We start from the raw sequence: 69,448 nt of genomic DNA on the forward strand, positions 1-69,448 counted from the left end.
AACCTTATTAGTTAAAATAAAATAAAATTAAATTAAAAAAACCCATCCGTCAAGGCCCACTTGGGTTGAATATCTGATAACCTTATCAGTTCAAATAAAATAAAGGAATCATCCTTTAAGGCCCACTTGATTCCTTACACAAATATCTGATATCCTTATCAGTTAAAATAAAATAAAGGAATCATCCTTCAAGGCCCACTTGACTCCTTACACAAATATCTGATATCCTTATCAGTTAAAATAAAATAAAGGAATCATCCTTCAAGGCCCACTTGACTCCTTACACAAATATCTGATAACCTACACAACCTTCTGACAAGTACACTAATATCATGCAATTATTCTGAAATCAAAGATCCTCATTCCTTTTTTAGTTCTTTAAATTTGGAGAAGCTTTTCTAGTGACTTACCACTTCCAAGCGAGCCCTGGTGATCAACACAAACTTAAGAAAAAGCAAAAATTTGCTCACCTCAAGTTAGTGGCCATTTGGTGTTTGTGTTGATCATTCAAGGTCATCAAGCTTGCAGTGGTTTGTCATCAGCTCCGAAGCCAGTCCCATCTGGGGTGCCAACTCCAGTTCTTTGGTTTACCTAGCATATATACACAGATGCTTTCCCAAAATGGTCACAACCTTCAGCTAGTTTTCCAGTTGGTTTCCTGGCTCATATGTCACAGCATACCCAGTTCCTTTTCTGTCCATCATGCATCTTCTACATGTTATTTTCAAGCACGTTGTCAAGGTCCCCACGAACTTAAAACAGGGGAAACACAACCTCAGCAAACAGCCAATATCTAATAGTGTCTTATATACAGCTTATTTTACATTAAATTCAATAATAAAAATCTTCTACAGCCACACCGAGGGTAGCGCCTGCCCTAGTGTGAAGCCGGAGACCGGGCACAGCTAGGACTGGAGCACCCTAGCGCCAGGCGTCGCAGGGAGATCTAGGCTGTAAAATCTGATAAAAGTGTGCTGGGTGGCCCACCCAGCCGCCTCACAGATATCCTGCAAGGGGACCCCAGAAAGGAGGGCCACTGAAGAGGCCATGCCTCTGGTGGAATGAGCCCTCACGGCCAAGGGTGAAGGCAAACTGCGCTTCCGATAGGCCATGGTTATTGCCTGGACAATCCAATTACTGATCGTCTGAGTAGAAGCAGGCAACCCTTTCTTAGGTGAACCGAAGCACACTAACAGCTGCTGAGATCTTCTCCATTGTGCAGACTTCTCCAAATAAACTCTAAGTGCCCGAATCGGGCAGAGTAGGTGAAGTCTCCCTTCTTCCGCCGTCACATGAGGCGAAGGATGAAATGCCTGTAGAACCAGTGACCTGACCACCCTTGATGGGACCTTAGGTACGTAACCCGGCCTAGGATGCAAAATAGCCTTTACTCCACCCGGGGCAAACTCCAGGCAAGTTGGCGTTACCGCCAAGGCCTGGAGATCTCCCACTCTCCTAAGAGAGGTAATAGCGAGGAGAAAAGCTACTTTAAAGGTCAGGTGTTTTGGTTCCGCCAGCTCCAATGGTTCGAAGGGGGCCTCAGCCAAACCTCCGAGAACCACTGCCAAGTCCCAAGTAGGAACTCTGGACTGAGCCACAGGCCTCATCCTCCGAGCCCCACGGAGGAACTGTACAACCAACTGGTGCCTACCCAAAGGCCCATCACCCAGAGGTGTGTGGAAAGCCACAATGGCAGCCACGTACACCTTGAGTGTGGACGGGGTCAGACCCGCGGAGAAACGATCTTGGAGGAACTCCAGCACTGAAGCCACCGGGCAGTTAACTGGGTCCACCTCACGTTCCCCGCACCAAGTGGAAAAGACATTCCACTTGAGGCTGTACAGTCTCCTGGTAGATGGAGCCCTGGAGCTGAGTAAGGTCTCTACCACCCCTGCCGACAGGCCAGCCTCTAGGTACCTGGCCCCATCAGGGGCCAGACCCAAAGGTTCCAAATCTCTGGACGGGGGTGAAATATCGTGCCCGCCGCCTGAGACAGGAGATCCCTCCTCAGAGGAATCTGCCATGGTTGACCTGCCAGCAGAGCTGATGTGCCAGGAGGAATGACGGCCCTCCCACGGGCCCCTCGCAAAGCGGCCGTCCATGACCGCGCCCCAACCAGTGAGGGAGGCGTCTGTTGAAACGGATCTCCGGCAACAGGACGCTCCCAACACTGGCCCTTGGGACAGAAACCAAGGTTTCTTCCATATGACTAGGGAACGAAGGCATCTGCGCGTTACCCTGATCATACGGAAGGGATTCCCTCTGGGGGAAAACCCCCTGGTTTTCAGCCACCACTGGAGGGGTCTCATGTGCAGCAGGCCGAACGGTATCACGTTGGACGCTGCCGCCATGTGCCCCAGCACTCTCTGAAAGCGCTTCACAGTGATGCTGTGGCCTAGCCTTATTCCCGAGACCATCGCCTGTACGGTCTCGACTCGCGCGGGAGACAATTGTGCCCGCATCGTAGTCGAATCCCATACTATCCCTAGGAACGTAATCCTCTGGGATGGCGTCAACACGCTTTTCTTCGTGTTGAGTCTCAGCCCCAAGCACTTTATATGGGTCAGAACGACATCTCGATGCCGAACTGCCATATCGTACGACTGGGCCAATATGAGCCAGTCGTCGATGTAATTCAATACACGGATGCCCAGAAGCCTCATTGGAGCTAGAGCTGCATCCATGCATTTCGTGAAAGTGCGTGGGGAGAGGGCTAGGCCGAAGGGAAGTACTCGATATTGGTATGCTTCGCCCCCGAAAGCGAACCTCAGATACTTCCTGTGACACGGAAGGATGGGGATGTGAAAGTATGCGTCCTTCAAATCTATCGTGACGAACCAGTCCTCGGACTGGATCTGACTCACGATGGTGGGGATCGTGAGCATTTTGAATCTGAACCTCCTTAGAGATCGATTCAAATGCCGCAGATCTAGAATTGGACGCAACCCCCCATCCTTTTTGGGAACTATAAAGTACCGGCTGTAGAACCCGGACTCCCTTTCCAGCGGAGGAACCTGTTCTATGGCTCCCTTCGCCAGTAAGGTTTTTACTTCTAGTTCCATTACCCGAGCCTGCTCTGGTACCACTGCAGTCCAGTTTAACCCCCTGAATTTCGGAGGAGGGTGACCGAACTGCAGTCTGTAACCTCTCTCTACAGTCTGCAGGACCCAAGTAGAAATACTCGGAAGGCATTTCCATGCGCCGAGATAATCTACTAAGGGAACCAGCCTCTCGAGGCTGGCGTCGGGTGTTACACGAGGCTCGTCCCCAACCCCCTGAAGCGGCTGACCGGCAGGGAGAAGCTGGGAACGAGTCTCTATGTGCGGACGCGCAAACTGTCCCACCGCAGGTCTTTCCAGAGGCGGATGGGACAGCGTGCGTTCGGAGGAAATCGATGTGGCCCGAAGCGTCATAGACGGCGGGATTACCACACTGATTTCCCCAGGGCGCCCCGAAGAGAACAACCTCGGTTGTCTCTTCGTGGGGGGGGACCGCCCTTAGAAGCCCTGCCGTGGCTAGGACTTCTTCCCGGCAGCCTTCCGCGCCTGAAGGACGTTCCTTAGATCGCCCTTAGGAGCGGTTGGCTGCTGGTGAGAGCGCCGCTTCTGTTGCCAAGCTCCCGGAGGAGGGGCTCTAGAGGCGACGCTCTCTTTTTGCATCTGCCGATGCGAGGAGCTGGCAGACGGCTGAGGCTGCCCGCTAGGGCCAGCCTTTCCTGATTTAGAGCGGCGAGGGAGAAATTGCTGGAAGGCCGCTGACTGCTTCTTCGCCTCCTGGTGTCTGGAGACCACGGCGTTAACCGCGTCCCCAAACAATCCAGAAGGCGAGATCGGGGAGTCAAGGAGAAACGATCTATCTTTCTCCTTTATCCCCGACAAATTCAGCCAGAGATGTCTCTCCACAGTTACCATTCCGGCTAAGGAGCGGCCAATGGCACGGGCCGTCTCCTTGGTAATGCGGAGAGACAAATCTGCGGCCTTCCGCAGCTCTAAAATGTCCTCCGGAGAGGAACCTTCCCCCTCGTCTAGCTCCTTCAGGAGGTAGGCCTGGTAGGCCTGCAGAATGGAAAGTGTGTGCAGGGAACTACCAGCCCGACCAGCCGCCATATTAGCCTTGCCCACCAAAGCCGAGGTGTCATGACATGGCTTGGTGGGCAGCACCGGAGCTTTCAGGGACGATGCCGATTCGGGCGAAAGATAGCTCGCGAGAGCATCTTCCACCCGCGGCATCGCCCCATAGCCCGCCTCGCGTGCCCCCAGAACATTGGAATAATCCAACACTGGGGGATTGGAAACACGCGAGGAGTAGGGCTTCTTCCACGATCTGCACACCTCGGCGTGCAGATCTGGGAAGAAAGGTAAGCCCCGGCGCGGTGTTTGGACCCGGTGCGAAAGAAACCGGTCGTCCAGCCTGCTGGGTGGCTGGACTTCCTGCGTTTCTTGTGGCCAATCGATCTTTAATTTGGCCACCGCCCGGGTCAACACCTCAACCAGCTCCTCATGGGCGGGTGGATGAAACGTGCAGAGTCCCGCTTCATCCCCGCCTCGATGCCCGCGCCCTCCGGCTCCTCAGAACCGGAGAGAACGAGCATCTGACCCTCCACCCCGGGGGAAGATGCCGCAGAGCGGGCTTCCACACGGGGAGGAAGATCATCGGAACTGTCAGAGGAGGTTTGGGAAGGTGCCGCAGCAGTCCCAAAACCCTCTGACAAATCCCGCTGTGAGCCCCATGATCTGCGACGCCGAGCCGCCTCAGCGACCGCGGGTCCAGAACCACGGGGCTCACGAGGCTGGCCGGCCTCATCGAACACGGCCAGCCGAGAGCGGAGCAGCCTGAGTGTCAGCCGCTCGCAATGCTCACAGGCGGCTCCCTCGAGAGCCGCCCGAGCGTGCTGAGCACCCAGGCACTGCACAAAAAGCATGTGTGTGTCTGAGCCCGAGATGTAGCGAGGGCAAGGATGCACACACTGCTTGTACTCTCTCTCCATACTTTCACACTTTTTAAACTAATCACACACACAACTCAATCACAACTGGACAGAACAACAGTAAATAGACAGACAATGTAACAGAGAGCGCCTGCTGAAGAGCAAAGACTGCCGCCATTATGCGCCGGCTCCCCTTTTATACTTCCGGGTACGCCGTCACAATGACGTCATCACGCACGCCAATCGGATTGGTCTAGTTTCTATTCAGACTTCAGAGCCACTGATGCTTAGGGAGCATCCCCATTTCGTCGTTCCGACGCAGTGTGAAGTTCCCTCGATATAGGGAACTACACTGATGACCATTGCTGCGTTCCACTCCACTTTAAGACAGGCACTTGCAAACTTCCCTAAGCACTAAACAATTTTGTAAAGGAAAATAAATAATAAATCAACTCCATAGTGGATTCGAAGTGATCAAGGGCTTAGGGCGTTCCAGTTCAGTCCATTGCAAAGTTTCCGCCAGTAGTGGGCACTCATGCAACGTAAGCAATGACGCACATCCGAGTGAACGAGACGGAGGGAAGTTTGCAAGTGAAGGACATGATAAAAACGGAACGCAGCACATGTCCACTGTCTTAGTTCCATTCATTGCCAATGAAAAACTCCTATACAGATTCCCCATTAGTTCTAGCAGGTCACATTAGTCAAGCTGGCATCACCTGACTACATCTACCTATTAGTCCAATGTGGTTGTCTGAGGAAGGGCAACATGCTTGTTGCTTAAGGCTTTCATTACATGTGCTTGGGGAGCCCTTTCGCTGCTCTTATCTACAATGCACAGGGAGTTCTTGCCTGGAACAGAACCATACCACCAAGCTAAACTATATGCTAAATATAGAGGATAACTGAGGGTAATCCCTGTCACTAATTTGAAGTGTTCCACAAGTGGACAGGGGAGGTTTAGATGGACAGACCCTTGACTCATTATGACAGGATGAGACTACACATGTACTTAAGACATTCTAAGTCAACCCATTTCATATAAAGTCTGGCTTAGATTAGTGACACAATAAAGCAAACCCAACGGCATCAGAAAGCAAGACCAAAGAGACACTGCTGTTGAGTTTCATGTTTATTAAGACCATTAAAGTCACATGACCATGGTAACTTCTCCACTAGACACCACAGTTTGTCCAACGGAGACTGTCTTGACATCAGCATCTCTTCCTGGAAAAGAAATGGCAGAATTGTGAGGGGCATTTAAAAAACAAATTCTCATGGTTCCTGAAGTCAGTTTACAGCAAGCACTCACTTTTCCTAGCGCAGCTTTGCTCACAGGAGCCAGAAGAGGGGTGGCACACCGCTGTACTACAGTGGATGAAGATCTAGCAGAGAGGGAAAAGGGTCAAGCCACATAAGCCACTATAAAAAACAAAAAAAACAAAGACTAATATCAAGGGTTCAGGCAAGGCTGTGGAGCTTACGGTTTCCTGCAGAGGAGCAAGTGATGCTGGATCCACAAATGTGAACATCTTCACAACAAAGCGCTTGTAGTGGGTTGGGAACTGAAGACCAGAAAATCCAGCCACCGGAACCAGTGTGGTCAGGTAACGGTCATCCGGGTAAGGGCATCTGAAAGGCAAAGGGGCAGTCAGAAAGGCCTTACAGCACACTAGATGGATGAAGACCAGCCTTACTCACCCATCTACCAGAAGGTCCCACTGGGGTAGACTGAGTGGGCTGGGGGTTGATGTTGCCCAGCAACGTCCCAGCATCAGGACAATGTTGAGGTCAGTCCTCTCCAACACGCGCACCTCAACAAACACAGGCTCCCGCAGGACTTTTGTGATCGGATAATCAGCATCACTGTAGTAGGACGTGTACGCCTCATCCCCTGAGGAAGAACACAGCGTTTAAACAGAAACTGCTGCAACCTGGAGTTGTAGAAAATCATCCATACTTGGACAGACACTTGCCTTCTGCACAGCCTTTGGTGACACATTGACCATTTGCCAGTCTAAGCTCCACCCTGAGGGGTCCAGAAGCAGCTACTGGTGGAGGTGCAGGAACAGTGTTGACCTCCACAACCAGAGCTTCCACAGAAGTACCAGAGTACCTACACTGGAAGAGAAGCCTGGACAACAAACAGAGAGCTTGTAGCATTTGTAAAGGATTAACATGCATGCTAGACAATAAGTCACCTACTCAAAATGGCTGTCCCTTGTGATGGAACCAAGTGGTCCGACACCCACTTCATACGAGGAGGTCATTCTGTTTTCATACACCACATATCCACTGTCCTCCTGCAAATAGTAACTGTTGGCATCCAGTCCATTCTAAGCAGAAGAGAAGCACAAGCAGCTACTCACCATCATGCTCGTGCCACATGCAGTGACAGGGAACTGGTATATAGCAAAGGAAGGTGTGGATCCCACAGGACTGCAAGGTGGGTCATTTCCACCCAGGAGACGGACTGAATCCAGGCTCAAGCGAGGCAGAGTGACATCTCTAGCCACCACTACCACAAACTGACCATCTCTTATACACTGGACAGTCACTGGAACAAAGAGAGCAGGTTATTGCTGAAGAGAAGTTTAACATGAACCCCTTTAAATTGACTCAACACTCTTACCTGCCTTCCCATAGTAACACTGCTGTCCGTTAAAGCAGCAGTTGAGCGCTCCACAGTCAGCACCACTGATACCATCTGGGCCACATTGGATCTGCTCATAATCAGCTACAACGCATTTGTCAAGGGGCTCTGCCTGCACCACTGGCTGCTTAGACTGAACCTGCTGTTGAATCGGTTGACTAGCTTGTTGTTGAACCCACTGAGAAGACGGTTGACTAGCTTGTTGTTGAACCCACTGAGGAGACTGCTGACTAGCTTGTTTCGGAACCTGCTGATTAGCTTGTTGTTGAACCCACTGAGGAAACTGTTGACCAACTTGCTTCTGAAGCCGCTGGTCAGTTTGCTGTAACATCAGAGCTTGAGGATTCTGGGGCAGATTACTCCACTGTGGAACAGCATGACAGAAAGCACAAAACCACACACAAAGTGCCAGAGACTGCACTGCACACCAACTTCCTGCCATTGTTCAACAGCTAGTCACACTGTTGAGATGCTGCCCTTTGGTCTTTTTGTATTCCACAGATTTTGGCTAATTAACGATAATCCCTTCCCTCTTCATTAACAATCACGATTCTCCAGACTTGCCCAAATGGGAGCTTATGCTACCAGAAGATTCTCATTGGTTCTCAAATATATACACGTGTGATATTTCTTGATTCCAATTGGCCAGATTTGTCATATTGAAGACAAGTAAAAAGGTTCATGCACAGGTTTGGGTTTGCTACTAGAGCTTGCTCAAAATACTTTGAGTAGATGTTTGGTGCATTCTGCTTTGCTTGTAGACATGTTGAAATATTAACTAGCATTATATACCTATTTTTAGTGATGGGCAGACCGAGGCTTCGTGAAGCACTGAAACAGTTGAAGCAAATGTGCCGAAGCTTCGAAACAACACCCGACACCCGTCTCCATGACGCCATCTAGTGGACACTGGCGTGTATTGATCTGAAATAACCTTGACTGTGATCTACTGTTTGTAAAAAAAACACACAAAAAAAAACACGTTTTTAACATCTGGCTCACAACTACTTGGTTTTGTAACCTGTAGCCTCCTCGTTGTAAATAACTTTAGTTTTTTGTTTTGTTTTTTTGAAAAATTAAGATTATTAAAAGAAATAAAGCCACAATGTGTCATTTGTTCCATAACATTTTTATTAAAAAATATGAATTAAGACATACAAATGAGTGAAAATTACTGAAAGTTAAGTTAATGGATCCGATCCTGCATTCTGGGTCAATACAATACACACATCTCACTTTATGTGGTGTTTCCAAATGGAAATGCTCCCACACCAGATGTAGTACGAGATTTCGTTTTTGATTTAAAAAAGCATTGTCATTTCATCATTGCGATATTTTAGAGAAGCATACATTTTTAAGCTTTGATAATTTTAGGCGTTTAAGTACACTTGTTTAGTCTACAAAATGTGACATAATCTTGCTCCCACTCCACTGCATGGCTTTTTCCAAAGACTTGACAGTGGAGGTTATACACGGGCCTGTGTCAAAGGAGACTGCGTGATAGGCTCACCACTTTTGGGCAAAATGTTTTGTCAGTAATAGGTGGTAAACTCTGGAATAGCTTGCCCCTTTCAACAAGAGAATGTCCTACACTCAACACCTTTAAAACTCACTTAAAACAGTGGCTTCTTGAAAACCAGAGGTGTACTCATATTTAACTGTCATACATTTATCAATAGCACATGTACACTTACACTGTAAATCTGAACGTAGTATAGAGGTGAATGAACAATGTCTTGCCATTTGTGTAATTTTTTGTTTAGTTTTTTGGTGAATGATGTTGTATGATTGTTGGCTGTCTTTGTTATTTTTGTTATCTGCCTATAGGGACTGCAGATGAAAAGTAGTTATTTTTACTAATTCTGGCATATTTGCATGGTGTATTTTTATACAACAATGTTCATGAATATGCTTGGTCCCTATTAAATAAACGAATAAAATAAAACAAAAATATATCACCTATGAATATCTATCTATCTATCTATCTATCTATCTATCTATCTATCTATCTATCTATCTATCTATCTATCTATCTATAATTCTATCTATCTATCTATCTATCTATCTATCTATCTATCTATCTATCTATCTATATATATATATATATAATTCTATATCTATAATTCTAACTTAGCCTATATGAATGTGTTACTAGCCTATATCTATCCTATCGGTCACTGATCAGTCAATATATCTCTTTTAAATCTAGCCTAAATATAACTAACCATAGCGCACAATAAATCTCACTTATATCACAAAATCTCTCTCCTCTGACAAAAACCCACGAGGTGAAGATGGGTTAACTTCACTTGTAAACTGTGGGGAATGAGGTTCATTCAGATGTGTGACTGTGCGGTTTGTTCCCGCCCCTTTTAATCAAAGCAGTTTCGACAGGCGCACCTGATGAAACACTTCGGTGCTTCGTTTAGCGGCAGTCACGTGGCATGGGTGTGTCGAATCACAGCTCGGAGCAGCGTTTCGAAGCATCCGCGCTTCGGGATCTCGATGCAGCGTCGAAACGTCAGGTTCGCGTCAGCCATCCCTACCTATTTTAAAACAGAGAAATCTAAATATCTAAAGAGCAAGTAAAATCAAATATTTCTGATATAATATTATCATTAAATTATGTGAGGTAATACAGCCCAAATACTCAGAAAAAAAATGGCAGAAATAGACTTCATACAATCAGACACCTAAAAGTTATTTGTAAAGCAATTTAAGAGTATGTGAGATAAAATAAAGTTAATGTCTTTTTGTTTTACTCCTGGGCACTGCAAATTTCCTCCGCTGCTACATATACAAATTGCGCAATATTAATATATTTTCAATCATATATGTCCTACATGGTAAAAAATAAAAAAAATAAAAAAAAAAAATTGCTGGATGCTAAATATTGTATGTGTTAAAATATAGCCATACAAGGTCAATGCATACATTGCAGTAGCTATATTAAAAAAGGCTTTAGTTTCCTTTATTCCTTTATATTTCCTTTAATATAGGCTATTTTGCATATCTTTGCAGTATATTCCCATATATTTGTTTCGTAATAGTGTTCTACCTATACAAACTATTTGTTAACAGTAATATCAGCAATATTTAAAAAAAAATAATTAAACCTAAAAAATAGCCTTAGTTCTGTCATCGCAAACTGCGCATGCGTCAACGCGCCGCGGCCAGGCGGAAATCAATCGCGGGTTCATTGCCTCCGCCTATGATATGATTGCCTCCCAGCGGGACCGCGAATTTTCGAGCTCCCTGTAAGATTTGTGTTTGACATGTCATTCTCAATGCAAATGTTAACTTATTTAATGGCAAGATTTGCTAAAAGATTTGTAAATTGTTTGTTTCTGTAATCATGTCGGTGCCACAGCCTTAGTGTTAGGGAACGTACAGGTAACGTTAGCCTAATTATGCTGCAAAATCAAGCTCTTCTCTTATATCGAATCCTCTTTAAATTCAAATTCATGACCAGTGTTTTGTTTTCCTCTAGTCTCTGCATATCCACATTCATCAATACATCATGCTTCAGGTCAGAGGTCACTCTTTTGGCGTAAGTAGACACGCACGGTTAACTGCCGGAAGATATTTTAGTCTATAAAGTCAAAAATATGGTTATTTTTCTAATAAAAAATGCATAGCTTCTCTTCAGAAGGCCTTTATAAAAATATTTTTTTAAATGTCCTGATAATTTACTCACCCCCATGTCATCCAAGATGTTCATGTCTTTCTTTCTTCAGTCGAAAAGAAATTAAGTTTTTTGAAGAAAATTTTCCAGGATTTTTCAGCATATAATGGTTTTCAGTTGCAACCAAAATACTGAAGGTCCAAATCAATGCAGTTCCGCCTCTGTGTTTACAAAGCGCTCATGTGGAGACTAATACAAATGCCCTTTAGCACAAAAAAAGGGTAAAACAACAATACATGATGATTTTGAAGTTGAAAATTGTGTTTTTGCTAAAGGCCGTTTGTATTAGTCTTCACGCGAGCGCTTTGTAAACACGAGGGCGGGACTTCTGCTTACGTCTATGTGACCATTTACATGTGATTATGTCATCCTTGGCACCTCGCAGAGCTGAGCAAGTTGAACAATGAGGGTTAAAAAAGTATATTCATTTTTTTAAATGATCATTTGACTAGATAAGACCCTATTCCTTATCTGGGATCACGCAGAGGCTATGAAGCCCTTTGAAACTGCATTGATTTGGACCTTCAACATTTTGTTTGCAATTGAAAAGCATTATATGATGAACAAGTCTGGAATGTTTTCTTCAAGAAACTTAATTTCTTTTCCACTGAAGAAAGAAAGACATGAACATCTTGGATGAGATGGGGGCGAGTAAATTATCAGTCAATTTTAATTTTGGTGTGAACTAATCCGTTAATTATCGTTGATTGATGGCCATTATACTGTGTTCAATGTATTTTGTTGTTGTTTTTTGGGTTTTCTTTTTTTCCTGAGCAAAGTTCAGTTTGCTATCAAGTTGGAATTGTAAATTACTCATGTGGAGTATAATTTGAGTGTTTCATTTTGTGTTGAAATAAAAGTGTTTCCATCACAAATGTGTGTATGTCATTGATTGAAATCATATATGTTAGAGATGTTGTAATAATGACTGAAATCATGTATGATTATTATATGTAGTTTATATGTATAGTATATAAAACTTGAAGAGCTAGCACACCATTTCCCTATTAAAAAATATGAAATCTGAATGAAAAGGATATAAAAAAATGAAAAAATGTAAATAAATCCTATATGACTTTAATTTGACTAGCATATGATTCAGTATAAGAACTTTATATGATTTGTATATGAATATCAGGTATTTGCCACTAATACCATATACCATTGCATACTGTTTACATGTAAAACTCATATTTTTGCAGTATTCATACATGACCCAAAAATACCCTACAAGTTGTCTGTGTGCTCTTTAGTATGAAATGGGCCATAAACGGTCCGATTTTGTGTATGGCATATATGGGACTTACATTAAACATACAAGATAATTCTGAATGATTTAAGCAAGGAAGATATATGGTTGCCATATATGAACCATATAGGTTTTTTTTCTTCATATGGGGTAGTAGATAACTAGGTGTTGGATTGTCCTTAATTTAGTAAAAATACGTAAGGTGGCTTCGTCACGTCTCACTCCGCGATTGGAGTGTTGATGTCAGAATACCTTTTATCCAACTGCAATGTTTTTGATCCTTCTCTAACTCATCAAGCTTGGAACATACTCTGCAAGAATAAGACACTTGTTTGTTTTCTCGAGGTGGCAAGAACAAGAACAAAGTTTGTTCTGGTCAGTACATTCTCTAACTCTACTGACCTTACCTTGTATCAGTCTCTTCTCTCTTCTTTCTCTACAAATGTCTCCACTGCTAAAACAACATACTACCACAACAAAATCAACAATTGCTCTGACTCTCGCGCACTCTTTAAAACATTCTCCTGTCTTCTTTGTCCTCCTCCTCCCCCTCCTTCATCAACTCTTACAGCTGATGACTTTGCATCATATTTCACAAACAAAACCTCTCTCATCAGCAACCAGTTCTCCTCACCACAAACTGACACGCACATCTCAACAACTAACGCGAACACGGTTCCATCCTTCTCTCCGAGGCAGATATTTCTAAACTCATCCTTTCCAATCACCCTACTACCTGTCCACTTGATCCTATACCCACTCACCTCCTTCAGGCCATTTCTTCTTCAATCACTCCTGCACTCACTCACATTGTCAACACTTCTATTCACACGGGAACCTTTCCCACAGCATTTAAGCAGGCTCGGGTAACCCCACTGCTTAAGAAACCCTCTCTGAATCCAGCACTTTTAGAAAACTACACTGATGACCATTGCTGCGTTCCACTCCACTTTAAGACAGGCACTTGCAAACTTCCCTAAGCACTAAACCATTTTGTAAAGGAAAATAAATAATAAATCAACTCCATAGTGGATTCGAAGTGATCAAGGGCTTAGGGCGTTCCAGTTCAGTCCATTGCAAAGTTTCCGCCAGTAGTGGGCACTCATGCAATGTAAGCAATGACGCACATCCGAGTGAACGAGACGGAGGGAAGTTTGCAAGTGAAGGGCATGATAAAAACGGAACGCAGCACATGTCCACTGTCTTAGTTCCATTCATTGCCAATGAAAAACTCCTATACAGATTCCCCATTAGTTCTAGCAGGTCACATTAGTCAAGCTGGCATCACCTGACTACATCTACCTATTAGTCCAATGTGGTTGTCTGAGGAAGGGCAACATGCTTGTTGCTTAAGGCTTTCATTACATGTGCTTGGGGAGCCCTTTCGCTGCTCTTATCTACAATGCACAGGGAGTTCTTGCCTGGAACAGAACCATACCACCAAGCTAAACTATATGCTAAATATAGAGGATAACTGAGGGTAATCCCTGTCACTAATTTGAAGTGTTCCACAAGTGGACAGGGGAGGTTTAGATGGACAGACCCTTGACTCATTATGACAGGATGAGACTACACATGTACTTAAGACATTCTAAGTCAACCCATTTCATATAAAGTCTGGTTTAGATTAGTGACACAATAAAGCAAACCCAACGGCATCAGAAAGCAAGACCAAAGAGACACTGCTGTTGAGTTTCATGTTTATTAAGACCATTAAAGTCACATGACCATGGTAACTTCTCCACTAGACACCACAGTTTGTCCAACGGAGACTGTCTTGACATCAGCATCTCTTCCTGGAAAAGAAATGGCAGAATTGTGAGGGGCATTTAAAAAACAAATTCTCATGGTTCCTGAAGTCAGTTTACAGCAAGCACTCACTTTTCCTAGCGCAGCTTTGCTCACAGGAGCCAGAAGAGGGGTGGCACACCGCTGTACTACAGTGGATGAAGATCTAGCAGAGAGGGAAAAGGGTCAAGCCACATAAGCCACTATAAAAAACAAAAAAAACAAAGACTAATATCAAGGGTTCAGGCAAGGCTGTGGAGCTTACGGTTTCCTGCAGAGGAGCAAGTGATGCTGGATCCACAAATGTGAACATCTTCACAACAAAGCGCTTGTAGTGGGTTGGGAACTGAAGACCAGAAAATCCAGCCACCGGAACCAGTGTGGTCAGGTAACGGTCATCCGGGTAAGGGCATCTGAAAGGCAAAGGGGCAGTCAGAAAGGCCTTACAGCACACTAGATGGATGAAGACCAGCCTTACTCACCCATCTACCAGAAGGTCCCACTGGGGTAGACTGAGTGGGCTGGGGGTTGATGTTGCCCAGCAACGTCCCAGCATCAGGACAATGTTGAGGTCAGTCCTCTCCAACACGCGCACCTCAACAAACACAGGCTCCCGCAGGACTTTTGTGATCGGATAATCAGCATCACTGTAGTAGGACGTGTACGCCTCATCCCCTGAGGAAGAACACAGCGTTTAAACAGAAACTGCTGCAACCTGGAGTTGTAGAAAATCATCCATACTTGGACAGACACTTGCCTTCTGCACAGCCTTTGGTGACACATTGACCATTTGCCAGTCTAAGCTCCACCCTGAGGGGTCCAGAAGCAGCTACTGGTGGAGGTGCAGGAACAGTGTTGACCTCCACAACCAGAGCTTCCACAGAAGTACCAGAGTACCTACACTGGAAGAGAAGCCTGGACAACAAACAGAGAGCTTGTAGCATTTGTAAAGGATTAACATGCATGCTAGACAATAAGTCACCTACTCAAAATGGCTGTCCCTTGTGATGGAACCAAGTGGTCCGACACCCACTTCATACGAGGAGGTCATTCTGTTTTCATACACCACATATCCACTGTCCTCCTGCAAATAGTAACTGTTGGCATCCAGTCCATTCTAAGCAGAAGAGAAGCACAAGCAGCTACTCACCATCATGCTCGTGCCACATGCAGTGACAGGGAACTGGTATATAGCAAAGGAAGGTGTGGATCCCACAGGACTGCAAGGTGGGTCATTTCCACCCAGGAGACGGACTGAATCCAGGCTCAAGCGAGGCAGAGTGACATCTCTAGCCACCACTACCACAAACTGACCATCTCTTATACACTGGACAGTCACTGGAACAAAGAGAGCAGGTTATTGCTGAAGAGAAGTTTAACATGAACCCCTTTAAATTGACTCAACACTCTTACCTGCCTTCCCATAGTAACACTGCTGTCCGTTAAAGCAGCAGTTGAGCGCTCCACAGTCAGCACCACTGATACCATCTGGGCCACATTGGATCTGCTCATAATCAGCTACAACGCATTTGTCAAGGGGCTCTGCCTGCACCACTGGCTGCTTAGACTGAACCTGCTGTTGAATCGGTTGACTAGCTTGTTGTTGAACCCACTGAGGAGACTGCTGACTAGCTTGTTTCGGAACCTGCTGATTAGCTTGTTGTTGAACCCACTGAGGAAACTGTTGACCAACTTGCTTCTGAAGCCGCTGGTCAGTTTGCTGTAACATCAGAGCTTGAGGATTCTGGGGCAGATTACTCCACTGTGGAACAGCATGACAGAAAGCACAAAACCACACACAAAGTGCCAGAGACTGCACTGCACACCAACTTCCTGCCATTGTTCAACAGCTAGTCACACTGTTGAGATGCTGCCCTTTGGTCTTTTTGTATTCCACAGATTTTGGCTAATTAACGATAATCCCTTCCCTCTTCATTAACAATCACGATTCTCCAGACTTGCCCAAATGGGAGCTTATGCTACCAGAAGATTCTCATTGGTTCTCAAATATATACACGTGTGATATTTCTTGATTCCAATTGGCCAGATTTGTCATATTGAAGACAAGTAAAAAGGTTCATGCACAGGTTTGGGTTTGCTACTAGAGCTTGCTCAAAATACTTTGAGTAGATGTTTGGTGCATTCTGCTTTGCTTGTAGACATGTTGAAATATTAACTAGCATTATATACCTATTTTTAGTGATGGGCAGACCGAGGCTTCGTGAAGCACTGAAACAGTTGAAGCAAATGTGCCGAAGCTTCGAAACAACACCCGACACCCGTCTCCATGACGCCATCTAGTGGACACTGGCGTGTATTGATCTGAAATAACCTTGACTGTGATCTACTGTTTGTAAAAAAAACACACAAAAAAAAACACGTTTTTAACATCTGGCTCACAACTACTTGGTTTTGTAACCTGTAGCCTCCTCGTTGTAAATAACTTTAGTTTTTTGTTTTGTTTTTTTGAAAAATTAAGATTATTAAAAGAAATAAAGCCACAATGTGTCATTTGTTCCATAACATTTTTATTAAAAAATATGAATTAAGACATACAAATGAGTGAAAATTACTGAAAGTTAAGTTAATGGATCCGATCCTGCATTCTGGGTCAATACAATACACACATCTCACTTTATGTGGTGTTTCCAAATGGAAATGCTCCCACACCAGATGTAGTACGAGATTTCGTTTTTGATTTAAAAAAGCATTGTCATTTCATCATTGCGATATTTTAGAGAAGCATACATTTTTAAGCTTTGATAATTTTAGGCGTTTAAGTACACTTGTTTAGTCTACAAAATGTGACATAATCTTGCTCCCACTCCACTGCATGGCTTTTTCCAAAGACTTGACAGTGGAGGTTATACACGGGCCTGTGTCAAAGGAGACTGCGTGATAGGCTCACCACTTTTGGGCAAAATGTTTTGTCAGTAATAGGTGGTAAACTCTGGAATAGCTTGCCCCTTTCAACAAGAGAATGTCCTACACTCAACACCTTTAAAACTCACTTAAAACAGTGGCTTCTTGAAAACCAGAGGTGTACTCATATTTAACTGTCATACATTTATCAATAGCACATGTACACTTACACTGTAAATCTGAACGTAGTATAGAGGTGAATGAACAATGTCTTGCCATTTGTGTAATTTTTTGTTTAGTTTTTTGGTGAATGATGTTGTATGATTGTTGGCTGTCTTTGTTATTTTTGTTATCTGCCTATAGGGACTGCAGATGAAAAGTAGTTATTTTTACTAATTCTGGCATATTTGCATGGTGTATTTTTATACAACAATGTTCATGAATATGCTTGGTCCCTATTAAATAAACGAATAAAATAAAACAAAAATATATCACCTATGAATATCTATCTATCTATCTATCTATCTATCTATCTATCTATCTATCTATCTATCTATCTATCTATCTATATATAATTCTATCTGTCTATCTATCTATCTATCTATCTATCTATCTATCTATATATATATATATATATATATATATATATATATATATATATATATATATATATATATATATATAATTCTATATCTATAATTCTAACTTAGCCTATATGAATGTGTTACTAGCCTATATCTATCCTATCGGTCACTGATCAGTCAATATATCTCTTTTAAATCTAGCCTAAATATAACTAACCATAGCGCACAATAAATCTCACTTATATCACAAAATCTCTCTCCTCTGACAAAAACCCACGAGGTGAAGATGGGTTAACTTCACTTGTAAACTGTGGGGAATGAGGTTCATTCAGATGTGTGACTGTGCGGTTTGTTCCCGCCCCTTTTAATCAAAGCAGTTTCGACAGGCGCACCTGATGAAACACTTCGGTGCTTCGTTTAGCGGCAGTCACGTGGCATGGGTGTGTCGAATCACAGCTCGGAGCAGCGTTTCGAAGCATCCGCGCTTCGGGATCTCGATGCAGCGTCGAAACGTCAGGTTCGCGTCAGCCATCCCTACCTATTTTAAAACAGAGAAATCTAAATATCTAAAGAGCAAGTAAAATCAAATATTTCTGATATAATATTATCATTAAATTATGTGAGGTAATACAGCCCAAATACTCAGAAAAAAAATGGCAGAAATAGACTTCATACAATCAGACACCTAAAAGTTATTTGTAAAGCAATTTAAGAGTATGTGAGATAAAATAAAGTTAATGTCTTTTTGTTTTACTCCTGGGCACTGCAAATTTCCTCCGCTGCTACATATACAAATTGCGCAATATTAATATATTTTCAATCATATATGTCCTACATGGTAAAAAATAAAAAAAAAATAAAAAAAAATTGCTGGATGCTAAATATTGTATGTGTTAAAATATAGCCATACAAGGTCAATGCATACATTGCAGTAGCTATATTAAAAAAGGCTTTAGTTTCCTTTATTCCTTTATATTTCCTTTAATATAGGCTATTTTGCATATCTTTGCAGTATATTCCCATATATTTGTTTCGTAATAGTGTTCTACCTATACAAACTATTTGTTAACAGTAATATCAGCAATATTTAAAAAAAAATAATTAAACCTAAAAAATAGCCTTAGTTCTGTCATCGCAAACTGCGCATGCGTCAACGCGCCGCGGCCAGGCGGAAATCAATCGCGGGTTCATTGCCTCCGCCTATGATATGATTGCCTCCCAGCGGGACCGCGAATTTTCGAGCTCCCTGTAAGATTTGTGTTTGACATGTCATTCTCAATGCAAATGTTAACTTATTTAATGGCAAGATTTGCTAAAAGATTTGTAAATTGTTTGTTTCTGTAATCATGTCGGTGCCACAGCCTTAGTGTTAGGGAACGTACAGGTAACGTTAGCCTAATTATGCTGCAAAATCAAGCTCTTCTCTTATATCGAATCCTCTTTAAATTCAAATTCATGACCAGTGTTTTGTTTTCCTCTAGTCTCTGCATATCCACATTCATCAATACATCATGCTTCAGGTCAGAGGTCACTCTTTTGGCGTAAGTAGACACGCACGGTTAACTGCCGGAAGATATTTTAGTCTATAAAGTCAAAAATATGGTTATTTTTCTAATAAAAAATGCATAGCTTCTCTTCAGAAGGCCTTTATAAAAATATTTTTTTAAATGTCCTGATAATTTACTCACCCCCATGTCATCCAAGATGTTCATGTCTTTCTTTCTTCAGTCGAAAAGAAATTAAGTTTTTTGAAGAAAATTTTCCAGGATTTTTCAGCATATAATGGTTTTCAGTTGCAACCAAAATACTGAAGGTCCAAATCAATGCAGTTCCGCCTCTGTGTTTACAAAGCGCTCATGTGGAGACTAATACAAATGCCCTTTAGCACAAAAAAAGGGTAAAACAACAATACATGATGATTTTGAAGTTGAAAATTGTGTTTTTGCTAAAGGCCGTTTGTATTAGTCTTCACACGAGCGCTTTGTAAACACGAGGGCGGGACTTCTGCTTACGTCTATGTGACCATTTACATGTGATTATGTCATCCTTGGCACCTCGCAGAGCTGAGCAAGTTGAACAATGAGGGTTAAAAAAGTATATTCATTTTTTTAAATGATCATTTGACTAGATAAGACCCTATTCCTTATCTGGGATCACGCAGAGGCTATGAAGCCCTTTGAAACTGCATTGATTTGGACCTTCAACATTTTGTTTGCAATTGAAAAGCATTATATGATGAACAAGTCTGGAATGTTTTCTTCAAGAAACTTAATTTCTTTTCCACTGAAGAAAGAAAGACATGAACATCTTGGATGAGATGGGGGCGAGTAAATTATCAGTCAATTTTAATTTTGGTGTGAACTAATCCGTTAATTATCGTTGATTGATGGCCATTATACTGTGTTCAATGTATTTTGTTGTTGTTTTTTGGGTTTTCTTTTTTTCCTGAGCAAAGTTCAGTTTGCTATCAAGTTGGAATTGTAAATTACTCATGTGGAGTATAATTTGAGTGTTTCATTTTGTGTTGAAATAAAAGTGTTTCCATCACAAATGTGTGTATGTCATTGATTGAAATCATATATGTTAGAGATGTTGTAATAATGACTGAAATCATGTATGATTATTATATGTAGTTTATATGTATAGTATATAAAACTTGAAGAGCTAGCACACCATTTCCCTATTAAAAAATATGAAATCTGAATGAAAAGGATATAAAAAAATGAAAAAATGTAAATAAATCCTATATGACTTTAATTTGACTAGCATATGATTCAGTATAAGAACTTTATATGATTTGTATATGAATATCAGGTATTTGCCACTAATACCATATACCATTGCATACTGTTTACATGTAAAACTCATATTTTTGCAGTATTCATACATGACCCAAAAATACCCTACAAGTTGTCTGTGTGCTCTTTAGTATGAAATGGGCCATAAACGGTCTGATTTTGTGTATGGCATATATGGGACTTACATTAAACATACAAGATAATTCTGAATGATTTAAGCAAGGAAGATATATGGTTGCCATATATGAACCATATAGGTTTTTTTTCTTCATATGGGGTAGTAGATAACTAGGTGTTGGATTGTCCTTAATTTAGTAAAAATACGTAAGGTGGCTTCGTCACGTCTCACTCCGCGATTGGAGTGTTGATGTCAGAATACCTTTTATCCAACTGCAATGTTTTTGATCCTTCTCTAACTCATCAAGCTTGGAACATACTCTGCAAGAATAAGACACTTGTTTGTTTTCTCGAGGTGGCAAGAACAAGAACAAAGTTTGTTCTGGTCAGTACATTCTCTAACTCTACTGACCTTACCTTGTATCAGTCTCTTCTCTCTTCTTTCTCTACAAATGTCTCCACTGCTAAAACAACATACTACCACAACAAAATCAACAATTGCTCTGACTCTCGCGCACTCTTTAAAACATTCTCCTGTCTTCTTTGTCCTCCTCCTCCCCCTCCTTCATCAACTCTTACAGCTGATGACTTTGCATCATATTTCACAAACAAAACCTCTCTCATCAGCAACCAGTTCTCCTCACCACAAACTGACACGCACATCTCAACAACTAACGCGAACACGGTTCCATCCTTCTCTCCGAGGCAGATATTTCTAAACTCATCCTTTCCAATCACCCTACTACCTGTCCACTTGATCCTATACCCACTCACCTCCTTCAGGCCATTTCTTCTTCAATCACTCCTGCACTCACTCACATTGTCAACACTTCTATTCACACGGGAACCTTTCCCACAGCATTTAAGCAGGCTCGGGTAACCCCACTGCTTAAGAAACCCTCTCTGAATCCAGCACTTTTAGAAAACTACACTGATGACCATTGCTGCGTTCCACTCCACTTTAAGACAGGCACTTGCAAACTTCCCTAAGCACTAAACCATTTTGTAAAGGAAAATAAATAATAAATCAACTCCATAGTGGATTCGAAGTGATCAAGGGCTTAGGGCGTTCCAGTTCAGTCCATTGCAAAGTTTCCGCCAGTAGTGGGCACTCATGCAACGTAAGCAATGACGCACATCCGAGTGAACGAGACGGAGGGAAGTTTGCAAGTGAAGGGCATGATAAAAACGGAACGCAGCACATGTCCACTGTCTTAGTTCCATTCATTGCCAATGAAAAACTCCTATACAGATTCCCCATTAGTTCTAGCAGGTCACATTAGTCAAGCTGGCATCACCTGACTACATCTACCTATTAGTCCAATGTGGTTGTCTGAGGAAGGGCAACATGCTTGTTGCTTAAGGCTTTCAGTACATGTGCTTGGGGAGCCCTTTCGCTGCTCTTATCTACAATGCACAGGGAGTTCTTGCCTGGAACAGAACCATACCACAAACGCTAAACTATATGCTAAATATAGAGGATAACTGAGGGTAATCCCTGTCACTAATTTGAAGTGTTCCACAAGTGGACAGGGGAGGTTTAGATGGACAGACCCTTGACTCATTATGACAGGATGAGACTACACATGTACTTAAGACATTCTAAGTCAACCCATTTCATATAAAGTCTGGTTTAGATTAGTGACCCAATAAAGCAAACCCAACGGCATCAGAAAGCAAGACCAAAGAGACACTGCTGTTGAGTTTCATGTTTATTAAGACCATTAAAGTCACATGACCATGGTAACTTCTCCACTAGACACCACAGTTTGTCCAACGGAGACTGTCTTGACATCAGCATCTCTTCCTGGAAATGAAATGGCAGAATTGTGAGGGGCATTTAAAAAACAAATTCTCATGGTTCCTGAAGTCAGTTTACAGCAAGCACTCACTTTTCCTAGCGCAGCTTTGCTCACAGGAGCCAGAAGAGGGGTGGCACACCGCTGTACTACAGTGGATGAAGATCTAGCAGAGGGAAAAGGGTCAAGCCACATAAGCCACTATAAAAAACAAAAAAAACAAAGACTAATATCAAGGGTTCAGGCAAGGCTGTGGAGCTTACGGTTTCCTGCAGAGGAGCAAGTGATGCTGGATCCACAAATGTGAACATCTTCACAACAAAGCGCTTGTAGTGGGTTGGGAACTGAAGACCTGAAAATCCAGCCACCGGAACCAGTGTGGTCAGGTAACGGTCATCCCGGTAAGGGCATCTGAAAGGCAAAGGGGCAGTCAGAAAGGCCTTACAGCACACTAGATGGATGAAGACCAGCCTTACTCACCCATCTACCAGAAGGTCCCACTGGGGTAGACTGAGTGGGCTGGGGGTTGATGTTGCCCAGCAACGTCCCAGCATCAGGACAATGTTGGGGTCAGTCCTCTCCAACACGCGCACCTCAACAAACACAGGCTCCCGCAGGACTTTTGTGATCGGATAATCAGCATCACTGTAGTAGGACGTGTACGCCTCATCCCCTGAGGAAGAACACAGCGTTTAAACAGAAACTGCTGCAACCTGGAGTTGTAGAAAATCATCCATACTTGGACAGACACTTGCCTTCTGCACAGCCTTTGGTGACACATTGACCATTTGCCAGTCTAAGCTCCACCCTGAGGGGTCCAGAAGCAGCTACTGGTGGAGGTGCAGGAACAGTGTTGACCTCCACAACCAGAGCTTCCACAGAAGTACCAGAGTACCTACACTGGAAGAGAAGCCTGGACAACAAACAGAGAGCTTGTAGCATTTGTAAAGGATTAACATGCATGCTAGACAATAAGTCACCTACTCAAAATGGCTGTCCCTTGTGATGGAACCAAGTGGTCCGACACCCACTTCATACGAGGAGGTCATTCTGTTTTCATACACCACATATCCACTGTCCTCCTGCAAATAGTAACTGTTGGCATCCAGTCCATTCTAAGCAGAAGAGAAGCACAAGCAGCTACTCACCATCATGCTCGTGCCACATGCAGTGACAGGGAACTGGTATATAGCAAAGGAAGGTGTGGATCCCACAGGACTGCAAGGTGGGTCATTTCCACCCAGGAGACGGACTGAATCCAGGCTCAAGCGAGGCAGAGTGACATCTCTAGCCACCACTACCACAAACTGACCATCTCTTATACACTGGACAGTCACTGGAACAAAGAGAGCAGGTTATTGCTGAAGAGAAGTTTAACATGAACCCCTTTAAATTGACTCAACACTCTTACCTGCCTTCCCATAGTAACACTGCTGTCCGTTAAAGCAGCAGTTGAGCGCTCCACAGTCAGCACCACTGATACCATCTGGGCCACATTGGATCTGCTCATAATCAGCTACAACGCATTTGTCAAGGGGCTCTGCCTGCACCACTGGCTGCTTAGACTGAACCTGCTGTTGAATCGGTTGACTAGCTTGTTGTTGAACCCACTGAGAAGACGGTTGACTAGCTTGTTGTTGAACCCACTGAGGAGACTGCTGACTAGCTTGTTTCGGAACCTGCTGATTAGCTTGTTGTTGAACCCACTGAGGAAACTGTTGACCAACTTGCTTCTGAAGCCGCTGGTCAGTTTGCTGTAACATCAGAGCTTGAGGATTCTGGGGCAGATTACTCCACTGTGGAACAGCATGACAGAAAGCACAAAACCACACACAAAGTGCCAGAGACTGCACTGCACACCAACTTCCTGCCATTGTTCAACAGCTAGTCACACTGATGAGATGCTGCCCTTTGGTCTTTTTGTATTCCACAGATTTTGGCTAATTAACGATAATCCCTTCCCTCTTCATTAACAATCACGATTCTCCAGACTTGCCCAAATGGGAGCTTATGCTACCAGAAGATTCTCATTGGTTCTCAAATATATACACGTGTGATATTTCTTGATTCCAATTGGCCAGATTTGTCATATTGAAGACAAGTAAAAAGGTTCATGCACAGGTTTGGGTTTGCTACTAGAGCTTGCTCAAAATACTTTGAGTAGATGTTTGGTGCATTCTGCTTTGCTTGTAGACATGTTGAAATATTAACTAGCATTATATACCTATTTTTAGTGATGGGCAGACCGAGGCTTCGTGAAGCACTGAAACAGTTGAAGCAAATGTGCCGAAGCTTCGAAACAACACCCGACACCCGTCTCCATGACGCCATCTAGTGGACACTGGCGTGTATTGATCTGAAATAACCTTGACTGTGATCTACTGTTTGTAAAAAAAACACACAAAAAAAAACACGTTTTTAACATCTGGCTCACAACTACTTGGTTTTGTAACCTGTAGCCTCCTCGTTGTAAATAACTTTAGTTTTTTGTTTTGTTTTTTTTGAAAAATTAAGATTATTAAAAGAAATAAAGCCACAATGTGTCATTTGTTCCATAACATTTTTATTAAAAAATATGAATTAAGACATACAAATGAGTGAAAATTACTGAAAGTTAAGTTAATGGATCCGATCCTGCATTCTGGGTCAATACAATACACACATCTCACTTTATGTGGTGTTTCCAAATGGAAATGCTCCCACACCAGATGTAGTACGAGATTTCGTTTTTGATTTAAAAAAGCATTGTCATTTCATCATTGTGATATTTTAGAGAAGCATACATTTTTAAGCTTTGATAATTTTAGGCGTTTAAGTACACTTGTTTAGTCTACAAAATGTGACATAATCTTGCTCCCACTCCACTGCATGGCTTTTTCCAAAGACTTGACAGTGGAGGTTATACACGGGCCTGTGTCAAAGGAGACTGCGTGATAGGCTCACCACTTTTGGGCAAAATGTTTTGTCAGTAATAGGTGGTAAACTCTGGAATAGCTTGCCCCTTTCAACAAGAGAATGTCCTACACTCAACACCTTTAAAACTCACTTAAAACAGTGGCTTCTTGAAAACCAGAGGTGTACTCATATTTAACTGTCATACATTTATCAATAGCACATGTACACTTACACTGTAAATCTGAACGTAGTATAGAGGTGAATGAACAATGTCTTGCCATTTGTGTAATTTTTTGTTTAGTTTTTTGGTGAATGATGTTGTATGATTGTTGGCTGTCTTTGTTATTTTTGTTATCTGCCTATAGGGACTGCAGATGAAAAGTAGTTATTTTTACTAATTCTGGCATATTTGCATGGTGTATTTTTATACAACAATGTTCATGAATATGCTTGGTCCCTATTAAATAAACGAATAAAATAAAACAAAAATATATCACCTATGAATATCTATCTATCTATCTATCTATCTATCTATCTATCTATCTATCTATCTATCTATCTATCTATCTATCTATCTATCTATCTATCTATCTATCTATCTATCTATATATAATTCTATCTGTCTATCTATCTATCTATCTATCTATCTATCTATCTATCTATCTATCTATCTATATATATATATATATATATATATATATATATATATATATATATATATATATATATATATAATTCTATATCTATAATTCTAACTTAGCCTATATGAATGTGTTACTAGCCTATATCTATCCTATCGGTCACTGATCAGTCAATATATCTCTTTTAAATCTAGCCTAAATATAACTAACCATAGCGCACAATAAATCTCACTTATATCACAAAATCTCTCTCCTCTGACAAAAACCCACGAGGTGAAGATGGGTTAACTTCACCTGTAAACTGTGGGGAATGAGGTTCATTCAGATGTGTGACTGTGCGGTTTGTTCCCGCCCCTTTTAATCAAAGCAGTTTCGACCATAGACCGTAAAAAAATATGGACGACTCGACATCATCCGTTTCCGCTTGTCAGATTTGAAGCTTTCAGGCGCCCTTGCACGGCGCGGACATCTTGGGACCGAGTCTGCGCAGTAGCGATTTCGGGACCGGAGTTGCGCAGTAGAGCGCAGGAAGTAGAGCAGGAAGTACAGCCGCGATTTCAAAAGCCCGCCCACACTCTCGCAGATGCAGAACAATTAATTATGTTGGTGTGAAATAAACAGTTATGGAAATGTAGAAATTAAAGCTAAAGATCTAATCTGCTCCCAAAAATTTCGAAAAAAGTCCGTTAGTGCCTCAGTGACAACTTCACTCAGAGAAGCCGTCAGTCTCAGCTGTCAATCATGACGTCACACCCCCCGTTTTTATAGCATCAAATAACTAACTCAGACTAAACTTATTTTTAAAACGAACACCTGAAATGAAATCATCGTGATGATAACTGCCTTCAGTGACATACACTAACTTTGGGGAACATTTTTTGAAGTGTAATTTTATTATTTAGTTTGCCTCGCGTCCATTAGAAAACACAGAGGGGCGGCTATACTGGGACCGGTCACCGGGGGGCGATCGAGGCGCGAAAGCTTCAGTAAATGAGAGGGAGACTGCAGGCTTGGTTTCGACAGGCGCACCTGATGAAACACTTCGGTGCTTCGTTTAGCGGCAGTCACGTGGCATGGGTGTGTCGAATCACAGCTCGGAGCAGCGTTTCGAAGCATCCGCGCTTCGGGATCTCGATGCAGCGTCGAAACGTCAGGTTCGCGTCAGCCATCCCTACCTATTTTAAAACAGAGAAATCTAAATATCTAAAGAGCAAGTAAAATCAAATATTTCTGATATAATATTATCATTAAATTATGTGAGGTAATACAGCCCAAATACTCAGAAAAAAAATGGCAGAAATAGACTTCATACAATCAGACACCTAAAAGTTATTTGTAAAGCAATTTAAGAGTATGTGAGATAAAATAAAGTTAATGTCTTTTTGTTTTACTCCTGGGCACTGCAAATTTCCTCCGCTGCTACATATACAAATTGCGCAATATTAATATATTTTCAATCATATATGTCCTACATGGTAAAAAATAAAAAAAAAATAAAAAAAAAATTGCTGGATGCTAAATATTGTATGTGTTAAAATATAGCCATACAAGGTCAATGCATACATTGCAGTAGCTTTATTCCTTTATATTTCCTTTAATATAGGCTATTTTGCATATCTTTGCAGTATATTGCCATATATTTGTTTCGTAATAGTGTTCTACCTATACAAACTATTTGTTAACAGTAATATCAGCAATATTTAAAAAAAAATAATTAAACCTAAAAAATAGCCTTAGTTCTGTCATCGCAAACTGCGCATGCGTCAACGCGCCGCGGCCAGGCGGAAATCAATCGCGGGTTCATTGCCTCCGCCTATGATATGATTGCCTCCCAGCGGGACCGCGAATTTTCGAGCTCCCTGTAAGATTTGTGTTTGACATGTCATTCTCAATGCAAATGTTAACTTATTTAATGGCAAGATTTGCTAAAAGATTTGTAAATTGTTTGTTTCTGTAATCATGTCGGTGCCACAGCCTTAGTGTTAGGGAACGTACAGGTAACGTTAGCCTAATTATGCTGCAAAATCAAGCTCTTCTCTAATATCGAATCCTCTTTAAATTCAAATTCATGACCAGTGTTTTGTTTTCCTCTAGTCTCTGCATATCCACATTCATCAATACATCATGCTTCAGGTCAGAGGTCACTCTTTTGGCGTAAGTAGACACGCACGGTTAACTGCCGGAAGATATTTTAGTCTATAAAGTCAAAAATATGGTTATTTTTCTAATAAAAAATGCATAGCTTCTCTTCAGAAGGCCTTTATAAAAATATTTTTTTAAATGTCCTGATAATTTACTCACCCCCATGTCATCCAAGATGTTCATGTCTTTCTTTCTTCAGTCGAAAAGAAATTAAGTTTTTTGAAGAAAATTTTCCAGGATTTTTCAGCATATAATGGTTTTCAGTTGCAACCAAAATACTGAAGGTCCAAATCAATGCAGTTCCGCCTCTGTGTTTACAAAGCGCTCATGTGGAGACTAATACAAATGCCCTTTAGCACAAAAAAAGGGTAAAACAACAATACATGATGATTTTGAAGTTGAAAATTGTGTTTTTGCTAAAGGCCGTTTGTATTAGTCTTCACACGAGCGCTTTGTAAACACGAGGGCGGGACTTTTGCTTACGTCTATGTGACCATTTACATGTGATTATGTCATCCTTGGCACCTCGCAGAGCTGAGCAAGTTGAACAATGAGGGTTAAAAAAGTATATTCATTTTTTTAAATGATCATTTGACTAGATAAGACCCTATTCCTTATCTGGGATCACGCAGAGGCTATGAAGCCCTTTGAAACTGCATTGATTTGGACCTTCAACATTTTGTTTGCAATTGAAAAGCATTATATGATGAACAAGTCTGGAATGTTTTCTTCAAGAAACTTAATTTCTTTTCCACTGAAGAAAGAAAGACATGAACATCTTGGATGAGATGGGGGCGAGTAAATTATCAGTCAATTTTAATTTTGGTGTGAACTAATCCGTTAATTATCGTTGATTGATGGCCATTATACTGTGTTCAATGTATTTTGTTGTTGTTTTTTGGGTTTTCTTTTTTTCCTGAGCAAAGTTCAGTTTGCTATCAAGTTGGAATTGTAAATTACTCATGTGGAGTATAATTTGAGTGTTTCATTTTGTGTTGAAATAAAAGTGTTTCCATCACAAATGTGTGTATGTCATTGATTGAAATCATATATGTTTAGCATATGCAGAGATGTTGTAATAATGACTGAAATCATGTATGATTATTATATGTAGTTTATATGTATAGTATATAAACTTGAAGAGCTAGCACACCATTTCCCTATTAAAAAATATGAAATCTGAATGAAAAGGATATAAAAAAATGAAAAAATGTAAATAAATCCTATATGACTTTAATTTGACTAGCATATGATTCAGTATAAGAACTTTATATGATTTGTATATGAATATCAGGTATTTGCCACTAATACCATATACCATTGCATACTGTTTACATGTAAAACTCATATTTTTGCAGTATTCATACATGACCCAAAAATACCCTACAAGTTGTCTGTGTGCTCTTTAGTATGAAATGGGCCATAAACGGTCTGATTTTGTGTATGGCATATATGGGACTTACATTAAACATACAAGATAATTCTGAATGATTTAAGCAAGGAAGATATATGGTTGCCATATATGAACCATATAGGTTTTTTTTCTTCATATGGGGTAGTAGATAACTAGGTGTTGGATTGTCCTTAATTTAGTAAAAATACGTAAGGTGGCTTCGTCACGTCTCACTCCGCGATTGGAGTGTTGATGTCAGAATACCTTTTATCCAACTGCAATGTTTTTGATCCTTCTCTAACTCATCAAGCTTGGAACATACTCTGCAAGAATAAGACACTTGTTTGTTTTCTCGAGGTGGCAAGAACAAGAACAAAGTTTGTTCTGGTCAGTACATTCTCTAACTCTACTGACCTTACCTTGTATCAGTCTCTTCTCTCTTCTTTCTCTACAAATGTCTCCACTGCTAAAACAACATACTACCACAACAAAATCAACAATTGCTCTGACTCTCGCGCACTCTTTAAAACATTCTCCTGTCTTCTTTGTCCTCCTCCTCCCCCTCCTTCATCAACTCTTACAGCTGATGACTTTGCATCATATTTCACAAACAAAACCTCTCTCATCAGCAACCAGTTCTCCTCACCACAAACTGACACGCACATCTCAACAACTAACGCGAACACGGTTCCATCCTTCTCTCCGAGGCAGATATTTCTAAACTCATCCTTTCCAATCACCCTACTACCTGTCCACTTGATCCTATACCCACTCACCTCCTTCAGGCCATTTCTTCTTCAATCACTCCTGCACTCACTCACATTGTCAACACTTCTATTCACACGGGAACCTTTCCCACAGCATTTAAGCAGGCTCGGGTAACCCCACTGCTTAAGAAACCCTCTCTGAATCCAGCACTTTTAGAAAACTACACTGATGACCATTGCTGCGTTCCACTCCACTTTAAGACAGGCACTTGCAAACTTCCCTAAGCACTAAACAATTTTGTAAAGGAAAATAAATAATAAATCAACTCCATAGTGGATTCGAAGTGATCAAGGGCTTAGGGCGTTCCAGTTCAGTCCATTGCAAAGTTTCCGCCAGTAGTGGGCACTCATGCAACGTAAGCAATGACGCACATCCGAGTGAACGAGACGGAGGGAAGTTTGCAAGTGAAGGGCATGATAAAAACGGAACGCAGCACATGTCCACTGTCTTAGTTCCATTCATTGCCAATGAAAAACTCCTATACAGATTCCCCATTAGTTCTAGCAGGTCACATTAGTCAAGCTGGCATCACATGACTACATCTACCTATTAGTCCAATGTGGTTGTCTGAGGAAGGGCAACATGCTTGTTGCTTAAGGCTTTCAGTACATGTGCTTGGGGAGCCCTTTCGCTGCTCTTATCTACAATGCACAGGGAGTTCTTGCCTGGAACAGAACCATACCACCAAGCTAAACTATATGCTAAATATAGAGGATAACTGAGGGTAATCCCTGTCACTAATTTGAAGTGTTCCACAAGTGGACAGGGGAGGTTTAGATGGACAGACCCTTGACTCATTATGACAGGATGAGACTACACATGTACTTAAGACATTCTAAGTCAACCCATTTCATATAAAGTCTGGTTTAGATTAGTGACCCAATAAAGCAAACCCAACGGCATCAGAAAGCAAGACCAAAGAGACACTGCTGTTGAGTTTCATGTTTATTAAGACCATTAAAGTCACATGACCATGGTAACTTCTCCACTAGACACCACAGTTTGTCCAACGGAGACTGTCTTGACATCAGCATCTCTTCCTGGAAAAGAAATGGCAGAATTGTGAGGGGCATTTAAAAACCAAATTCTCATGGTTCCTGAAGTCAGTTTACAGCAAGCACTCACTTTTCCTAGCGCAGCTTTGCTCACAGGAGCCAGAAGAGGGGTGGCACACCGCTGTACTACAGTGGATGAAGATCTAGCAGAGAGGGAAAAGGGTCAAGCCACATAAGCCACTATAAAAAACAAAAAAAACAAAGACTAATATCAAGGGTTCAGGCAAGGCTGTGGAGCTTACGGTTTCCTGCAGAGGAGCAAGTGATGCTGGATCCACAAATGTGAACATCTTCACAACAAAGCGCTTGTAGTGGGTTGGGAACTGAAGACCAGAAAATCCAGCCACCGGAACCAGTGTGGTCAGGTAACGGTCATCCCGGTAAGGGCATCTGAAAGGCAAAGGGGCAGTCAGAAAGGCCTTACAGCACACTAGATGGATGAAGACCAGCCTTACTCACCCATCTACCAGAAGGTCCCACTGGGGTAGACTGAGTGGGCTGGGGGTTGATGTTGCCCAGCAACGTCCCAGCATCAGGACAATGTTGGGGTCAGTCCTCTCCAACACGCGCACCTCAACAAACACAGGCTCCCGCAGGACTTTTGTGATCGGATAATCAGCATCACTGTAGTAGGACGTGTACGCCTCATCCCCTGAGGAAGAACACAGCGTTTAAACAGAAACTGCTGCAACCTGGAGTTGTAGAAAATCATCCATACTTGGACAGACACTTGCCTTCTGCACAGCCTTTGGTGACACATTGACCATTTGCCAGTCTAAGCTCCACCCTGAGGGGTCCAGAAGCAGCTACTGGTGGAGGTGCAGGAACAGTGTTGACCTCCACAACCAGAGCTTCCACAGAAGTACCAGAGTACCTACACTGGAAGAGAAGCCTGGACAACAAACAGAGAGCTTGTAGCATTTGTAAAGGATTAACATGCATGCTAGACAATAAGTCACCTACTCAAAATGGCTGTCCCTTGTGATGGAACCAAGTGGTCCGACACCCACTTCATACGAGGAGGTCATTCTGTTTTCATACACCACATATCCACTGTCCTCCTGCAAATAGTAACTGTTGGCATCCAGTCCATTCTAAGCAGAAGAGAAGCACAAGCAGCTACTCACCATCATGCTCGTGCCACATGCAGTGACAGGGAACTGGTATATAGCAAAGGAAGGTGTGGATCCCACAGGACTGCAAGGTGGGTCATTTCCACCCAGGAGACGGACTGAATCCAGGCTCAAGCGAGGCAGAGTGACATCTCTAGCCACCACTACCACAAACTGACCATCTCTTATACACTGGACAGTCACTGGAACAAAGAGAGCAGGTTATTGCTGAAGAGAAGTTTAACATGAACCCCTTTAAATTGACTCAACACTCTTACCTGCCTTCCCATAGTAACACTGCTGTCCGTTAAAGCAGCAGTTGAGCGCTCCACAGTCAGCACCACTGATACCATCTGGGCCACATTGGATCTGCTCATAATCAGCTACAACGCATTTGTCAAGGGGCTCTGCCTGCACCACTGGCTGCTTAGACTGAACCTGCTGTTGAATCGGTTGACTAGCTTGTTGTTGAACCCACTGAGAAGACGGTTGACTAGCTTGTTTCTGAACCTGCTGATTAGCTTGTGTCTGAACCCACTGAGAAGACTGTTGACTAGCTTGTTTCTGAACCCACTGAGAAGACTGTTGACTAGCTTGTTTCTGAACCTGCTGATTAGCTTGTGTTGAACCCACTGAGGAGACTGCTGACTAGCTTGTTTCGGAACCTGCTGATTAGCTTGTTGTTGAACCCACTGAGGAAACTGTTGACCAACTTGCTTCTGAAGCCGCTGGTCAGTTTGCTGTAACATCAGAGCTTGAGGATTCTGGGGCAGATTACTCCACTGTGGAACAGCATGACAGAAAGCACAAAACCACACACAAAGTGCCAGAGACTGCACTGCACACCAACTTCCTGCCATTGTTCAACAGCTAGTCACACTGTTGAGATGCTGCCCTTTGGTCTTTTTGTATTCCACAGATTTTGGCTAATTAACGATAATCCCTTCCCTCTTCATTAACAATCACGATTCTCCAGACTTGCCCAAATGGGAGCTTATGCTACCAGAAGATTCTCATTGGTTCTCAAATATATACACGTGTGATATTTCTTGATTCCAATTGGCCAGATTTGTCATATTGAAGACAAGTAAAAAGGTTCATGCACAGGTTTGCTACTAGAGCTTGCTCAAAATACTTTGAGTAGATGTTTGGTGCATTCTGCTTTGCTTGTAGACATGTTGAAATATTAACTAGCATTATATACCTATTTTAAAACAGAGAAATCTAAATATCTAAAGAGCAAGTAAAATCAAATATTTCTGATATAATATTATCATTAAATTATGTGAGGTAATACAGCCCAAATACTCAGAAAAAAAAAAATGGCAGAAATAGACTTCATACAATCAGACACCTAAAAGTTATTTGTAAAGCAATTTAAGAGTATGTGAGATAAAATAAAGTTAATGTCTTTTTGTTTTACTCCTGGGCACTGCAAATTTCCTCCGCTGCTGTCCCACATATACAAATTGCGCAATATTAATATATTTTCAATCATATATGTCCTACATGGTAAAAAAATAAAAAAAAAATAAAAAAAATATGCTGGATGCTAAATATTGTATGTGTTAAAATATAGCCATACAAGGTCAATGCATACATTGCAGTAGCTATATTAAAAAAGGCTTTAGTTTCCTTTATTCCTTTATATTTCCTTCAATATAGGCTATTTTGCATATCTTTGCAGTATATTCCCATATATTTGTTTCGTAATAGTGTTCTACCTATACAAACTATTTGTTAACAGTAATATCAGCAATATTTAAAAAAAAATAATTAAACCTAAAAAATAGCCTTAGTTCTGTCATCGCAAACTGCGCATGCGTCAACGCGCCGCGGCCAGGCGGAAATCAATCGCGGGTTCATTGCCTCCGTCTATGATATGATTGCCTCCCAGCGGGACCGCGAATTGTCGAGCTCCCTGTAAGATTTGTGTTTGACATGTCATTCTCAATGCAAATGTTAACTTATTTAATGGCAAGATTTGCTAAAAGATTTGTAAATTGTTTGTTTCTGTAATCATGTCGGTGCCACAGCCTTAGTGTTAGGGAACATACAGGTAACGTTAGCCTAATTATGCTGCAAAATCAAGCTCTTCTCTTATATCGAATCCTCTTTAAATTCAAATTCATGACCAGTGTTTTGTTTTCCTCTAGTCTCTGCATATCCACATTCATCAATACATCATGCTTCAGGTCAGAGGTCACTCTTTTGGCGTAAGTAGACACGCACGGTTAACTGCCGGAAGATATTTTAGTCTATAAAGTCAAAAATATGGTTATTTTTCTAATAAAAAATGCATAGCTTCTCTTCAGAAGGCCTTTATAAAAATATTTTTTTAAATGTCCTGATAATTTACTCACCCCCATGTCATCCAAGATGTTCATGTCTTTCTTTCTTCAGTCGAAAAGAAATTAAGTTTTTTGAAGAAAATTTTCCAGGATTTTTCAGCATATAATGGTTTTCAGTTGCAACCAAAATACTGAAGGTCCAAATCAATGCAGTTCCGCCTCTGTGTTTACAAAGCGCTCATGTGGAGACTAATACAAATGCCCTTTAGCACAAAAAAAGGGTAAAACAACAATACATGATGATTTTGAAGTTGAAAATTGTGTTTTTGCTAAAGGCCGTTTGTATTAGTCTTCACACGAGCGCTTTGTAAACACGAGGGCGGGACTTCTGCTTACGTCTATGTGACCATTTACATGTGATTATGTCATCCTTGGCACCTCGCAGAGCTGAGCAAGTTGAACAATGAGGGTTAAAAAAGTATATTCATTTTTTTAAATGATCATTTGACTAGATAAGACCCTATTCCTTATCTGGGATCACGCAGAGGCTATGAAGCCCTTTGAAACTGCATTGATTTGGACCTTCAACATTTTGTTTGCAATTGAAAAGCATTATATGATGAACAAGTCTGGAATGTTTTCTTCAAGAAACTTAATTTCTTTTCCACTGAAGAAAGAAAGACATGAACATCTTGGATGAGATGGGGGCGAGTAAATTATCAGTCAATTTTAATTTTGGTGTGAACTAATCCGTTAATTATCGTTGATTGATGGCCATTATACTGTGTTCAATGTATTTTGTTGTTGTTTTTTGGGTTTTCTTTTTTTTCCTGAGCAAAGTTCAGTTTGCTATCAAGTTGGAATTGTAAATTACTCATGTGGAGTATAATTTGAGTGTTTCATTTTGTGTTGAAATAAAAGTGTTTCCATCACAAATGTGTGTATGTCATTGATTGAAATCATATATGTTTAGCATATGCAGAGATGTTGTAATAATGACTGAAATCATGTATGATTATTATATGTAGTTTATATGTATAGTATATAAACTTGAAGAGCTAGCACACCATTTCCCTATTAAAAAATATGAAATCTGAATGAAAAGGATATAAAAAAATGAAAAAATGTAAATAAATCCTATACGACTTTAATTTGACTAGCATATGATTCAGTATAAGAACTTTATATGATTTGTATATGAATATCAGGTATTTGCCACTAATACCATATACCATTGCATACTGTTTACATGTAAAACTCATATTTTTGCAGTATTCATACATGACCCAAAAATACCCTACAAGTTGTCTGTGTGCTCTTTAGTATGAAATGGGCCATAAACGGTCTGATTTTGTGTATGGCATATATGGGACTTACATTAAACATACAAGATAATTCTGAATGATTTAAGCAAGGAAGATATATGGTTGCCATATATGAACCATATAGGTTTTTTTTCTTCATATGGGGTAGTAGATAACTAGGTGTTGGATTGTCCTTAATTTAGTAAAAATACGTAAGGTGGCTTCGTCACGTCTCACTCCGCGATTGGAGTGTTGATGTCAGAATACCTTTTATCCAACTGCAATGTTTTTGATCCTTCTCTAACTCATCAAGCTTGGAACATACTCTGCAAGAATAAGACACTTGTTTGTTTTCTCGAGGTGGCAAGAACAAGAACAAAGTTTGTTCTGGTCAGTACATTCTCTAACTCTACTGACCTTACCTTGTATCAGTCTCTTCTCTCTTCTTTCTCTACAAATGTCTCCACTGCTAAAACAACATACTACCACAACAAAATCAACAATTGCTCTGACTCTCGCGCACTCTTTAAAACATTCTCCTGTCTTCTTTGTCCTCCTCCTCCCCCTCCTTCATCAACTCTTACAGCTGATGACTTTGCATCATATTTCACAAACAAAACCTCTCTCATCAGCAACCAGTTCTCCTCACCACAAACTGACACGCACATCTCAACAACTAACGCGAACACGGTTCCATCCTTCTCTCCGAGGCAGATATTTCTAAACTCATCCTTTCCAATCACCCTACTACCTGTCCACTTGATCCTATACCCACTCACCTCCTTCAGGCCATTTCTTCTTCAATCACTCCTGCACTCACTCACATTGTCAACACTTCTATTCACACGGGAACCTTTCCCACAGCATTTAAGCAGGCTCGGGTAACCCCACTGCTTAAGAAACCCTCTCTGAATCCAGCACTTTTAGAAAACTACACTGATGACCATTGCTGCGTTCCACTCCACTTTAAGACAGGCACTTGCAAACTTCCCTAAGCACTAAACCATTTTGTAAAGGAAAATAAATAATAAATCAACTCCATAGTGGATTCGAAGTGATCAAGGGCTTAGGGCGTTCCAGTTCAGTCCATTGCAAAGTTTCCGCCAGTAGTGGGCACTCAGGCAACGTAAGCAATGACGCACATCCGAGTGAACGAGACGGAGGGAAGTTTGCAAGTGAAGGGCATGATAAAAATGGAACGCAGCACATGTCCACTGTCTTAGTTCCATTCATTGCCAATGAAAAACTCCTATACAGATTCCCCATTAGTTCTAGCAGGTCACATTAGTCAAGCTGGCATCACCTGACTACATCTACCTATTAGTCCAATGTGGTTGTCTGAGGAAGGGCAACATGCTTGTTGCTTAAGGCTTTCATTACATGTGCTTGGGGAGCCCTTTCGCTGCTCTTATCTACAATGCACAGGGAGTTCTTGCCTGGAACAGAACCATACCACCAAGCTAAACTATATGCTAAATATAGAGGATAACTGAGGGTAATCCCTGTCACTAATTTGAAGTGTTCCACAAGTGGACAGGGGAGGTTTAGATGGACAGACCCTTGACTCATTATGACAGGATGAGACTACACATGTACTTAAGACATTCTAAGTCAACCCATTTCATATAAAGTCTGGTTTAGATTAGTGACACAATAAAGCAAACCCAACGGCATCAGAAAGCAAGACCAAAGAGACACTGCTGTTGAGTTTCATGTTTATTAAGACCATTAAAGTCACATGACCATGGTAACTTCTCCACTAGACACCACAGTTTGTCCAACGGAGACTGTCTTGACATCAGCATCTCTTCCTGGAAAAGAAATGGCAGAATTGTGAGGGGCATTTAAAAAACAAATTCTCATGGTTCCTGAAGTCAGTTTACAGCAAGCACTCACTTTTCCTAGCGCAGCTTTGCTCACAGGAGCCAGAAGAGGGGTGGCACACCGCTGTACTACAGTGGATGAAGATCTAGCAGAGAGGGAAAAGGGTCAAGCCACATAAGCCACTATAAAAAACAAAAAAAACAAAGACTAATATCAAGGGTTCAGGCAAGGCTGTGGAGCTTACGGTTTCCTGCAGAGGAGCAAGTGATGCTGGATCCACAAATGTGAACATCTTCACAACAAAGCGCTTGTAGTGGGTTGGGAACTGAAGACCAGAAAATCCAGCCACCGGAACCAGTGTGGTCAGGTAACGGTCATCCCGGTAAGGGCATCTGAAAGGCAAAGGGGCAGTCAGAAAGGCCTTACAGCACACTAGATGGATGAAGACCAGCCTTACTCACCCATCTACCAGAAGGTCCCACTGGGGTAGACTGAGTGGGCTGGGGGTTGATGTTGCCCAGCAACGTCCCAGCATCAGGACAATGTTGGGGTCAGTCCTCTCCAACACGCGCACCTCAACAAACACAGGCTCCCGCAGGACTTTTGTGATCGGATAATCAGCATCACTGTAGTAGGACGTGTACGCCTCATCCCCTGAGGAAGAACACAGCGTTTAAACAGAAACTGCTGCAACCTGGAGTTGTAGAAAATCATCCATACTTGGACAGACACTTGCCTTCTGCACAGCCTTTGGTGACACATTGACCATTTGCCAGTCTAAGCTCCACCCTGAGGGGTCCAGAAGCAGCTACTGGTGGAGGTGCAGGAACAGTGTTGACCTCCACAACCAGAGCTTCCACAGAAGTACCAGAGTACCTACACTGGAAGAGAAGCCTGGACAACAAACAGAGAGCTTGTAGCATTTGTAAAGGATTAACATGCATGCTAGACAATAAGTCACCTACTCAAAATGGCTGTCCCTTGTGATGGAACCAAGTGGTCCGACACCCACTTCATACGAGGAGGTCATTCTGTTTTCATACACCACATATCCACTGTCCTCCTGCAAATAGTAACTGTTGGCATCCAGTCCATTCTAAGCAGAAGAGAAGCACAAGCAGCTACTCACCATCATGCTCGTGCCACATGCAGTGACAGGGAACTGGTATATAGCAAAGGAAGGTGTGGATCCCACAGGACTGCAAGGTGGGTCATTTCCACCCAGGAGACGGACTGAATCCAGGCTCAAGCGAGGCAGAGTGACATCTCTAGCCACCACTACCACAAACTGACCATCTCTTATACACTGGACAGTCACTGGAACAAAGAGAGCAGGTTATTGCTGAAGAGAAGTTTAACATGAACCCCTTTAAATTGACTCAACACTCTTACCTGCCTTCCCATAGTAACACTGCTGTCCGTTAAAGCAGCAGTTGAGCGCTCCACAGTCAGCACCACTGATACCATCTGGGCCACATTGGATCTGCTCATAATCAGCTACAACGCATTTGTCAAGGGGCTCTGCCTGCACCACTGGCTGCTTAGACTGAACCTGCTGTTGAATCGGTTGACTAGCTTGTTGTTGAACCCACTGAGAAGACGGTTGACTAGCTTGTTTCTGAACCTGCTGATTAGCTTGTGTCTGAACCCACTGAGAAGACTGTTGACTAGCTTGTTTCTGAACCCACTGAGAAGACTGTTGACTAGCTTGTTTCTGAACCTGCTGATTAGCTTGTGTTGAACCCACTGAGGAGACTGCTGACTAGCTTGTTTCGGAACCTGCTGATTAGCTTGTTGTTGAACCCACTGAGGAAACTGTTGACCAACTTGCTTCTGAAGCCGCTGGTCAGTTTGCTGTAACATCAGAGCTTGAGGATTCTGGGGCAGATTACTCCACTGTGGAACAGCTAGTGATGTTAACAGTGACACCAAAGCTCCGAAGCGTGTGTCAAAAAAATGAAACTATTTTCTGTGAAGCTTTGTATCGATGCTTGATTCGTTCTATCAAAACCACGTGACCAATGACGTCCGAAGCTTCGTTTCACAAACACCCACGTGACTGATTCAGAAAGGTTTAAAAATGCGCGACACAGGGCGTGCCTGTGAGGTGTATTGCGTTGCATTGAGCGGGTTTTTTGTATTGCGCGAGTTTGTTATGGACCCTGTTGCAAAGAGAGGGCGTTCTGAAATGTGGGAACACTTTCATTTGATTTCGCCCAATTAAGTTGATCATTTATTTGGCTTTTGTTCTGCCGCATATATTTATCTATTTATTTATTTAATCCGCACCAGCCTATGACTTCATACATTAGAGACAAGTATAGGCTTATCCTTCTATAATCATGTGAAACTGTGTGTGTTTTTCCTTGTGTGCATGCATTTATTTAGCATACTTCCTTTATTCGTGAGTTTTATTTGTTTACAAACAGGAAAAATGTTCACATTCACAATACAAAATCATATCTTTATTGGTTTAAGTTACTAGGAGTATGCAATGGAACAGATTGCGTCATATAATGTCATATATAATATATTGATTAATTTATTAATCAATCCATTAATTCACTTTTTGCTTCTAGATAATGCGTCGGTTGCAAAACATTTTGCGACACAGCGCTTTCCCTCACTTTCACCAGCAGAGGTCCTCGTTGAGCTCTGACTTGAAAAGCTTCGAGTAATGAACCTTTTTCTGATACAACTGTGCTGAAAGCTTCACTGGTTCAGAAAGCTTCACTTCGCCATCACTAGGAACAGCATGACAGAAAGCACAAAACCACACACAAAGTGCCAGAGACTGCACTGCACACCAACTTCCTGCCATTGTTCAACAGCTAGTCACACTGTTGAGATGCTGCCCTTTGGTCTTTTTGTATTCCACAGATTTTGGCTAATTAACGATAATCCCTTCCCTCTTCATTAACAATCACGATTCTCCAGACTTGCCCAAATGGGAGCTTATGCTACCAGAAGATTCTCATTGGTTCTCAAATATATACACGTGTGATATTTCTTGATTCCAATTGGCCAGATTTGTCATATTGAAGACAAGTAAAAAGGTTCATGCACAGGTTTGGGTTTGCTACTAGAGCTTGCTCAAAATACTTTGAGTAGATGTTTGGTGCATTCTGCTTTGCTTGTAGACATGTTGAAATATTAACTAGCATTATATACCTATTTTTAGTGATGGGCAGACCGAGGCTTCGTGAAGCACTGAAACAGTTGAAGCAAATGTGCCGAAGCTTCGAAACAACAACCGACACCCGTCTCCATGACGCCATCTAGTGGACACTGGCGTGTATTGATCTGAAATAACCTTGACTGTGATCTACTGTTTGTAAAAAAAACACACAAAAAAAAACACGTTTTTAACATCTGGCTCACAACTACTTGGTTTTGTAACCTGTAGCCTCCTCGTTGTAAATAACTTTAGTTTTTTGTTTTGTTTTTTTGAAAAATTAAGATTATTAAAAGAAATAAAGCCACAATGTGTCATTTGTTCCATAACATTTTTATTAAAAAATATGAATTAAGACATACAAATGAGTGAAAATTACTGAAAGTTAAGTTAATGGATCCGATCCTGCATTCTGGGTCAATACAATACACACATCTCACTTTATGTGGTGTTTCCAAATGGAAATGCTCCCACACCAGATGTAGTACGAGATTTCGTTTTTGATTTAAAAAAGCATTGTCATTTCATCATTGCGATATTTTAGAGAAGCATACATTTTTAAGCTTTGATAATTTTAGGCGTTTAAGTACACTTGTTTAGTCTACAAAATGTGACATAATCTTGCTCCCACTCCACTGCATGGCTTTTTCCAAAGACTTGACAGTGGAGGTTATACACGGGCCTGTGTCAAAGGAGACTGCGTGATAGGCTCACCACTTTTGGGCAAAATGTTTTGTCAGTAATAGGTGGTAAACTCTGGAATAGCTTGCCCCTTTCAACAAGAGAATGTCCTACACTCAACACCTTTAAAACTCACTTAAAACAGTGGCTTCTTGAAAACCAGAGGTGTACTCATATTTAACTGTCATACATTTATCAATAGCACATGTACACTTACACTGTAAATCTGAACGTAGTATAGAGGTGAATGAACAATGTCTTGCCATTTGTGTAATTTTTTGTTTAGTTTTTTGGTGAATGATGTTGTATGATTGTTGGCTGTCTTTGTTATTTTTGTTATCTGCCTATAGGGACTGCAGATGAAAAGTAGTTATTTTTACTAATTCTGGCATATTTGCATGGTGTATTTTTATACAACAATGTTCATGAATATGCTTGGTCCCTATTAAATAAACGAATAAAATAAAACAAAAATATATCACCTATGAATATCTATCTATCTATCTATCTATCTATCTATCTATCTATCTATCTATCTATCTATCTATCTATATATAATTCTATCTGTCTATCTATCTATCTATCTATCTATCTATCTATCTATCTATCTATCTATCTATCTATCTATCTATCTATCTATATATATAATTCTATATCTATAATTCTAACTTAGCCTATATGAATGTGTTACTAGCCTATATCTATCCTATCGGTCACTGATCAGTCAATATATCTCTTTTAAATCTAGCCTAAATATAACTAACCATAGCGCACAATAAATCTCACTTATATCACAAAATCTCTCTCCTCTGACAAAAACCCACGAGGTGAAGATGGGTTAACTTCACTTGTAAACTGTGGGGAATGAGGTTCATTCAGATGTGTGACTGTGCGGTTTGTTCCCGCCCCTTTTAATCAAAGCAGTTTCGACAGGCGCACCTGATGAAACACTTCGGTGCTTCGTTTAGCGGCAGTCACGTGGCATGGGTGTGTCGAATCACAGCTCGGAGCAGCGTTTCGAAGCATCCGCGCTTCGGGATCTCGATGCAGCGTCGAAACGTCAGGTTCGCGTCAGCCATCCCTACCTATTTTAAAACAGAGAAATCTAAATATCTAAAGAGCAAGTAAAATCAAATATTTCTGATATAATATTATCATTAAATTATGTGAGGTAATACAGCCCAAATACTCAGAAAAAAAATGGCAGAAATAGACTTCATACAATCAGACACCTAAAAGTTATTTGTAAAGCAATTTAAGAGTATGTGAGATAAAATAAAGTTAATGTCTTTTTGTTTTACTCCTGGGCACTGCAAATTTCCTCCGCTGCTACATATACAAATTGCGCAATATTAATATATTTTCAATCATATATGTCCTACATGGTAAAAAATAAAAAAAAAATAAAAAAAAATTGCTGGATGCTAAATATTGTATGTGTTAAAATATAGCCATACAAGGTCAATGCATACATTGCAGTAGCTATATTAAAAAAGGCTTTAGTTTCCTTTATTCCTTTATATTTCCTTTAATATAGGCTATTTTGCATATCTTTGCAGTATATTCCCATATATTTGTTTCGTAATAGTGTTCTACCTATACAAACTATTTGTTAACAGTAATATCAGCAATATTTAAAAAAAAATAATTAAACCTAAAAAATAGCCTTAGTTCTGTCATCGCAAACTGCGCATGCGTCAACGCGCCGCGGCCAGGCGGAAATCAATCGCGGGTTCATTGCCTCCGCCTATGATATGATTGCCTCCCAGCGGGACCGCGAATTTTCGAGCTCCCTGTAAGATTTGTGTTTGACATGTCATTCTCAATGCAAATGTTAACTTATTTAATGGCAAGATTTGCTAAAAGATTTGTAAATTGTTTGTTTCTGTAATCATGTCGGTGCCACAGCCTTAGTGTTAGGGAACGTACAGGTAACGTTAGCCTAATTATGCTGCAAAATCAAGCTCTTCTCTTATATCGAATCCTCTTTAAATTCAAATTCATGACCAGTGTTTTGTTTTCCTCTAGTCTCTGCATATCCACATTCATCAATACATCATGCTTCAGGTCAGAGGTCACTCTTTTGGCGTAAGTAGACACGCACGGTTAACTGCCGGAAGATATTTTAGTCTATAAAGTCAAAAATATGGTTATTTTTCTAATAAAAAATGCATAGCTTCTCTTCAGAAGGCCTTTATAAAAATATTTTTTTAAATGTCCTGATAATTTACTCACCCCCATGTCATCCAAGATGTTCATGTCTTTCTTTCTTCAGTCGAAAAGAAATTAAGTTTTTTGAAGAAAATTTTCCAGGATTTTTCAGCATATAATGGTTTTCAGTTGCAACCAAAATACTGAAGGTCCAAATCAATGCAGTTCCGCCTCTGTGTTTACAAAGCGCTCATGTGGAGACTAATACAAATGCCCTTTAGCACAAAAAAAGGGTAAAACAACAATACATGATGATTTTGAAGTTGAAAATTGTGTTTTTGCTAAAGGCCGTTTGTTTTAGTCTTCACACGAGCGCTTTGTAAACACGAGGGCGGGACTTCTGCTTACGTCTATGTGACCATTTACATGTGATTATGTCATCCTTGGCACCTCGCAGAGCTGAGCAAGTTGAACAATGAGGGTTAAAAAAGTATATTCATTTTTTTAAATGATCATTTGACTAGATAAGACCCTATTCCTTATCTGGGATCACGCAGAGGCTATGAAGCCCTTTGAAACTGCATTGATTTGGACCTTCAACATTTTGTTTGCAATTGAAAAGCATTATATGATGAACAAGTCTGGAATGTTTTCTTCAAGAAACTTAATTTCTTTTCCACTGAAGAAAGAAAGACATGAACATCTTGGATGAGATGGGGGCGAGTAAATTATCAGTCAATTTTAATTTTGGTGTGAACTAATCCGTTAATTATCGTTGATTGATGGCCATTATACTGTGTTCAATGTATTTTGTTGTTGTTTTTTGGGTTTTCTTTTTTTCCTGAGCAAAGTTCAGTTTGCTATCAAGTTGGAATTGTAAATTACTCATGTGGAGTATAATTTGAGTGTTTCATTTTGTGTTGAAATAAAAGTGTTTCCATCACAAATGTGTGTATGTCATTGATTGAAATCATATATGTTAGAGATGTTGTAATAATGACTGAAATCATGTATGATTATTATATGTAGTTTATATGTATAGTATATAAAACTTGAAGAGCTAGCACACCATTTCCCTATTAAAAAATATGAAATCTGAATGAAAAGGATATAAAAAAATGAAAAAATGTAAATAAATCCTATATGACTTTAATTTGACTAGCATATGATTCAGTATAAGAACTTTATATGATTTGTATATGAATATCAGGTATTTGCCACTAATACCATATACCATTGCATACTGTTTACATGTAAAACTCATATTTTTGCAGTATTCATACATGACCCAAAAATACCCTACAAGTTGTCTGTGTGCTCTTTAGTATGAAATGGGCCATACACGGTCCGATTTTGTGTATGGCATATATGGGACTTACATTAAACATACAAGATAATTCTGAATGATTTAAGCAAGGAAGATATATGGTTGCCATATATGAACCATATAGGTTTTTTTTCTTCATATGGGGTAGTAGATAACTAGGTGTTGGATTGTCCTTAATTTAGTAAAAATACGTAAGGTGGCTTCGTCACGTCTCACTCCGCGATTGGAGTGTTGATGTCAGAATACCTTTTATCCAACTGCAATGTTTTTGATCCTTCTCTAACTCATCAAGCTTGGAACATACTCTGCAAGAATAAGACACTTGTTTGTTTTCTCGAGGTGGCAAGAACAAGAACAAAGTTTGTTCTGGTCAGTACATTCTCTAACTCTACTGACCTTACCTTGTATCAGTCTCTTCTCTCTTCTTTCTCTACAAATGTCTCCACTGCTAAAACAACATACTACCACAACAAAATCAACAATTGCTCTGACTCTCGCGCACTCTTTAAAACATTCTCCTGTCTTCTTTGTCCTCCTCCTCCCCCTCCTTCATCAACTCTTACAGCTGATGACTTTGCATCATATTTCACAAACAAAACCTCTCTCATCAGCAACCAGTTCTCCTCACCACAAACTGACACGCACATCTCAACAACTAACGCGAACACGGTTCCATCCTTCTCTCCGAGGCAGATATTTCTAAACTCATCCTTTCCAATCACCCTACTACCTGTCCACTTGATCCTATACCCACTCACCTCCTTCAGGCCATTTCTTCTTCAATCACTCCTGCACTCACTCACATTGTCAACACTTCTATTCACACGGGAACCTTTCCCACAGCATTTAAGCAGGCTCGGGTAACCCCACTGCTTAAGAAACCCTCTCTGAATCCAGCACTTTTAGAAAACTACACTGATGACCATTGCTGCATTCCACTCCACTTTAAGACAGGCACTTGCAAACTTCCCTAAGCACTAAACCATTTTGTAAAGGAAAATAAATAATAAATCAACTCCATAGTGGATTCGAAGTGATCAAGGGCTTAGGGCGTTCCAGTTCAGTCCATTGCAAAGTTTCCGCCAGTAGTGGGCACTCAGGCAACGTAAGCAATGACGCACATCCGAGTGAACGAGACGGAGGGAAGTTTGCAAGTGAAGGGCATGATAAAAACGGAACGCAGCACATGTCCACTGTCTTAGCTCCATTCATTGCCAATGAAAAACTCCTATACAGATTCCCCATTAGTTCTAGCAGGTCACATTAGTCAAGCTGGCATCACCTGACTACATCTACCTATTAGTCCAATGTGGTTGTCTGAGGAAGGGCAACATGCTTGTTGCTTAAGGCTTTCATTACATGTGCTTGGGGAGCCCTTTCGCTGCTCTTATCTACAATGCACAGGGAGTTCTTGCCTGGAACAGAACCATACCACCAAGCTAAACTATATGCTAAATATAGAGGATAACTGAGGGTAATCCCTGTCACTAATTTGAAGTGTTCCACAAGTGGACAGGGGAGGTTTAGAGGGACAGACCCTTGACTCATTATGACAGGATGAGACTACACATGTACTTAAGACATTCTAAGTCAACCCATTTCATATAAAGTCTGGTTTAGATTAGTGACACAATAAAGCAAACCCAACGGCATCAGAAAGCAAGACCAAAGAGACACTGCTGTTGAGTTTCATGTTTATTAAGACCATTAAAGTCACATGACCATGGTAACTTCTCCACTAGACACCACAGTTTGTCCAACGGAGACTGTCTTGACATCAGCATCTCTTCCTGGAAAAGAAATGGCAGAATTGTGAGGGGCATTTAAAAAACAAATTCTCATGGTTCCTGAAGTCAGTTTACAGCAAGCACTCACTTTTCCTAGCGCAGCTTTGCTCACAGGAGCCAGAAGAGGGGTGGCACACCGCTGTACTACAGTGGATGAAGATCTAGCAGAGAGGGAAAAGGGTCAAGCCACATAAGCCACTATAAAAAACAAAAAAAACAAAGACTAATATCAAGGGTTCAGGCAAGGCTGTGGAGCTTACGGTTTCCTGCAGAGGAGCAAGTGATGCTGGATCCACAAATGTGAACATCTTCACAACAAAGCGCTTGTAGTGGGTTGGGAACTGAAGACCAGAAAATCCAGCCACCGGAACCAGTGTGGTCAGGTAACGGTCATCCCGGTAAGGGCATCTGAAAGGCAAAGGGGCAGTCAGAAAGGCCTTACAGCACACTAGATGGATGAAGACCAGCCTTACTCACCCATCTACCAGAAGGTCCCACTGGGGTAGACTGAGTGGGCTGGGGGTTGATGTTGCCCAGCAACGTCCCAGCATCAGGACAATGTTGGGGTCAGTCCTCTCCAACACGCGCACCTCAACAAACACAGGCTCCCGCAGGACTTTTGTGATCGGATAATCAGCATCACTGTAGTAGGACGTGTACGCCTCATCCCCTGAGGAAGAACACAGCGTTTAAACAGAAACTGCTGCAACCTGGAGTTGTAGAAAATCATCCATACTTGGACAGACACTTGCCTTCTGCACAGCCTTTGGTGACACATTGACCATTTGCCAGTCTAAGCTCCACCCTGAGGGGTCCAGAAGCAGCTACTGGTGGAGGTGCAGGAACAGTGTTGACCTCCACAACCAGAGCTTCCACAGAAGTACCAGAGTACCTACACTGGAAGAGAAGCCTGGACAACAAACAGAGAGCTTGTAGCATTTGTAAAGGATTAACATGCATGCTAGACAATAAGTCACCTACTCAAAATGGCTGTCCCTTGTGATGGAACCAAGTGGTCCGACACCCACTTCATACGAGGAGGTCATTCTGTTTTCATACACCACATATCCACTGTCCTCCTGCAAATAGTAACTGTTGGCATCCAGTCCATTCTAAGCAGAAGAGAAGCACAAGCAGCTACTCACCATCATGCTCGTGCCACATGCAGTGACAGGGAACTGGTATATAGCAAAGGAAGGTGTGGATCCCACAGGACTGCAAGGTGGGTCATTTCCACCCAGGAGACGGACTGAATCCAGGCTCAAGCGAGGCAGAGTGACATCTCTAGCCACCACTACCACAAACTGACCATCTCTTATACACTGGACAGTCACTGGAACAAAGAGAGCAGGTTATTGCTGAAGAGAAGTTTAACATGAACCCCTTTAAATTGACTCAACACTCTTACCTGCCTTCCCATAGTAACACTGCTGTCCGTTAAAGCAGCAGTTGAGCGCTCCACAGTCAGCACCACTGATACCATCTGGGCCACATTGGATCTGCTCATAATCAGCTACAACGCATTTGTCAAGGGGCTCTGCCTGCACCACTGGCTGCTTAGACTGAACCTGCTGTTGAATCGGTTGACTAGCTTGTTGTTGAACCCACTGAGAAGACGGTTGACTAGCTTGTTGTTGAACCCACTGAGGAGACTGCTGACTAGCTTGTTTCGGAACCTGCTGATTAGCTTGTTGTTGAACCCACTGAGGAAACTGTTGACCAACTTGCTTCTGAAGCCGCTGGTCAGTTTGCTGTAACATCAGAGCTTGAGGATTCTGGGGCAGATTACTCCACTGTGGAACAGCATGACAGAAAGCACAAAACCACACACAAAGTGCCAGAGACTGCACTGCACACCAACTTCCTGCCATTGTTCAACAGCTAGTCACACTGTTGAGATGCTGCCCTTTGGTCTTTTTGTATTCCACAGATTTTGGCTAATTAACGATAATCCCTTCCCTCTTCATTAACAATCACGATTCTCCAGACTTGCCCAAATGGGAGCTTATGCTACCAGAAGATTCTCATTGGTTCTCAAATATATACACGTGTGATATTTCTTGATTCCAATTGGCCAGATTTGTCATATTGAAGACAAGTAAAAAGGTTCATGCACAGGTTTGGGTTTGCTACTAGAGCTTGCTCAAAATACTTTGAGTAGATGTTTGGTGCATTCTGCTTTGCTTGTAGACATGTTGAAATATTAACTAGCATTATATACCTATTTTTAGTGATGGGCAGACCGAGGCTTCGTGAAGCACTGAAACAGTTGAAGCAAATGTGCCGAAGCTTCGAAACAACGAAACAACACCCGACACCCGTCTCCATGACGCCATCTAGTGGACACTGGCGTGTATTGATCTGAAATAACCTTGACTGTGATCTACTGTTTGTAAAAAAAACACACAAAAAAAAACACGTTTTTAACATCTGGCTCACAACTACTTGGTTTTGTAACCTGTAGCCTCCTCGTTGTAAATAACTTTAGTTTTTTGTTTTGTTTTTTTGAAAAATTAAGATTATTAAAAGAAATAAAGCCACAATGTGTCATTTGTTCCATAACATTTTTATTAAAAAATATGAATTAAGACATACAAATGAGTGAAAATTACTGAAAGTTAAGTTAATGGATCCGATCCTGCATTCTGGGTCAATACAATACACACATCTCACTTTATGTGGTGTTTCCAAATGGAAATGCTCCCACACCAGATGTAGTACGAGATTTCGTTTTTGATTTAAAAAAGCATTGTCATTTCATCATTGCGATATTTTAGAGAAGCATACATTTTTAAGCTTTGATAATTTTAGGCGTTTAAGTACACTTGTTTAGTCTACAAAATGTGACATAATCTTGCTCCCACTCCACTGCATGGCTTTTTCCAAAGACTTGACAGTGGAGGTTATACACGGGCCTGTGTCAAAGGAGACTGCGTGATAGGCTCACCACTTTTGGGCAAAATGTTTTGTCAGTAATAGGTGGTAAACTCTGGAATAGCTTGCCCCTTTCAACAAGAGAATGTCCTACACTCAACACCTTTAAAACTCACTTAAAACAGTGGCTTCTTGAAAACCAGAGGTGTACTCATATTTAACTGTCATACATTTATCAATAGCACATGTACACTTACACTGTAAATCTGAACGTAGTATAGAGGTGAATGAACAATGTCTTGCCATTTGTGTAATTTTTTGTTTAGTTTTTTGGTGAATGATGTTGTATGATTGTTGGCTGTCTTTGTTATTTTTGTTATCTGCCTATAGGGACTGCAGATGAAAAGTAGTTATTTTTACTAATTCTGGCATATTTGCATGGTGTATTTTTATACAACAATGTTCATGAATATGCTTGGTCCCTATTAAATAAACGAATAAAATAAAACAAAAATATATCACCTATGAATATCTATCTATCTATCTATCTATCTATCTATCTATCTATCTATCTATCTATCTATCTATCTATCTATCTATAATTCTATCTGTCTATCTATCTATCTATCTATCTATCTATCTATCTATCTATCTATCTATCTATCTATCTATCTATCTATCTATATAATTCTATATCTATAATTCTAACTTAGCCTATATGAATGTGTTACTAGCCTATATCTATCCTATCGGTCACTGATCAGTCAATATATCTCTTTTAAATCTAGCCTAAATATAACTAACCATAGCGCACAATAAATCTCACTTATATCACAAAATCTCTCTCCTCTGACAAAAACCCACGAGGTGAAGATGGGTTAACTTCACTTGTAAACTGTGGGGAATGAGGTTCATTCAGATGTGTGACTGTGCGGTTTGTTCCCGCCCCTTTTAATCAAAGCAGTTTCGACAGGCGCACCTGATGAAACACTTCGGTGCTTCGTTTAGCGGCAGTCACGTGGCATGGGTGTGTCGAATCACAGCTCGGAGCAGCGTTTCGAAGCATCCGCGCTTCGGGATCTCGATGCAGCGTCGAAACGTCAGGTTCGCGTCAGCCATCCCTACCTATTTTAAAACAGAGAAATCTAAATATCTAAAGAGCAAGTAAAATCAAATATTTCTGATATAATATTATCATTAAATTATGTGAGGTAATACAGCCCAAATACTCAGAAAAAAAATGGCAGAAATAGACTTCATACAATCAGACACCTAAAAGTTATTTGTAAAGCAATTTAAGAGTATGTGAGATAAAATACAGTTAATGTCTTTTTGTTTTACTCCTGGGCACTGCAAATTTCCTCCGCTGCTACATATACAAATTGCGCAATATTAATATATTTTCAATCATATATGTCCTACATGGTAAAAAATAAAAAAAAAATAAAAAAAAATTGCTGGATGCTAAATATTGTATGTGTTAAAATATAGCCATACAAGGTCAATGCATACATTGCAGTAGCTATATTAAAAAAGGCTTTAGTTTCCTTTATTCCTTTATATTTCCTTTAATATAGGCTATTTTGCATATCTTTGCAGTATATTCCCATATATTTGTTTCGTAATAGTGTTCTACCTATACAAACTATTTGTTAACAGTAATATCAAGAATATTTAAAAAAAAATAATTAAACCTAAAAAATAGCCTTAGTTCTGTCATCGCAAACTGCGCATGCGTCAACGCGCCGCGGCCAGGCGGAAATCAATCGCGGGTTCATTGCCTCCGCCTATGATATGATTGCCTCCCAGCGGGACCGCGAATTTTCGAGCTCCCTGTAAGATTTGTGTTTGACATGTCATTCTCAATGCAAATGTTAACTTATTTAATGGCAAGATTTGCTAAAAGATTTGTAAATTGTTTGTTTCTGTAATCATGTCGGTGCCACAGCCTTAGTGTTAGGGAACGTACAGGTAACGTTAGCCTAATTATGCTGCAAAATCAAGCTCTTCTCTTATATCGAATCCTCTTTAAATTCAAATTCATGACCAGTGTTTTGTTTTCCTCTAGTCTCTGCATATCCACATTCATCAATACATCATGCTTCAGGTCAGAGGTCACTCTTTTGGCGTAAGTAGACACGCACGGTTAACTGCCGGAAGATATTTTAGTCTATAAAGTCAAAAATATGGTTATTTTTCTAATAAAAAATGCATAGCTTCTCTTCAGAAGGCCTTTATAAAAATATTTTTTTAAATGTCCTGATAATTTACTCACCCCCATGTCATCCAAGATGTTCATGTCTTTCTTTCTTCAGTCGAAAAGAAATTAAGTTTTTTGAAGAAAATTTTCCAGGATTTTTCAGCATATAATGGTTTTCAGTTGCAACCAAAATACTGAAGGTCCAAATCAATGCAGTTCCGCCTCTGTGTTTACAAAGCGCTCATGTGGAGACTAATACAAATGCCCTTTAGCACAAAAAAAGGGTAAAACAACAATACATGATGATTTTGAAGTTGAAAATTGTGTTTTTGCTAAAGGCCGTTTGTATTAGTCTTCACACGAGCGCTTTGTAAACACGAGGGCGGGACTTCTGCTTACGTCTATGTGACCATTTACATGTGATTATGTCATCCTTGGCACCTCGCAGAGCTGAGCAAGTTGAACAATGAGGGTTAAAAAAGTATATTCATTTTTTTAAATGATCATTTGACTAGATAAGACCCTATTCCTTATCTGGGATCACGCAGAGGCTATGAAGCCCTTTGAAACTGCATTGATTTGGACCTTCAACATTTTGTTTGCAATTGAAAAGCATTATATGATGAACAAGTCTGGAATGTTTTCTTCAAGAAACTTAATTTCTTTTCCACTGAAGAAAGAAAGACATGAACATCTTGGATGAGATGGGGGCGAGTAAATTATCAGTCAATTTTAATTTTGGTGTGAACTAATCCGTTAATTATCGTTGATTGATGGCCATTATACTGTGTTCAATGTATTTTGTTGTTGTTTTTTGGGTTTTCTTTTTTTCCTGAGCAAAGTTCAGTTTGCTATCAAGTTGGAATTGTAAATTACTCATGTGGAGTATAATTTGAGTGTTTCATTTTGTGTTGAAATAAAAGTGTTTCCATCACAAATGTGTGTATGTCATTGATTGAAATCATATATGTTAGAGATGTTGTAATAATGACTGAAATCATGTATGATTATTATATGTAGTTTATATGTATAGTATATAAAACTTGAAGAGCTAGCACACCATTTCCCTATTAAAAAATATGAAATCTGAATGAAAAGGATATAAAAAAATGAAAAAATGTAAATAAATCCTATATGACTTTAATTTGACTAGCATATGATTCAGTATAAGAACTTTATATGATTTGTATATGAATATCAGGTATTTGCCACTAATACCATATACCATTGCATACTGTTTACATGTAAAACTCATATTTTTGCAGTATTCATACATGACCCAAAAATACCCTACAAGTTGTCTGTGTGCTCTTTAGTATGAAATGGGCCATAAACGGTCCGATTTTGTGTATGGCATATATGGGACTTACATTAAACATACAAGATAATTCTGAATGATTTAAGCAAGGAAGATATATGGTTGCCATATATGAACCATATAGGTTTTTTTTCTTCATATGGGGTAGTAGATAACTAGGTGTTGGATTGTCCTTAATTTAGTAAAAATACGTAAGGTGGCTTCGTCACGTCTCACTCCGCGATTGGAGTGTTGATGTCAGAATACCTTTTATCCAACTGCAATGTTTTTGATCCTTCTCTAACTCATCAAGCTTGGAACATACTCTGCAAGAATAAGACACTTGTTTGTTTTCTCGAGGTGGCAAGAACAAGAACAAAGTTTGTTCTGGTCAGTACATTCTCTAACTCTACTGACCTTACCTTGTATCAGTCTCTTCTCTCTTCTTTCTCTACAAATGTCTCCACTGCTAAAACAACATACTACCACAACAAAATCAACAATTGCTCTGACTCTCGCGCACTCTTTAAAACATTCTCCTGTCTTCTTTGTCCTCCTCCTCCCCCTCCTTCATCAACTCTTACAGCTGATGACTTTGCATCATATTTCACAAACAAAACCTCTCTCATCAGCAACCAGTTCTCCTCACCACAAACTGACACGCACATCTCAACAACTAACGCGAACACGGTTCCATCCTTCTCTCCGAGGCAGATATTTCTAAACTCATCCTTTCCAATCACCCTACTACCTGTCCACTTGATCCTATACCCACTCACCTCCTTCAGGCCATTTCTTCTTCAATCACTCCTGCACTCACTCACATTGTCAACACTTCTATTCACACGGGAACCTTTCCCACAGCATTTAAGCAGGCTCGGGTAACCCCACTGCTTAAGAAACCCTCTCTGAATCCAGCACTTTTAGAAAACTACACTGATGACCATTGCTGCGTTCCACTCCACTTTAAGACAGGCACTTGCAAACTTCCCTTAGCACTAAACCATTTTGTAAAGGAAAATAAATAATAAATCAACTCCATAGTGGATTCGAAGTGATCAAGGGCTTAGGGCGTTCCAGTTCAGTCCATTGCAAAGTTTCCGCCAGTAGTGGGCACTCAGGCAACGTAAGCAATGACGCACATCCGAGTGAACGAGACGGAGGGAAGTTTGCAAGTGAAGGGCATGATAAAAACGGAACGCAGCACATGTCCACTGTCTTAGTTCCATTCATTGCCAATGAAAAACTCCTATACAGATTCCCCATTAGTTCTAGCAGGTCACATTAGTCAAGCTGGCATCACCTGACTACATCTACCTATTAGTCCAATGTGGTTGTCTGAGGAAGGGCAACATGCTTGTTGCTTAAGGCTTTCATTACATGTGCTTGGGGAGCCCTTTCGCTGCTCTTATCTACAATGCACAGGGAGTTCTTGCCTGGAACAGAACCATACCACCAAGCTAAACTATATGCTAAATATAGAGGATAACTGAGGGTAATCCCTGTCACTAATTTGAAGTGTTCCACAAGTGGACAGGGGAGGTTTAGATGGACAGACCCTTGACTCATTATGACAGGATGAGACTACACATGTACTTAAGACATTCTAAGTCAACCCATTTCATATAAAGTCTGGTTAAGATTAGTGACCCAATAAAGCAAACCCAACGGCATCAGAAAGCAAGACCAAAGAGACACTGCTGTTGAGTTTCATGTTTATTAAGACCATTAAAGTCACATGACCATGGTAACTTCTCCACTAGACACCACAGTTTGTCCAACGGAGACTGTCTTGACATCAGCATCTCTTCCTGGAAAAGAAATGGCAGAATTGTGAGGGGCATTTAAAAAACAAATTCTCATGGTTCCTGAAGTCAGTTTACAGCAAGCACTCACTTTTCCTAGCGCAGCTTTGCTCACAGGAGCCAGAAGAGGGGTGGCACACCGCTGTACTACAGTGGATGAAGATCTAGCAGAGAGGGAAAAGGGTCAAGCCACATAAGCCACTATAAAAAACAAAAAAAACAAAGACTAATATCAAGGGTTCAGGCAAGGCTGTGGAGCTTACGGTTTCCTGCAGAGGAGCAAGTGATGCTGGATCCACAAATGTGAACATCTTCACAACAAAGCGCTTGTAGTGGGTTGGGAACTGAAGACCAGAAAATCCAGCCACCGGAACCAGTGTGGTCAGGTAACGGTCATCCCGGTAAGGGCATCTGATAGGCAAAGGGGCAGTCAGAAAGGCCTTACAGCACACTAGATGGATGAAGACCAGCCTTACTCACCCATCTACCAGAAGGTCCCACTGGGGTAGACTGAGTGGGCTGGGGGTTGATGTTGCCCAGCAACGTCCCAGCATCAGGACAATGTTGGGGTCAGTCCTCTCCAACACGCGCACCTCAACAAACACAGGCTCCCGCAGGACTTTTGTGATCGGATAATCAGCATCACTGTAGTAGGACGTGTACGCCTCATCCCCTGAGGAAGAACACAGCGTTTAAACAGAAACTGCTGCAACCTGGAGTTGTAGAAAATCATCCATACTTGGACAGACACTTGCCTTCTGCACAGCCTTTGGTGACACATTGACCATTTGCCAGTCTAAGCTCCACCCTGAGGGGTCCAGAAGCAGCTACTGGTGGAGGTGCAGGAACAGTGTTGACCTCCACAACCAGAGCTTCCACAGAAGTACCAGAGTACCTACACTGGAAGAGAAGCCTGGACAACAAACAGAGAGCTTGTAGCATTTGTAAAGGATTAACATGCATGCTAGACAATAAGTCACCTACTCAAAATGGCTGTCCCTTGTGATGGAACCAAGTGGTCCGACACCCACTTCATACGAGGAGGTCATTCTGTTTTCATACACCACATATCCACTGTCCTCCTGCAAATAGTAACTGTTGGCATCCAGTCCATTCTAAGCAGAAGAGAAGCACAAGCAGCTACTCACCATCATGCTCGTGCCACATGCAGTGACAGGGAACTGGTATATAGCAAAGGAAGGTGTGGATCCCACAGGACTGCAAGGTGGGTCATTTCCACCCAGGAGACGGACTGAATCCAGGCTCAAGCGAGGCAGAGTGACATCTCTAGCCACCACTACCACAAACTGACCATCTCTTATACACTGGACAGTCACTGGAACAAAGAGAGCAGGTTATTGCTGAAGAGAAGTTTAACATGAACCCCTTTAAATTGACTCAACACTCTTACCTGCCTTCCCATAGTAACACTGCTGTCCGTTAAAGCAGCAGTTGAGCGCTCCACAGTCAGCACCACTGATACCATCTGGGCCACATTGGATCTGCTCATAATCAGCTACAACGCATTTGTCAAGGGGCTCTGCCTGCACCACTGGCTGCTTAGACTGAACCTGCTGTTGAATCGGTTGACTAGCTTGTTGTTGAACCCACTGAGAAGACGGTTGACTAGCTTGTTGTTGAACCCACTGAGGAGACTGCTGACTAGCTTGTTTCGGAACCTGCTGATTAGCTTGTTGTTGAACCCACTGAGGAAACTGTTGACCAACTTGCTTCTGAAGCCGCTGGTCAGTTTGCTGTAACATCAGAGCTTGAGGATTCTGGGGCAGATTACTCCACTGTGGAACAGCTAGTGATGTTAACAGTGACACCAAAGCTCCGAAGCGTGTGTCAAAAAAATGAAACTATTTTCTGTGAAGCTTTGTATCGATGCTTGATTCGTTCTATCAAAACCACGTGACCAATGACGTCCGAAGCTTCGTTTCACAAACACCCACGTGACTGATTCAGAAAGGTTTAAAAATGCGCGACACAGGGCGTGCCTGTGAGGTGTATTGCGTTGCATTGAGCGGGTTTTTTGTATTGCGCGAGTTTGTTATGGACCCTGTTGCAAAGAGAGGGCGTTCTGAAATGTGGGAACACTTTCATTTGATTTCGCCCAATTAAGTTGATCATTTATTTGGCTTTTGTTCTGCCGCATATATTTATCTATTTATTTATTTAATCCGCACCAGCCTATGACTTCATACATTAGAGACAAGTATAGGCTTATCCTTCTATAATCATGTGAAACTGTGTGTGTTTTTCCTTGTGTGCATGCATTTATTTAGCATACTTCCTTTATTCGTGAGTTTTATTTGTTTACAAACAGGAAAAATGTTCACATTCACAATACAAAATCATATCTTTATTGGTTTAAGTTACTAGGAGTATGCAATGGAACAGATTGCGTCATATAATGTCATATATAATATATTGATTAATTTATTAATCAATCCATTAATTCACTTTTTGCTTCTAGATAATGCGTCGGTTGCAAAACATTTTGCGACACAGCGCTTTCCCTCACTTTCACCAGCAGAGGTCCTCGTTGAGCTCTGACTTGAAAAGCTTCGAGTAATGAACCTTTTTCTGATACAACTGTGCTGAAAGCTTCACTGGTTCAGAAAGCTTCAATTCGCCATCACTAGGAACAGCATGACAGAAAGCACAAAACCACACACAAAGTGCCAGAGACTGCACTGCACACCAACTTCCTGCCATTGTTCAACAGCTAGTCACACTGTTGAGATGCTGCCCTTTGGTCTTTTTGTATTCCACAGATTTTGGCTAATTAACGATAATCCCTTCCCTCTTCATTAACAATCACGATTCTCCAGACTTGCCCAAATGGGAGCTTATGCTACCAGAAGATTCTCATTGGTTCTCAAATATATACACGTGTGATATTTCTTGATTCCAATTGGCCAGATTTGTCATATTGAAGACAAGTAAAAAGGTTCATGCACAGGTTTGGGTTTGCTACTAGAGCTTGCTCAAAATACTTTGAGTAGATGTTTGGTGCATTCTGCTTTGCTTGTAGACATGTTGAAATATTAACTAGCATTATATACCTATTTTTAGTGATGGGCAGACCGAGGCTTCGTGAAGCACTGAAACAGTTGAAGCAAATGTGCCGAAGCTTCGAAACAACAACCGACACCCGTCTCCATGACGCCATCTAGTGGACACTGGCGTGTATTGATCTGAAATAACCTTGACTGTGATCTACTGTTTGTAAAAAAAACACACAAAAAAAAACACGTTTTTAACATCTGGCTCACAACTACTTGGTTTTGTAACCTGTAGCCTCCTCGTTGTAAATAACTTTAGTTTTTTGTTTTGTTTTTTTGAAAAATTAAGATTATTAAAAGAAATAAAGCCACAATGTGTCATTTGTTCCATAACATTTTTATTAAAAAATATGAATTAAGACATACAAATGAGTGAAAATTACTGAAAGTTAAGTTAATGGATCCGATCCTGCATTCTGGGTCAATACAATACACACATCTCACTTTATGTGGTGTTTCCAAATGGAAATGCTCCCACACCAGATGTAGTACGAGATTTCGTTTTTGATTTAAAAAAGCATTGTCATTTCATCATTGCGATATTTTAGAGAAGCATACATTTTTAAGCTTTGATAATTTTAGGCGTTTAAGTACACTTGTTTAGTCTACAAAATGTGACATAATCTTGCTCCCACTCCACTGCATGGCTTTTTCCAAAGACTTGACAGTGGAGGTTATACACGGGCCTGTGTCAAAGGAGACTGCGTGATAGGCTCACCACTTTTGGGCAAAATGTTTTGTCAGTAATAGGTGGTAAACTCTGGAATAGCTTGCCCCTTTCAACAAGAGAATGTCCTACACTCAACACCTTTAAAACTCACTTAAAACAGTGGCTTCTTGAAAACCAGAGGTGTACTCATATTTAACTGTCATACATTTATCAATAGCACATGTACACTTACACTGTAAATCTGAACGTAGTATAGAGGTGAATGAACAATGTCTTGCCATTTGTGTAATTTTTTGTTTAGTTTTTTGGTGAATGATGTTGTATGATTGTTGGCTGTCTTTGTTATTTTTGTTATCTGCCTATAGGGACTGCAGATGAAAAGTAGTTATTTTTACTAATTCTGGCATATTTGCATGGTGTATTTTTATACAACAATGTTCATGAATATGCTTGGTCCCTATTAAATAAACGAATAAAATAAAACAAAAATATATCACCTATGAATATCTATCTATCTATCTATCTATCTATCTATCTATCTATCTATCTATCTATCTATCTATCTATATATAATTCTATCTGTCTATCTATCTATCTATCTATCTATCTATCTATCTATCTATCTATCTATCTATCTATCTATCTATCTATCTATCTATCTATATATATAATTCTATATCTATAATTCTAACTTAGCCTATATGAATGTGTTACTAGCCTATATCTATCCTATCGGTCACTGATCAGTCAATATATCTCTTTTAAATCTAGCCTAAATATAACTAACCATAGCGCACAATAAATCTCACTTATATCACAAAATCTCTCTCCTCTGACAAAAACCCACGAGGTGAAGATGGGTTAACTTCACTTGTAAACTGTGGGGAATGAGGTTCATTCAGATGTGTGACTGTGCGGTTTGTTCCCGCCCCTTTTAATCAAAGCAGTTTCGACAGGCGCACCTGATGAAACACTTCGGTGCTTCGTTTAGCGGCAGTCACGTGGCATGGGTGTGTCGAATCACAGCTCGGAGCAGCGTTTCGAAGCATCCGCGCTTCGGGATCTCGATGCAGCGTCGAAACGTCAGGTTCGCGTCAGCCATCCCTACCTATTTTAAAACAGAGAAATCTAAATATCTAAAGAGCAAGTAAAATCAAATATTTCTGATATAATATTATCATTAAATTATGTGAGGTAATACAGCCCAAATACTCAGAAAAAAAATGGCAGAAATAGACTTCATACAATCAGACACCTAAAAGTTATTTGTAAAGCAATTTAAGAGTATGTGAGATAAAATAAAGTTAATGTCTTTTTGTTTTACTCCTGGGCACTGCAAATTTCCTCCGCTGCTACATATACAAATTGCGCAATATTAATATATTTTCAATCATATATGTCCTACATGGTAAAAAATAAAAAAAAAATAAAAAAAAATTGCTGGATGCTAAATATTGTATGTGTTAAAATATAGCCATACAAGGTCAATGCATACATTGCAGTAGCTATATTAAAAAAGGCTTTAGTTTCCTTTATTCCTTTATATTTCCTTTAATATAGGCTATTTTGCATATCTTTGCAGTATATTCCCATATATTTGTTTCGTAATAGTGTTCTACCTATACAAACTATTTGTTAACAGTAATATCAGCAATATTTAAAAAAAAATAATTAAACCTAAAAAATAGCCTTAGTTCTGTCATCGCAAACTGCGCATGCGTCAACGCGCCGCGGCCAGGCGGAAATCAATCGCGGGTTCATTGCCTCCGCCTATGATATGATTGCCTCCCAGCGGGACCGCGAATTTTCGAGCTCCCTGTAAGATTTGTGTTTGACATGTCATTCTCAATGCAAATGTTAACTTATTTAATGGCAAGATTTGCTAAAAGATTTGTAAATTGTTTGTTTCTGTAATCATGTCGGTGCCACAGCCTTAGTGTTAGGGAACGTACAGGTAACGTTAGCCTAATTATGCTGCAAAATCAAGCTCTTCTCTTATATCGAATCCTCTTTAAATTCAAATTCATGACCAGTGTTTTGTTTTCCTCTAGTCTCTGCATATCCACATTCATCAATACATCATGCTTCAGGTCAGAGGTCACTCTTTTGGCGTAAGTAGACACGCACGGTTAACTGCCGGAAGATATTTTAGTCTATAAAGTCAAAAATATGGTTATTTTTCTAATAAAAAATGCATAGCTTCTCTTCAGAAGGCCTTTATAAAAATATTTTTTTAAATGTCCTGATAATTTACTCACCCCCATGTCATCCAAGATGTTCATGTCTTTCTTTCTTCAGTCGAAAAGAAATTAAGTTTTTTGAAGAAAATTTTCCAGGATTTTTCAGCATATAATGGTTTTCAGTTGCAACCAAAATACTGAAGGTCCAAATCAATGCAGTTCCGCCTCTGTGTTTACAAAGCGCTCATGTGGAGACTAATACAAATGCCCTTTAGCACAAAAAAAGGGTAAAACAACAATACATGATGATTTTGAAGTTGAAAATTGTGTTTTTGCTAAAGGCCGTTTGTTTTAGTCTTCACACGAGCGCTTTGTAAACACGAGGGCGGGACTTCTGCTTACGTCTATGTGACCATTTACATGTGATTATGTCATCCTTGGCACCTCGCAGAGCTGAGCAAGTTGAACAATGAGGGTTAAAAAAGTATATTCATTTTTTTAAATGATCATTTGACTAGATAAGACCCTATTCCTTATCTGGGATCACGCAGAGGCTATGAAGCCCTTTGAAACTGCATTGATTTGGACCTTCAACATTTTGTTTGCAATTGAAAAGCATTATATGATGAACAAGTCTGGAATGTTTTCTTCAAGAAACTTAATTTCTTTTCCACTGAAGAAAGAAAGACATGAACATCTTGGATGAGATGGGGGCGAGTAAATTATCAGTCAATTTTAATTTTGGTGTGAACTAATCCGTTAATTATCGTTGATTGATGGCCATTATACTGTGTTCAATGTATTTTGTTGTTGTTTTTTGGGTTTTCTTTTTTTCCTGAGCAAAGTTCAGTTTGCTATCAAGTTGGAATTGTAAATTACTCATGTGGAGTATAATTTGAGTGTTTCATTTTGTGTTGAAATAAAAGTGTTTCCATCACAAATGTGTGTATGTCATTGATTGAAATCATATATGTTAGAGATGTTGTAATAATGACTGAAATCATGTATGATTATTATATGTAGTTTATATGTATAGTATATAAAACTTGAAGAGCTAGCACACCATTTCCCTATTAAAAAATATGAAATCTGAATGAAAAGGATATAAAAAAATGAAAAAATGTAAATAAATCCTATATGACTTTAATTTGACTAGCATATGATTCAGTATAAGAACTTTATATGATTTGTATATGAATATCAGGTATTTGCCACTAATACCATATACCATTGCATACTGTTTACATGTAAAACTCATATTTTTGCAGTATTCATACATGACCCAAAAATACCCTACAAGTTGTCTGTGTGCTCTTTAGTATGAAATGGGCCATACACGGTCCGATTTTGTGTATGGCATATATGGGACTTACATTAAACATACAAGATAATTCTGAATGATTTAAGCAAGGAAGATATATGGTTGCCATATATGAACCATATAGGTTTTTTTTCTTCATATGGGGTAGTAGATAACTAGGTGTTGGATTGTCCTTAATTTAGTAAAAATACGTAAGGTGGCTTCGTCACGTCTCACTCCGCGATTGGAGTGTTGATGTCAGAATACCTTTTATCCAACTGCAATGTTTTTGATCCTTCTCTAACTCATCAAGCTTGGAACATACTCTGCAAGAATAAGACACTTGTTTGTTTTCTCGAGGTGGCAAGAACAAGAACAAAGTTTGTTCTGGTCAGTACATTCTCTAACTCTACTGACCTTACCTTGTATCAGTCTCTTCTCTCTTCTTTCTCTACAAATGTCTCCACTGCTAAAACAACATACTACCACAACAAAATCAACAATTGCTCTGACTCTCGCGCACTCTTTAAAACATTCTCCTGTCTTCTTTGTCCTCCTCCTCCCCCTCCTTCATCAACTCTTACAGCTGATGACTTTGCATCATATTTCACAAACAAAACCTCTCTCATCAGCAACCAGTTCTCCTCACCACAAACTGACACGCACATCTCAACAACTAACGCGAACACGGTTCCATCCTTCTCTCCGAGGCAGATATTTCTAAACTCATCCTTTCCAATCACCCTACTACCTGTCCACTTGATCCTATACCCACTCACCTCCTTCAGGCCATTTCTTCTTCAATCACTCCTGCACTCACTCACATTGTCAACACTTCTATTCACACGGGAACCTTTCCCACAGCATTTAAGCAGGCTCGGGTAACCCCACTGCTTAAGAAACCCTCTCTGAATCCAGCACTTTTAGAAAACTACACTGATGACCATTGCTGCATTCCACTCCACTTTAAGACAGGCACTTGCAAACTTCCCTAAGCACTAAACCATTTTGTAAAGGAAAATAAATAATAAATCAACTCCATAGTGGATTCGAAGTGATCAAGGGCTTAGGGCGTTCCAGTTCAGTCCATTGCAAAGTTTCCGCCAGTAGTGGGCACTCAGGCAACGTAAGCAATGACGCACATCCGAGTGAACGAGACGGAGGGAAGTTTGCAAGTGAAGGGCATGATAAAAACGGAACGCAGCACATGTCCACTGTCTTAGCTCCATTCATTGCCAATGAAAAACTCCTATACAGATTCCCCATTAGTTCTAGCAGGTCACATTAGTCAAGCTGGCATCACCTGACTACATCTACCTATTAGTCCAATGTGGTTGTCTGAGGAAGGGCAACATGCTTGTTGCTTAAGGCTTTCATTACATGTGCTTGGGGAGCCCTTTCGCTGCTCTTATCTACAATGCACAGGGAGTTCTTGCCTGGAACAGAACCATACCACCAAGCTAAACTATATGCTAAATATAGAGGATAACTGAGGGTAATCCCTGTCACTAATTTGAAGTGTTCCACAAGTCGACAGGGGAGGTTTAGAGGGACAGACCCTTGACTCATTATGACAGGATGAGACTACACATGTACTTAAGACATTCTAAGTCAACCCATTTCATATAAAGTCTGGTTTAGATTAGTGACACAATAAAGCAAACCCAACGGCATCAGAAAGCAAGACCAAAGAGACACTGCTGTTGAGTTTCATGTTTATTAAGACCATTAAAGTCACATGACCATGGTAACTTCTCCACTAGACACCACAGTTTGTCCAACGGAGACTGTCTTGACATCAGCATCTCTTCCTGGAAAAGAAATGGCAGAATTGTGAGGGGCATTTAAAAAACAAATTCTCATGGTTCCTGAAGTCAGTTTACAGCAAGCACTCACTTTTCCTAGCGCAGCTTTGCTCACAGGAGCCAGAAGAGGGGTGGCACACCGCTGTACTACAGTGGATGAAGATCTAGCAGAGAGGGAAAAGGGTCAAGCCACATAAGCCACTATAAAAAACAAAAAAAACAAAGACTAATATCAAGGGTTCAGGCAAGGCTGTGGAGCTTACGGTTTCCTGCAGAGGAGCAAGTGATGCTGGATCCACAAATGTGAACATCTTCACAACAAAGCGCTTGTAGTGGGTTGGGAACTGAAGACCAGAAAATCCAGCCACCGGAACCAGTGTGGTCAGGTAACGGTCATCCCGGTAAGGGCATCTGAAAGGCAAAGGGGCAGTCAGAAAGGCCTTACAGCACACTAGATGGATGAAGACCAGCCTTACTCACCCATCTACCAGAAGGTCCCACTGGGGTAGACTGAGTGGGCTGGGGGTTGATGTTGCCCAGCAACGTCCCAGCATCAGGACAATGTTGGGGTCAGTCCTCTCCAACACGCGCACCTCAACAAACACAGGCTCCCGCAGGACTTTTGTGATCGGATAATCAGCATCACTGTAGTAGGACGTGTACGCCTCATCCCCTGAGGAAGAACACAGCGTTTAAACAGAAACTGCTGCAACCTGGAGTTGTAGAAAATCATCCATACTTGGACAGACACTTGCCTTCTGCACAGCCTTTGGTGACACATTGACCATTTGCCAGTCTAAGCTCCACCCTGAGGGGTCCAGAAGCAGCTACTGGTGGAGGTGCAGGAACAGTGTTGACCTCCACAACCAGAGCTTCCACAGAAGTACCAGAGTACCTACACTGGAAGAGAAGCCTGGACAACAAACAGAGAGCTTGTAGCATTTGTAAAGGATTAACATGCATGCTAGACAATAAGTCACCTACTCAAAATGGCTGTCCCTTGTGATGGAACCAAGTGGTCCGACACCCACTTCATACGAGGAGGTCATTCTGTTTTCATACACCACATATCCACTGTCCTCCTGCAAATAGTAACTGTTGGCATCCAGTCCATTCTAAGCAGAAGAGAAGCACAAGCAGCTACTCACCATCATGCTCGTGCCACATGCAGTGACAGGGAACTGGTATATAGCAAAGGAAGGTGTGGATCCCACAGGACTGCAAGGTGGGTCATTTCCACCCAGGAGACGGACTGAATCCAGGCTCAAGCGAGGCAGAGTGACATCTCTAGCCACCACTACCACAAACTGACCATCTCTTATACACTGGACAGTCACTGGAACAAAGAGAGCAGGTTATTGCTGAAGAGAAGTTTAACATGAACCCCTTTAAATTGACTCAACACTCTTACCTGCCTTCCCATAGTAACACTGCTGTCCGTTAAAGCAGCAGTTGAGCGCTCCACAGTCAGCACCACTGATACCATCTGGGCCACATTGGATCTGCTCATAATCAGCTACAACGCATTTGTCAAGGGGCTCTGCCTGCACCACTGGCTGCTTAGACTGAACCTGCTGTTGAATCGGTTGACTAGCTTGTTGTTGAACCCACTGAGAAGACGGTTGACTAGCTTGTTGTTGAACCCACTGAGGAGACTGCTGACTAGCTTGTTTCGGAACCTGCTGATTAGCTTGTTGTTGAACCCACTGAGGAAACTGTTGACCAACTTGCTTCTGAAGCCGCTGGTCAGTTTGCTGTAACATCAGAGCTTGAGGATTCTGGGGCAGATTACTCCACTGTGGAACAGCATGACAGAAAGCACAAAACCACACACAAAGTGCCAGAGACTGCACTGCACACCAACTTCCTGCCATTGTTCAACAGCTAGTCACACTGTTGAGATGCTGCCCTTTGGTCTTTTTGTATTCCACAGATTTTGGCTAATTAACGATAATCCCTTCCCTCTTCATTAACAATCACGATTCTCCAGACTTGCCCAAATGGGAGCTTATGCTACCAGAAGATTCTCATTGGTTCTCAAATATATACACGTGTGATATTTCTTGATTCCAATTGGCCAGATTTGTCATATTGAAGACAAGTAAAAAGGTTCATGCACAGGTTTGGGTTTGCTACTAGAGCTTGCTCAAAATACTTTGAGTAGATGTTTGGTGCATTCTGCTTTGCTTGTAGACATGTTGAAATATTAACTAGCATTATATACCTATTTTTAGTGATGGGCAGACCGAGGCTTCGTGAAGCACTGAAACAGTTGAAGCAAATGTGCCGAAGCTTCGAAACAACGAAACAACACCCGACACCCGTCTCCATGACGCCATCTAGTGGACACTGGCGTGTATTGATCTGAAATAACCTTGACTGTGATCTACTGTTTGTAAAAAAAACACACAAAAAAAAACACGTTTTTAACATCTGGCTCACAACTACTTGGTTTTGTAACCTGTAGCCTCCTCGTTGTAAATAACTTTAGTTTTTTGTTTTGTTTTTTTGAAAAATTAAGATTATTAAAAGAAATAAAGCCACAATGTGTCATTTGTTCCATAACATTTTTATTAAAAAATATGAATTAAGACATACAAATGAGTGAAAATTACTGAAAGTTAAGTTAATGGATCCGATCCTGCATTCTGGGTCAATACAATACACACATCTCACTTTATGTGGTGTTTCCAAATGGAAATGCTCCCACACCAGATGTAGTACGAGATTTCGTTTTTGATTTAAAAAAGCATTGTCATTTCATCATTGCGATATTTTAGAGAAGCATACATTTTTAAGCTTTGATAATTTTAGGCGTTTAAGTACACTTGTTTAGTCTACAAAATGTGACATAATCTTGCTCCCACTCCACTGCATGGCTTTTTCCAAAGACTTGACAGTGGAGGTTATACACGGGCCTGTGTCAAAGGAGACTGCGTGATAGGCTCACCACTTTTGGGCAAAATGTTTTGTCAGTAATAGGTGGTAAACTCTGGAATAGCTTGCCCCTTTCAACAAGAGAATGTCCTACACTCAACACCTTTAAAACTCACTTAAAACAGTGGCTTCTTGAAAACCAGAGGTGTACTCATATTTAACTGTCATACATTTATCAATAGCACATGTACACTTACACTGTAAATCTGAACGTAGTATAGAGGTGAATGAACAATGTCTTGCCATTTGTGTAATTTTTTGTTTAGTTTTTTGGTGAATGATGTTGTATGATTGTTGGCTGTCTTTGTTATTTTTGTTATCTGCCTATAGGGACTGCAGATGAAAAGTAGTTATTTTTACTAATTCTGGCATATTTGCATGGTGTATTTTTATACAACAATGTTCATGAATATGCTTGGTCCCTATTAAATAAACGAATAAAATAAAACAAAAATATATCACCTATGAATATCTATCTATCTATCTATCTATCTATCTATCTATCTATCTATCTATCTATCTATCTATCTATCTATCTATCTATCTATAATTCTATCTGTCTATCTATCTATCTATCTATCTATCTATCTATCTATCTATCTATCTATCTATCTATCTATCTATCTATCTATCTATCTATCTATATATATAATTCTATATCTATAATTCTAACTTAGCCTATATGAATGTGTTACTAGCCTATATCTATCCTATCGGTCACTGATCAGTCAATATATCTCTTTTAAATCTAGCCTAAATATAACTAACCATAGCGCACAATAAATCTCACTTATATCACAAAATCTCTCTCCTCTGACAAAAACCCACGAGGTGAAGATGGGTTAACTTCACTTGTAAACTGTGGGGAATGAGGTTCATTCAGATGTGTGACTGTGCGGTTTGTTCCCGCCCCTTTTAATCAAAGCAGTTTCGACAGGCGCACCTGATGAAACACTTCGGTGCTTCGTTTAGCGGCAGTCACGTGGCATGGGTGTGTCGAATCACAGCTCGGAGCAGCGTTTCGAAGCATCCGCGCTTCGGGATCTCGATGCAGCGTCGAAACGTCAGGTTCGCGTCAGCCATCCCTACCTATTTTAAAACAGAGAAATCTAAATATCTAAAGAGCAAGTAAAATCAAATATTTCTGATATAATATTATCATTAAATTATGTGAGGTAATACAGCCCAAATACTCAGAAAAAAAATGGCAGAAATAGACTTCATACAATCAGACACCTAAAAGTTATTTGTAAAGCAATTTAAGAGTATGTGAGATAAAATACAGTTAATGTCTTTTTGTTTTACTCCTGGGCACTGCAAATTTCCTCCGCTGCTACATATACAAATTGCGCAATATTAATATATTTTCAATCATATATGTCCTACATGGTAAAAAATAAAAAAAAAATAAAAAAAAATTGCTGGATGCTAAATATTGTATGTGTTAAAATATAGCCATACAAGGTCAATGCATACATTGCAGTAGCTATATTAAAAAAGGCTTTAGTTTCCTTTATTCCTTTATATTTCCTTTAATATAGGCTATTTTGCATATCTTTGCAGTATATTCCCATATATTTGTTTCGTAATAGTGTTCTACCTATACAAACTATTTGTTAACAGTAATATCAGCAATATTTAAAAAAAAATAATTAAACCTAAAAAATAGCCTTAGTTCTGTCATCGCAAACTGCGCATGCGTCAACGCGCCGCGGCCAGGCGGAAATCAATCGCGGGTTCATTGCCTCCGCCTATGATATGATTGCCTCCCAGCGGGACCGCGAATTTTCGAGCTCCCTGTAAGATTTGTGTTTGACATGTCATTCTCAATGCAAATGTTAACTTATTTAATGGCAAGATTTGCTAAAAGATTTGTAAATTGTTTGTTTCTGTAATCATGTCGGTGCCACAGCCTTAGTGTTAGGGAATGTACAGGTAACGTTAGCCTAATTATGCTGCAAAATCAAGCTCTTCTCTTATATCGAATCCTCTTTAAATTCAAATTCATGACCAGTGTTTTGTTTTCCTCTAGTCTCTGCATATCCACATTCATCAATACATCATGCTTCAGGTCAGAGGTCACTCTTTTGGCGTAAGTAGACACGCACGGTTAACTGCCGGAAGATATTTTAGTCTATAAAGTCAAAAATATGGTTATTTTTCTAATAAAAAATGCATAGCTTCTCTTCAGAAGGCCTTTATAAAAATATTTTTTTAAATGTCCTGATAATTTACTCACCCCCATGTCATCCAAGATGTTCATGTCTTTCTTTCTTCAGTCGAAAAGAAATTAAGTTTTTT

General features: G+C 40.7%; 8 protein-coding genes across 8 annotated transcripts; all 8 read right to left on the bottom strand.

Moving 5' to 3' along the window:
* Positions 1-6,046: 6,046 nt before the first annotated feature.
* LOC137062269 (zona pellucida sperm-binding protein 4-like) lies at positions 6,047-8,067 on the bottom strand. The gene is made up of 8 exons (XM_067433121.1): positions 7,560-8,067; positions 7,297-7,484; positions 7,133-7,230; positions 6,904-7,061; positions 6,629-6,821; positions 6,412-6,559; positions 6,240-6,312; positions 6,047-6,154 (listed from the first exon to the last, which is right to left on the bottom strand). The coding sequence occupies exons 1-8, from the start codon at positions 8,020-8,022 to the stop codon at positions 6,078-6,080; spliced, it is 1,398 nt and encodes a 465-aa protein (XP_067289222.1). The 5' UTR covers positions 8,023-8,067; the 3' UTR covers positions 6,047-6,077.
* Positions 8,068-14,202: 6,135 nt separating this feature from the next.
* LOC137062362 (zona pellucida sperm-binding protein 4-like) lies at positions 14,203-16,195 on the bottom strand. The gene is made up of 8 exons (XM_067433250.1): positions 15,716-16,195; positions 15,453-15,640; positions 15,289-15,386; positions 15,060-15,217; positions 14,785-14,977; positions 14,568-14,715; positions 14,396-14,468; positions 14,203-14,310 (listed from the first exon to the last, which is right to left on the bottom strand). Exons 1-8 carry the CDS (start codon positions 16,140-16,142, stop codon positions 14,234-14,236), a joined length of 1,362 nt encoding a protein of 453 aa, XP_067289351.1. The 5' UTR covers positions 16,143-16,195; the 3' UTR covers positions 14,203-14,233.
* A 6,167-nt stretch (positions 16,196-22,362) lies between these two features.
* On the bottom strand, positions 22,363-24,351 carry LOC137062208 (zona pellucida sperm-binding protein 4-like). The gene is made up of 8 exons (XM_067433053.1): positions 23,874-24,351; positions 23,611-23,798; positions 23,447-23,544; positions 23,218-23,375; positions 22,943-23,135; positions 22,726-22,873; positions 22,556-22,628; positions 22,363-22,470 (listed from the first exon to the last, which is right to left on the bottom strand). The coding sequence occupies exons 1-8, from the start codon at positions 24,334-24,336 to the stop codon at positions 22,394-22,396; spliced, it is 1,398 nt and encodes a 465-aa protein (XP_067289154.1). The 5' UTR covers positions 24,337-24,351; the 3' UTR covers positions 22,363-22,393.
* A 6,882-nt stretch (positions 24,352-31,233) lies between these two features.
* On the bottom strand, positions 31,234-33,367 carry LOC137062211 (zona pellucida sperm-binding protein 4-like). Its single transcript, XM_067433057.1, has 9 exons — positions 33,134-33,367; positions 32,747-33,074; positions 32,484-32,671; positions 32,320-32,417; positions 32,091-32,248; positions 31,816-32,008; positions 31,599-31,746; positions 31,427-31,499; positions 31,234-31,341 (listed from the first exon to the last, which is right to left on the bottom strand). The coding sequence occupies exons 1-9, from the start codon at positions 33,326-33,328 to the stop codon at positions 31,265-31,267; spliced, it is 1,458 nt and encodes a 485-aa protein (XP_067289158.1). The 5' UTR covers positions 33,329-33,367; the 3' UTR covers positions 31,234-31,264.
* A 4,399-nt stretch (positions 33,368-37,766) lies between these two features.
* Positions 37,767-39,789, bottom strand: LOC137062228 (zona pellucida sperm-binding protein 4-like). The gene is made up of 9 exons (XM_067433077.1): positions 39,667-39,789; positions 39,280-39,607; positions 39,017-39,204; positions 38,853-38,950; positions 38,624-38,781; positions 38,349-38,541; positions 38,132-38,279; positions 37,960-38,032; positions 37,767-37,874 (listed from the first exon to the last, which is right to left on the bottom strand). Exons 1-9 carry the CDS (start codon positions 39,748-39,750, stop codon positions 37,798-37,800), a joined length of 1,347 nt encoding a protein of 448 aa, XP_067289178.1. The 5' UTR covers positions 39,751-39,789; the 3' UTR covers positions 37,767-37,797.
* A 7,114-nt stretch (positions 39,790-46,903) lies between these two features.
* Positions 46,904-48,918, bottom strand: LOC137062217 (zona pellucida sperm-binding protein 4-like). Its single transcript, XM_067433065.1, has 8 exons — positions 48,417-48,918; positions 48,154-48,341; positions 47,990-48,087; positions 47,761-47,918; positions 47,486-47,678; positions 47,269-47,416; positions 47,097-47,169; positions 46,904-47,011 (listed from the first exon to the last, which is right to left on the bottom strand). Exons 1-8 carry the CDS (start codon positions 48,877-48,879, stop codon positions 46,935-46,937), a joined length of 1,398 nt encoding a protein of 465 aa, XP_067289166.1. The 5' UTR covers positions 48,880-48,918; the 3' UTR covers positions 46,904-46,934.
* Positions 48,919-55,082: 6,164 nt separating this feature from the next.
* Positions 55,083-56,986, bottom strand: LOC137062252 (zona pellucida sperm-binding protein 4-like). Its single transcript, XM_067433105.1, has 8 exons — positions 56,596-56,986; positions 56,333-56,520; positions 56,169-56,266; positions 55,940-56,097; positions 55,665-55,857; positions 55,448-55,595; positions 55,276-55,348; positions 55,083-55,190 (listed from the first exon to the last, which is right to left on the bottom strand). The coding sequence occupies exons 1-8, from the start codon at positions 56,945-56,947 to the stop codon at positions 55,114-55,116; spliced, it is 1,287 nt and encodes a 428-aa protein (XP_067289206.1). The 5' UTR covers positions 56,948-56,986; the 3' UTR covers positions 55,083-55,113.
* Positions 56,987-64,108: 7,122 nt separating this feature from the next.
* Positions 64,109-66,123, bottom strand: LOC137062216 (zona pellucida sperm-binding protein 4-like). The gene is made up of 8 exons (XM_067433064.1): positions 65,622-66,123; positions 65,359-65,546; positions 65,195-65,292; positions 64,966-65,123; positions 64,691-64,883; positions 64,474-64,621; positions 64,302-64,374; positions 64,109-64,216 (listed from the first exon to the last, which is right to left on the bottom strand). Exons 1-8 carry the CDS (start codon positions 66,082-66,084, stop codon positions 64,140-64,142), a joined length of 1,398 nt encoding a protein of 465 aa, XP_067289165.1. The 5' UTR covers positions 66,085-66,123; the 3' UTR covers positions 64,109-64,139.
* Between the last annotated feature and the right edge of the window lie 3,325 nt (positions 66,124-69,448).

This window comes from Pseudorasbora parva, chromosome 23, assembly GCF_024679245.1.
Source record: "Pseudorasbora parva isolate DD20220531a chromosome 23, ASM2467924v1, whole genome shotgun sequence".
Lineage (NCBI taxonomy): Eukaryota > Metazoa > Chordata > Actinopteri > Cypriniformes > Gobionidae > Pseudorasbora > Pseudorasbora parva.

Bases quoted from the DNA above. Each gene is read 5' to 3' on its own strand.
- LOC137062269 (XM_067433121.1), bottom strand. From the start codon at position 8,022: ATGGCAGGAAGTTGGTGTGCAGTGCAGTCTCTGGCACTTTGTGTGTGG. The intron at 6,822-6,903 runs GCAAGTGTCTGT...GTTCTTCCTCAG, and splicing joins CACCAAAGGCTGTGCAGAAG to GGGATGAGGCGTACACGTCC. The intron at 6,560-6,628 runs GTGAGTAAGGCT...TTTGCCTTTCAG, and splicing joins TGGGACCTTCTGGTAGATGG to ATGCCCTTACCCGGATGACC.
- LOC137062362 (XM_067433250.1), bottom strand. From the start codon at position 16,142: ATGGCAGGAAGTTGGTGTGCAGTGCAGTCTCTGGCACTTTGTGTGTGG. The intron at 15,387-15,452 runs GTGAGTAGCTGC...TACTATTTGCAG, and splicing joins CATGTGGCACGAGCATGATG to GAGGACAGTGGATATGTGGT. The intron at 15,218-15,288 runs GTAGGTGACTTA...TTTGTTGTCCAG, and splicing joins ACAAGGGACAGCCATTTTGA to GCTTCTCTTCCAGTGTAGGT.
- LOC137062208 (XM_067433053.1), bottom strand. From the start codon at position 24,336: ATGGCAGGAAGTTGGTGTGCAGTGCAGTCTCTGGCACTTTGTGTGTGG. The intron at 23,545-23,610 runs GTGAGTAGCTGC...TACTATTTGCAG, and splicing joins CATGTGGCACGAGCATGATG to GAGGACAGTGGATATGTGGT. The intron at 22,874-22,942 runs GTGAGTAAGGCT...TTTGCCTTTCAG, and splicing joins TGGGACCTTCTGGTAGATGG to ATGCCCTTACCGGGATGACC.
- LOC137062211 (XM_067433057.1), bottom strand. From the start codon at position 33,328: ATGGCAGGAAGTTGGTGTGCAGTGCAGTCTCTGGCACTTTGTGTGTGG. The intron at 33,075-33,133 runs GTTCCGAAACAA...GCTAATCAGCAG, and splicing joins AACAACAAGCTAATCAGCAG to GTTCAGAAACAAGCTAGTCA. The intron at 31,500-31,598 runs GTAAGCTCCACA...CCTCTCTGCTAG, and splicing joins TTGCTCCTCTGCAGGAAACC to ATCTTCATCCACTGTAGTAC.
- LOC137062228 (XM_067433077.1), bottom strand. From the start codon at position 39,750: ATGTTACAGCAAACTGACCAGCGGCTTCAGAAGCAAGTTGGTCAACAG. The intron at 39,608-39,666 runs GTTCCGAAACAA...GCTAATCAGCAG, and splicing joins AACAACAAGCTAATCAGCAG to GTTCAGAAACAAGCTAGTCA. The intron at 38,033-38,131 runs GTAAGCTCCACA...CCTCTCTGCTAG, and splicing joins TTGCTCCTCTGCAGGAAACC to ATCTTCATCCACTGTAGTAC.
- LOC137062217 (XM_067433065.1), bottom strand. From the start codon at position 48,879: ATGGCAGGAAGTTGGTGTGCAGTGCAGTCTCTGGCACTTTGTGTGTGG. The intron at 47,919-47,989 runs GTAGGTGACTTA...TTTGTTGTCCAG, and splicing joins ACAAGGGACAGCCATTTTGA to GCTTCTCTTCCAGTGTAGGT. The intron at 47,170-47,268 runs GTAAGCTCCACA...CCTCTCTGCTAG, and splicing joins TTGCTCCTCTGCAGGAAACC to ATCTTCATCCACTGTAGTAC.
- LOC137062252 (XM_067433105.1), bottom strand. From the start codon at position 56,947: ATGTTACAGCAAACTGACCAGCGGCTTCAGAAGCAAGTTGGTCAACAG. The intron at 56,521-56,595 runs GTAAGAGTGTTG...TCTTTGTTCCAG, and splicing joins GTGTTACTATGGGAAGGCAG to TGACTGTCCAGTGTATAAGA. The intron at 55,858-55,939 runs GCAAGTGTCTGT...GTTCTTCCTCAG, and splicing joins CACCAAAGGCTGTGCAGAAG to GGGATGAGGCGTACACGTCC.
- LOC137062216 (XM_067433064.1), bottom strand. From the start codon at position 66,084: ATGGCAGGAAGTTGGTGTGCAGTGCAGTCTCTGGCACTTTGTGTGTGG. The intron at 65,124-65,194 runs GTAGGTGACTTA...TTTGTTGTCCAG, and splicing joins ACAAGGGACAGCCATTTTGA to GCTTCTCTTCCAGTGTAGGT. The intron at 64,622-64,690 runs GTGAGTAAGGCT...TTTGCCTTTCAG, and splicing joins TGGGACCTTCTGGTAGATGG to ATGCCCTTACCGGGATGACC.